Source organism: Phycodurus eques, chromosome 2 (assembly GCF_024500275.1).
Source record: "Phycodurus eques isolate BA_2022a chromosome 2, UOR_Pequ_1.1, whole genome shotgun sequence".
NCBI lineage: Eukaryota > Metazoa > Chordata > Actinopteri > Syngnathiformes > Syngnathidae > Phycodurus > Phycodurus eques.
Genome location: NC_084526.1, coordinates 17,483,862 through 17,555,950, shown reverse-complemented (window position 1 = coordinate 17,555,950; position 72,089 = coordinate 17,483,862). Strand labels below are relative to the sequence as shown.

The window sequence follows — 72,089 nt, the reverse complement described above, 5'->3', positions numbered from 1 at the left end:
CCCCGAATGATCAATATTGTAACACCATTGAAGGTTCTGGTTCGTTTTAAAAGCGACTGCACCGCTTGGTGGCTTTAGGGATGAGGTCATTCTCCACTCATCCAGCTTGTGCTAAGAGGCCCACATTCACTGTCACAGCTTATCTGAGATGCCGGCCTTTCATGTACTTTAATATGAAGGCTGCGGGTCTATCAGCTGGCTGTCAACTCCCAGGGGCCAGCGGCGGCACAGCCGTCCAATGTCCTGCCGCTTTGCTGCTGATGGACCTGATTAATTCCCCGGAATGCCCGTTTGTCTTTTTGCAGAGCCAATGACTTCATTCAGCAGGGTGAGGTCACCAAAGGCACTGGCAATAAAGGCGCCTGCACTTCACAGTAACGACAGCTCACTTAGTGTGCAGCTCAGAAAGAAAGCCTTCAAAAAGAAATGAGTCATAAAAATGAAGAGGAAAACATCTAAGTATCTTTGGCTAGGGTGCAGCAGTCCTTGAGTGGAACCTTCTTCCTCTGCTTCCTGCCTCCCATTTTGCGAGATAATAATGAGCAGGTCAATGAATTATTAGCACACAGTAACGACAGTGAGAACCCTGTCCCTTTCTGGCTGAAATGTCGTTAAATGTATATTTTTTTTTAAAAGAACAGAGGTTTCACACAGCTGAAAGGGATTCTTGAATAAAAAATAAAATGGCAGCTTTGAATCCCAAGCTTAAAAACTTTTAACCGTTGTTAATAATGTGTCAATGTGATGAACGACAGAAGTCATCCTACACTGTCCTTGAGTCGTAACTGATTGGGTCTCATATAACAATAGTTAATGTGAGGCAAAACCCTTGTTGAATAAGTCAAATAAAATTGATGTCGTTGACTTCTTTTTTAACTCAGTGATGGTCTTGGGAATTCGGGCTTCCCGACAAATAGAATGGAGAAACGTCCCAAACTTACGAGCGCGCGTAACTCACTCTCGCGCTTATGGGATTGTAAAAAAATTGCAATTTCTTGAAATGCGCTATAAATTTGCTGGATTGCTCTTGACGTCGCCGCCACCAGTAATAGTTGCCTCCGCTTTTGCAAGTCCAGTCAATTCAAATTGTGTGGTGTCACAAATCACAGCAGGCCCCTGCTCAGCCCACGAGGAGTAATATGGCACTTCGGCGGCCTTTCGCCGCTGCGAGTTAACCCGGCCGACACGGGAAAAATAGATGGCCTGCCTACCCATCCGTCCACCCCACGAGATGGAAAATGGCTAGAGAGGACGGGTTGGAATGAAACGCCGGCCCGAGCCATGATGCATGGTGCTGCGAACCCATAAACCAGACCATCGGCTGACCTCTGAGGCACAGAGGGGGTAGAACAGGCTGGGCCTTTACGACCATCACCAGATTTAACAGCCAATAATGACTGGAATAACCGCTTAAACCTTTATGGACCCTCACGTCCCCTCTGGAGCGGTGACTGCGGAGCAAGATGGGAATAAAAGGCAAGCTAGCGCCTGAGTGATATATTCAGCCGGTGCGCTGACAGCGGCCATGTTTCAAGCAAAGAGAAAATGACAGATGCGGGAGGGGATCGCAGCCTGATATGTGCACACGTTTAAGTGGAGCCAACTGGCTTGTCCGCTCCAATTCCTGATGAATGCTCAGCAGGGAGACGTGGACTTGGCATGACGACAGGAAAGATGGCGTAGAGTAAACAAAATAACACTGAAAGTACACTATTAAGTTTGAAGGAGGTGCTGCATTCCATCTAAAAGTGAATCCATTTATTCGGTTTGAAGTAGATCAGATGCAACGCAGTCTAATGAGAATTTAGAGGGAAAACAGAAAAACATGCATGTCACTGCACCAGTGCACCCTCCATGCATAAGTTCAAACTCCCACCATAAAGCAATGAAAGCAAAAATTGTTTTCCTGTGTAAATGATGTTTTTTGCCATAATTACACATAAGGAAATAATCATCCAGAATAGAATAAATAAATTAGTACTGCTAATAAAATAAAATTAATGATCAATATCTTAAAATATACCACTTATATTGTATACATTTTGCTGGTCTCGGGTAGAATCCTATTATCGTCAAAAGTATCACATTTCAGGAAATCAAATAAACGCAATGTTTGTTGAACCATTAACCATTTTCAACCCTTTAGATTGTTCAATAATTTGTAAAAAAAAAAAAAAAACAGCACGTACATGTGGGGACTGACCAATAGTACCGATTTGTAAAAAAATATGATATTGTCCAAATCTGGACATATAATGTTACGGCCCAACGGCAGCAATATTGCTCAATTGCAAACGCTAAACGGTTTTGCCTCCAATACTATACACAACATAATATAAAGGCTATTTGAAAGTGAAGTATATGAAATGTCTTTACTGTTCAGTTAAAATGGAATTAAAAAGAAAATACAGTCTGTTTAATAGACCTTTCTCCTTCATCCTGACGTCAAGTGATTTCAAGCGCGCTCACCTCCTTTTGGACTCACATCATAAGGGTAATTCATTAACTGTTGGCAGCAAACTTCATTCTAATTTCCAATAAACTCTCCAAAGCTAATACGTGCTCATGAAAAGGAGACGCGCTTCACAGGCTGGCATGTGTTCAAGCGACATATGCTCGCATAATCTCTTTAAAAAGCGGCGTCCAAGTCCAAATTTAATTATGTAAGAGCACAAACGGAATCAGAGTGCCGACACAGCAGAGCTCTGATACGGAACGCTGTGCCGCTTCTGACGACCATTCTGCTCATTTGTTTATTGCTGCAGCCCTTAGTCCACCAAAGGGTCCTCAAGCGTCGCATCGCTCCAGGATTGGATTGTCCTTTTAATACGGTCTACTCGAGATATATTACTATTGTTATACGATCCTGGTTCTTTTTAGTGGTCTCTAAAGCTATTACATCTGCTGCATTATGTTTTAACACACCAACTACAAAGTCTTTTAAGTAGATTTTCTTTTTAGTTGATTGGGATTTACAATCAGAAGAGGACAGGAGTGGTTTTGGAATGGTTTGCCCGTGTTCGGATAAGGAATATTGATAGTTATGGATGTGGTAAGGTCGTAGAAGAAGAGGTGGAAAGCGCGTTCTTCGGCAGAAAGAGAAGAGGAAGCACAGAGCCTAGAACTGAATGTGGGGACTTTGAATGTTGGGACTATGACAGGAAAATCTCAGGAGTCGGTTGACATGATGATTAGGAGAAAGGTTGATATATTGTGTCCAGGAGACCAGGTGGAAAGGCAGCAAGGCTTGAAGTTTAGGGACAGGGTTTAAATTATTTTACCATGGTGTAGATGGGAAGAGAAATGGAGTCGGGGTAATTTTACAAGAGTTGGCTAAGAATGTCTTGGAGGTGAAAAGAGTATCAGATCGAGTGATGAGGCTGAAACTTGAAATTGAGGGTGTTATATATAATGTAATTAGTGGCTATGCCCCACAGGTAGGATGTGACGTAGAGGTGAAAGAGAAATTGTGGAAGGAGCTAGACAAAGTAGTTCTGAGCATCCCAGACAGAGAGAGAGTCGTGGTTGGTGCAGATTGTAATGGACATGTTGGTGAAGGAAATAGGGGTGATGAAGAAGTGATGGGTAAGTACGGCATCCAGGAAAGGAACTTGAAGGGACAGATGGTGGTAGACTTTGCAAAAAGGATGCAAATGGCTGGAGTGAACACTTTTTTCCAGAAGAGGCAGGAACATAGGGTGACCTGCAAGAGCGGAGGTAGAAGGACGCAGGTGGATTACATCTTGTGCAGACGATGTAATCTGAACTAGGTTACCGACTGTAACGTTGTGGTAGGGGAGAGTGTGGCTAGACAGTATAGGATGGTGGTGTGTAAAAGGGCTCTGGTGGTGGGGAGGAAGATTAGGAAGACAAAGGCAGAGCAAAGAACCATGTGGTAGAAGCTGAGACAGGACGAGTGTTGTGCAGCTTTTCGTGAAGAGGTGAGACGGGCTCTCGGTGGACAGGAGGAGCTTCCAGAAGACTGGACCACTGCAGCCAAGGTGATCAGAGAGGCAGGCAGGAGAGTACTTGGTGTATCTTCTGGCAGGAAAGGAGAGACGGAGACTTGGTGGTGGAACCTCACAGTACAGGAAATCATACAAGGAAAATGGTTCGCTAAGAAGTGGGACACTGAGAGGACCGAGGAGAGGTGAAAGGAATTGAGATGCGACACAGGGCAAAGGTGTCATGGTCTGTGTTTTGGTTTGGGTTGTGTTTAGTTTTGTTCCATGTTTTCCTGTGTTCCATGTTTGTCGTATGCTCATTAGGTTGTTGTGTCCACCTGTTCTCGTCTACTTTGTGTCGACCAATCAGCTCTCTCCAGCCACTCGTGTCTTGTCCAGGTGTTCCTCGTTGTCTCGTCAATCTGTTTGTATTTAGTTCCCTGGTTTCTTTCAGTTCTTGTCAGTTCATTGTCTTTGTCACATGTGTTGCCATGTCATAGTCGCCAGTTGTCTTTATCATTGTGATTAAATATTATTTTTTGATTACCGCACTCCTGCCTTTCCTCCCTGCTTCCCTGCAATTGGGTCCACCATGTTCTTGCTTTGTGTTCCTCGCCTTCGCCCTAACCACGTACGTGACAAAAGGTAGAGGTGGCAAAGGCCAAACAAGAGGTATATGATGACATGTATGCCAGGTTGGACACTAAAGAAGGAGAAAAGGAGCTATACAGGTTGGCCAGACAGAGGGATAGAGATGGGAAGGTTGTGCAGCAGGTTAGGGTGATTAAGGATAGAGATGGAAATATGTTGACTGGTGCCAGCAGTGTGCTAGCGAGATAGAAAGAATACTTCAAGGAGTTGATGAATGAGGAAAGTGAGAGAGAAGGGAGAGTAGAAGAGGCAAGTGTGGTGGACCAGGAAGTGGCAATGATTAGTAAGGGGGAAATTAGAAAGGCATTAAAGAGGATGAAAAATGGAAAGGCAGTTGGTTCTGATGACATTCCTGTGGAGGTATGGAAGCATCTAGGAGAGGTGGCTGTGGAGGTTTTGACCAGCTTGTTCAATAGAATTCTTGCGCGTGAGAAGATGCCTGAGGAATGGAGGAAAAGTGTGCTGGGCCCATTTTTAAGAGCAAGGGTGATGTGCAGAGCTGTGGGAACTACAGAGGAATAAAGTTGATGAGCCACACAATGAAATTCTGGGAAAGAGTAGTGGAGGCTAGACTCAAGACAGAAGTGAGTATTTGCGAGCAACAGTATGGTTTCATGCCTAGAAAGAGTACCACAGATGCATTATTTGCCTTGAGGATGTTGATGGAAAAGTACAGAGGTCAGAAGGAGCTACATTGTGTCGTTGTAGATCTAGAGAAAGCCTATGAAAGAGTACCCAGAGAGGAACTGTGGTACTACATGTGGAAGTCTGGAGTGGTAGAGAAGTATGTTAGAATAATACAGGACATGTACGAGGGCAGCAGAACAGCTGTAGGTGTGACAGACGAATTTAAGGTGGAGGTGGGACTGCATCAGGGATCAGACCTGAGCCCTTTCCTGTTTGCAGTGGTGATGGATGTGCTGACAGATGAGGTTAGACTGGAATCTCCGTGGACCATGATGTTTGCAGATGACATTGTGATCCGCAGTGAAAGCAGGGAGCAGGTGGAGGAACAGTTAGAAAGATGGAGGCATGCACTGGAAAGCAGAGGAATGAAGATTAGCCAAAGTAAGAGAATATATGTGCATGAATGAGAGGGGTGGTGGGGGAAGAGTGAGGCTACAGGGAGAAGAGATAGCAAGGGTGGAGGACTTTAAATACTTGGGGTCAACCGTCCAGAGCAGTGGTGAGTGTGGTCTGGAAATGAAAAATGGGTCCAAGCAGGTTGGAACGGGTGGAGGAAGGTGTCAGGTGTGTTATGTGAAAGAAGAGTCTCTGCTAGGATGAAAAGCAAAGTTTATAAAACAGTGGTGAGGCCAGCCATGATGTACAGATTAGAGACAGTGGCACTGAAGAGACAACAGGAATTAGAGCTGGAGGTGGCGAAAATGAAGATGTTTCGGTTCACTCTCAGAGTGACCAGGTTGGATAAAATTAGAAATGAGCTCATCGGAGGGACAGCCAAGGTTCGATGTTTTGGAGACAATGTTCGAGAGAGCAGACTTCCATGGTTTGGACACGTCCAGAGGAGAATAGTGAGTATATTGGTAGAAGGATGATGAGGATGGAACTGCCAGGCAAGAGAGCTAGAGGAAGACCAAAGAGAAGGTTGATGGATGTCGTGAGGGAAGACATGAGGGCAGTTGGTGTTCAAGAGGAGAATGCAGGAGATAGGCTTACATGGAAAAGGATGGAGCGCTGTGGCGACCCCAAAAGGGACAAGCCGAAAGGAAACGAAGAAGATGGATGTGGTAAGGTGCATCCGAGAGTTAAGGTTAAGGTGGTGGAAGTTGGTGTTATGATGCTGATGTTTCTGGTCTCTGTAAGGTTAGGGGTTGAGGTTAGTGCTAGTGTTAGGGTACAGGGTGCTTAGTCTTTCGCTGTAGGTTTAATGGAGAGGGATAGGGGTAGTGTGCTGAGACTTCTGCTCTCTAAATGGTTAGGTTTGGGGTGTTGAGACCTCTGATGTCTGGAGTGGAGGGTCATGGTTAGGGTTAGTGTTTTGTGGGTTACTGTTAAGACTGCTGTGGCTTCTGATATTGGATGGTCTCAGTTAGGGTAAGGATAGGATTTGGGTTAGGGTGCTGAGGCTTCTGCTCTCTGGGGCGCTAGTGCTAGGGTTAGGGTTAGGGGTGACGGTGCTGAGGCTTGGAGTCTGTATAGGATTAGGACTGTAGTTAGGGGTTATAGATAGGGTGCATAAAGTAAGGTTTAGGGTGCTGAGGCTTCCAATCTTTGTAGGGTTAGTCCGCTGAGGATTCCGATTTCTGGAGCAAGTCGATAAAATGTTAGCAAGGCACAAACACCCCCCCAAAACACTGCTGAGGAGGTGTAAAAATATATATACCATCATAAAAAATCCACAAAGGGTCTCCAGCAAGGACTTTATCCAAGATAGCAGGTCACCTTTTCTCCCTGTAACCGTATCAATAAATCCCGCGACAAAACTGCATATCTTAAGCACCTTACTGGCGACTTTCCGAGTGCACAGTCTTCACTTGGCACGATAACATTGCGCCCTGCACAATGGTCTAATCTTCATGGCACAGGTAGCACCGGGATTGTCTTGGATGTGCACTCTGGTTTGTCCCGGCCTTTAAAGCCCCACTCTTTATTCCCTTTGTGTCTTTTTAACCAATAAATTAAAGAGGATTTCAACGAGGGAGGGGGAAAAATACTCAGAGATAAACAAATCAGGCTAAATAAGTTGGAAAGAGTTTCGGAAACTCATTCTTTAATCAGGGGGAGCTGCTTAAGTTAACCGTGTTTGATTTAGACATTTTCTTACACAAAGAATGCGGAGAAGTGAACCTCTAAGCTCCTGCGGGACAGGCTTCATATTTTTTTCTTTTTTATAGCAGATGCGGTAGCTTTGTTGGCTAGTTGACTTTAGTATTTGTATTTATAGGAGCCAATAAGATTGTGAGTAAATAAAATGAAATCGTCAGTTAGCATTGTTTGTAGATTATTTATTCAGGTCACTCTCTCGCTTTTGAAATCTTAATTTTTTAATCCATGCAGATGTTTGTTTTTTAGGAGAAAAAAAAACTTTCTCAAGTGCATCCCTGGATGAACATTGAAAGCATTCCTAAGTAGCTGAGTTGCTCTTCGACAAAATACCTCAAAGCGTCGGAGATAATGCATGTGGATTGAAATGCAATCTGCCTCTCGCCGAGATAAGTGAACCCTCCGACAAGACCTGACTTCCTCATTTTATCTGCCGAACACACTTGATACCAGGAAGTCACTGTGCCGACGGGAACAGTTTCGGAAATTGTAAAACCCGTCTGATTCATTGCAACATTGCAAAACGTCCTCCGCCCTTTGTAAACAATGTTCCTGTGCTAGCGTGTGATCAGTCAGCTGCTGTGTTCTAATGTATGCTAAGCTATTGTCATCATTTATTTTGGGGGGGAAGATTATTACGAACAATAACCTTAATATTAAAAGTCAAAACTCCACTTGAGTAATGTATGCAGGAGCTCTAAGCCCATTTCTACTGCTGATGGATTTAGTGAAGCACTCCCCCACTGTATGCCCTCACCTACAGCATGAAAATATGTACTGTACTTGTTACATCCTGAGGATACGTCTTCATTTTAATTACTGATTTCTGATTGTAATATTGTTAAACCCTTGAAGTCTAATCTCTGTTGCGTAAAAAGAGAATGTGTGAAGTTGGTTGGAAGCTTAGGTGGTATAATGTTTGCATTTAAATACATTTCCTTGATTTATGAAAAAATACATGTGAATTTGAAGAAAGCATACTGTAGTTACATACTAATATAATTGTAAGGTATTCGTAACCTGGAAATATCTTATGCAAGTGATTTTGTTGTTGTTGCGTATTGTCAGGCTGTATTTGATAAAAAATGTGGCAAAAGACTGCAAGCTGTTGTTGTAGAGATGTTCATAAACAGTGATGCCGTTAACGTGTTACTTTACTTTGTAATAAAAAAATGCGGTCCAGTGACATCATAAGTAAAATAAAGTGTTACCTTTTATATAAGAGAATTCAGATTACAGTTACTTTGATATCTGCCAATAGTTAATTTTTTGTTTATGAGATCCAGAGCTTAATATGCTTTGGATTTTAAAATATGCTATTTCAGTTTAGACAACTACAGATATTTATCATTAACAAACTATAGTGCTTGGGAACATGAGACAAGTCAATAACCAAGACACTTGATTCAGTCACGGTGGATGTCATAAGTGTACACCAATTTTCAGCCTTTGTTTTAGTAATGACTAATAAAACAAAAGGAAAAACAGTATATTCTTAACAACCCAGTAATGGGTACGGTTAAGATCATGCTTTTTTTGTCCTGTGGATAAGTGATATTCCTGCCCCTTGACAGCTGCTGAAAGTAAATAAAAAGTAACTTTCTTTGTAACTTACTTACCTTTGAAATCGAGTAATCAGTACATTAACTAAATTACTTTTAACCTCAAATAATGAGTAAAGTAACTAAATTACTTCTTCAAGGTAACTGTGGCAACACTGTTCATTAATGAATCCAATATGAAGACTAGAATGATTGTTTCCTCAAATGAACATAATAATAAATAAGTAATAGTAATAATAAATAATGTTTTTTGCGGTGTGTCATTTAGATCTTCTTGGAATATTTTTGAAGAATACCTCATGTGGGTAATATTAAATGCAGTATATTTTTTGACAGTGCCCATCTTTCAAGGTTTAGCGACAAACTTGAAAATTCATAAATTGAAGGTGGGCGTTTTCACCTTAATGAAGGCCAAGATCATAAGAAATCCTCTCTCACGCACGCACATGTGCATGCACATGTTACACACAGACACGCACCCAAACGCACACACACACACACACACACTGGAAATAAAGTATTTTTCATCCTCAAATGCACAGTATAATGGATATCATTCCTTATTTAACGCTTTGTTTGAAGAAAATAAGTATTTTCTCTGGTTTAAAAACGATCATTATGTACCTGAGAATGGACGGAATTCTCTTTCCAGTATTATATCACAATATAGTTAATCTTCTGTAATTATAAAGCTTTGCTGACATTTACATATTAATCTGTTTGGCCGGGCACCATCACAGTGTTTTAAATAAAGAGTAGAGGTTAATAAGTGGAAGAAAAGAAAGCAGGAAGGAAGGAGAGCAGATAAGCACGGTGAGCGCCGTCACTTCAGGTTCGGCCTTATCGGCGATGGTGTGCGCTGGCAAGGACCTTTTCTTATGTAATCTGTGATTTAATTCAACCCGCGTATCAGATGATTGTCTGCAAGAAGAAAAAAGCCATTTTGAGGGGAGCGACGGGCGTGAAAAGGATCGCCTCCCCGCCAGCTCACCCTTCCATGTCGAACCAGCAGCATGGCGCCGAAGGTCAGTGTAATTATTGGAGGCGACGGTGAGCGGTGGCGAGCAAGACAATGATATGGCCTTAACCCTCATTTCGAGGTGCCATTTTCCCGCCTAACCCCCCCCACTCCCACTTGCTAAAGTGTTATTTTTTCATGTTATGAAATGTGATAGCTCTCTGGTGAAACAGGAGTCTCCAGTTAGGGAGGTAATGCGGCGACAGCGCGCCCGGGGGGCCTCGCCACACCACGTGTCGGCTCGCATCGCCTATCGACAGTTCAATCAGGGTAAAAAAAAAAAAAAAAACAGCACTCTAACTGCGCGCTGGAGCCTGGAGATTGCCCACTTAGCCAAGATGATGATAATGTCGCTGTAAATTTCACCCAAACGTGTCATTTTGAAGCACGGAAGCCTGCGTCGTTCATTTGTTTGTGTGTGTGTGTGTGTGTGTGTGAGTGTGTGCCTGTGTGAAAGAGTTTGAGTGTGAAAGAGTGTGTGTAAGAGAAAGGTGTGAAGTATAGTGAGAGTGAATGAGAATGTGTGCGTGTGTGCCCTGTGTGTGTGTGTGTGTGTGAGAGAGAGAGCGAGAGAGAGACAGTGGGAGTGAGTTGTGTGTGACCGTGAGTCGAGTGTCATGTGTGAGAGGGGCGGCAGTGCTCAGTGGAAAAATTTACAGTCAATAATTGATGACGAGCAGTGATTAAGTGGCCATGAAGATCATGTTACTAATGCTTGTCCGCCAATTAAAACCTAACTTTTACTTGGTGGGTGTGGTATTAATAAGTCAGGAGGGGGAAAAAATCGTAAATGGATAATGCCTCATTAATTTCCTATCATATTGTCATTCATGTAAAACGACACGTCGGTTGCTGAATAATTCAGTTTTCCGTGTCCGAAGTTGTATGTGAATCTCGGTCACAGGACGGAATTTATTTTTCCTTCATCAAGGGTTTCTCAAACCAGTTCTGGTCCACGGGGCAGTGGTGGGACGTACTGATGATGAAAGGCTTCTAAGAAAGCGAGGGGACGAACGAGAGGGGACGAAGTCAATCTGGCAATCTTCCAGCTTCAGAGGTAGTATGTGAAGACCCTTTCTTACTGCCTGAAAAAGAAAGGCTTTTTCCCATACGATTTTTTGGCTATTTGGGGATTTTCTGGAGACCAATATTTGTTCAGGGGCCAGAAATCGGTTTTAGGGGGACTAGGACAATAAACCTTCTCTATAAACACATCCATCCATCCATTTTCTGAGCCGCTTATCCTCACGAGGGTCGCGGGCATGCTGGAGCCTATCCCAGCTGTCATCGGGCAGGAGGCGGGGTACACCCTGAACTGGTTGCCAGCCAATCGCAGGGCACATACAAACAGACAACCATTCCCACTCACATGCACACCTATGGGCAATTTAGAGTCTCCGATTTATGCATGTTTTTGGGATGTGGGAGGAAACCGGAGTGCCCGGAGATAACCCACGCAGGCACGGGGAGAATATGCAAACTCCACACAGGCGGGGACGGGGATTGAACCCGGGTCCTCAGAACTGTGAGGCTGACGCTGTAACCAGTCGTCCACCGTGCCGCCACTCTATAAACACATGCTACCAAATATATTTGGGGGGCTGAAGCCCCCCTAAAATAGGCCTAGCAATGCCACTGAATTCATATAGCCATCACCAATGTTTCAGTACTTACTGCACAACTTATTGCTCTCTAACCAGGAGCTGAACGGCAAAATACACAACAAGTGTTTGACCCATGAATTGACCACTACATTTCCAAGGACGAACACTCTATGCCTTTCTGTGGCTCTTCCAGTCTCCTTTCATCTCTGTTGCAACCTGCTGATGCCACTCTGTGACACTCTAAGCTCAGTGGCCACTTCCCTCTGAGAACATCCTGTTTGAACCCTGGCAATGGCGAGATAATGTTGATCGATTGTTAGGTGTTGTCATGGTCTCATGATATCAAAATGTGAACATTTTGACAAAGACGACTGTTTAAACCCCAATCCTAATTCATTCATTCTTTCATTTTCCATACCGCTTATCCTCACCAGGGTCGCTGTTGTGCTGGAGTCTATCTCAGCTATCTTCGGGCGAGAGGTGGGGTACACCCTGAAGCCAATCGTAGGGCACATATAAACAAACAACCATTCACACTCACACCTACACACGGGCAATTTAGTCTTCAATTAGCCTACCATGCATGTTTTGGGGATGTGGGAGGAAACCGGAGTACCCGGTGAAAACCCACGAAAACACGGGGAGAACATGCAAACTCCATCACAAACTGTGATGCAGATGTGCTAAACAGTCATCCACCGTGCCGCCTCCAATCCTAATTGACCCAGTACATGTATTGGTCATGGATCAAGCAGCTGTTGTGGATTTTTCTATTGGGCTCCTTTTTAGAGAACAGAAAGAAAACGTACTGAAACAAACTCTTGTACATGTGCATGAAAAAGTTCAGAGGTCAAATTAAATTTGCCTGTAAAGGATATAGTTCATTTTAGATCAATTCGCCCGAAAGCTGAATATCCCTAAATTTTTGTCAGTAGTGTACATCCTTGGTTGCCTCTTAGCAGCAACCCATAGGGGAGCAGAGCGGTTCCTTCTTTCACTTCTTTCCTTAAATGCTTTATGGATTGCTGAAACCCTGCGTACTGCAGCATATTTGTCCCTAATCACGCCTTGACGCGAGGGGAGAGGGCCACAACGCCACAGGCTAGTGCTTGACATCAGGCCTCGGGTCGGGATAATGATCCTTGCAGGGCAGCGGCACATAACGCTGGGGGTCAGAGGCAGATTAGGAAGGTGAGGTGTTATGCTTGTCACCTCAGGGGGGTCTGCACCCACCCACTCAGACACACAAGACGTGTGGCCACCATTCCAAAGCAGGTGGCAGTTTTAATAAAACTGCTTATTTTGGAGGTGCCCCGCTGGTTATACTGGTTCTTAGGCATGCATGTTGAAAACCACAGAAGACTACTGGACACCCCAAAGGTCAAATTTACCCTTCTTTCCGCATTTTTTTCACCACCTTGCTGTCAGGGTGTGAATCAAAAGAGGAAATTGAGATAGCGACGAAGGCTTAAGATGAAGACACGCATGTGCTGTTGCAAAGTCAAGGCCCATACGTCAACAGCTGTGTCACACTCGTCAAGAATTCAGACATTTAGCACCTAGGAGACACATTTATTATCCAGCTGCTTCTGCTATCGAGCTTGGATGTGTAAGGAGCACCATTTTGAACTGTGAACTGGTAAAAACAGTGTAGTTTTGGCCAATTTGCATGTCTCACAAACTAGACATGAATGGTGGATTACAGGGGTGTTTGTGGTTCTTGCCTTTCCCTTTTCTAAAATTTTCTTGAACATATGCCACAAAGTCCAATTTTCGGTCTTCATGTTTTTTGTTTTTTTGTTGCTTCCTGTTTTGCTGCCATTCCCCTGACAGGACTAAGCATAGATTAAATTGACTGAGTTTTTTTGGAAGAAAGGTCATTTGTTTATCTACTCTGCGACTGGTTGTCCTGCAAAACCTGCCAATTTTCCTGAGAAATCATGCCCCAGTTCATGCAATTGGAGTTTGAACAGTCATAATTTCTCGAGCCTGTATCGCCCCAGCTTTTTGTGAACAAAGTACTTCAATTTGGATATTCTGTCACTGGTTTTCCTGAAAAATGGTGCCAAATATTCCTGAAAATATGCTCCACAATTCAAACAAATTTCAGTAATCATATATTTTAGAACGTTGCTACTTTGGATCCCTCTCATTCACTTAATAGAACTGGATCTCTGGGTCTCTGGCAGTGATAGTACTGAGCAACTTCTTGTGAACATTAATAATTTCCCACTGGTGCCCTGTATTTGGGTTAATCTGTTTGGGATTTTTGTCAAAGAACGAGGTAGCTCTTACAATAGTTTTGGTTTAGCTTGCACTTAATTTCCGCGTAAGTGATTGAGGTATAGCATTAATGCAGCCCTATGGGGGGCACAAGCCAGTACAAACAGTAGGCTGGTCCCAAGCCTGGATAAATGTAGAGGGTTGCGTCAGGAAGGGCATCCGGCTTAAAACTTTGCCAAACAAATATGAGCGTTCATCCAAAGAATTCCATATGGGATCGGTTCTGGCCCGGGTTAACAACGTCCGCCACCAGCACCGTCAACCTGCAGGGCGTCGTTGGAAATTCAGCTACTGTGGGTCGAAGTCAAAGAAGAAGAGGTGGAAAGCGGGTTTGCGGGATAGCATTCAACTATTTTTCACCACCATACGCCACAACCTCGCTCCACGCACCTCACATCGGTGCACAAAACAGAGACACTTCAGGAAAGTTAACTGTTTATTACATTTGCTAGCCCGTGAGCTAATGAGCTAGCAAGATAAAGAGTTAACAGCCTTGCTAGATCGGTGTTGGGGCCATCCAATACGCCATCGCCCGCTCTGTGTGCCCTGTGTGGGTCCACATAACAGAAACAAACGAACAAACAAAGAAAACACAGCAGCACACGCTATTCAGCCTGTAGTTCACACTCCAAACATTTGAGGACATCCTGAATGAATGCATTTGATTGAATTTCTCTGTTTTCAGCGCATTCAGCGTACATGCCCAGAGCGTCTGAGACCTGGGAGTTGGGCTCTATTTTTCATGATTTTGGAGCCTCAATTTATAGACTTGATTTGTTTTATTATTCACTCAAATTTGGTAGGCTTGTTAAAAACACTTTTTTTCTGTTGTGTGTCAAGTTTATAACTTAACATTTCTTAACTTTTATGACTTTTTTAAAAACATTACTTGTACAGTGAAAAACAAGGTTTGTTATGGTGGCAGTTCAGACTCTGCAATGAATTAGTCCAAATATAAATGCTCTCAATGGGAGAACTTTCAGGTGCCAGTGCAGACTGAAAACATGAAAACTGGGAGGGGGTGCATCTTCACTGGAGATAATTAAGCTCATTGATCCAAGCCACCCTGACAAATGAATGAGGCATGCGTTAGAGCCCGGACCTGCTGCACACATGCGGCGGACCTCCTCGTGTCACAGAGCCCTCAAACAAACACAGTTAGACGTCGGGCGAAAGAGATAATTAGTGAGCACAGCTGACTCCTCAAATTCTCTGCCGTCATTCCCCCACCGTTTGCCTGCTAATAGGGGCGTGAGTCCCCACTTATTAGATGTGATTATCCACCCAGAGCTGTATGTAGATTAGTTTTATTACATCCCCTCCGCCAGCTTTCCCCCTGCTGTTTTGACACAAAATGTAATTCAATGATGTAACTTAGATATAAATCTGCATTTACAGGGCCGGAGTCCCACTCCAGCACCGATTGTGACATGTCATCTGATTAAACTATCAGGCTGACAAGCCTCGCAGCCACATAAGAGGGCAGGCAAAAGTATAAAGGGGCCTCTTTCTTACAGAAAATCACTCAGAATAGGCAACGGTGGGTATCTGCTAATAACTCACCGCCTCTCCACACGGGCATCGCGATTACAGAAATGTTAGCAGACTCAAGCAATCAAACTTGAGAAGTGTGTACAGTATGCATGTATAACCACAGTGTCTATATATACATACACAGACACACCTATCTCAACAATTCCCTTATCTGGCTGAATATGATGACTGGCTTTGGGAATGACCTCCAGGCAAAAGGACGAGGCCTTGTTCAGTGGCTGCCTTCCCCTCCCCTCCGTCGAGCCCCCACCTCCCACAAAATGAACCTGAGAGAGTGGTGACCTTGCTGCAGGTCTGTGAGTGAAATGAGCTACATCTTGTCACCTGCCAAACAAGCCCATTTGAAACCGGGCTTGTTGGCTTTGACAGGGCCCATGATGGCCTGGCTGATAAGCAAGAAAAAGGTGAGTTGGGGAGGCGGTCCTGGGTGTGGGGAGGGCGTTGGTGGTGGGTGGGTGTTGGGGTTCTGTGCTTTTGTTCAGAAAATTTAATTGGAAAGAAAAGGCAGATTTTATGGAATATGGCCACATTTTTGTTAAGTGTATTGTTACAGGACACTTATCATGTGAGCATCAGAGGCGTGGTGGATAAAGGTGGTGGATCCATACGCTGCCATAGCTTTTTGTGGGCTCGATGCAAAAATCACACAAAACTGGCTAAATTCCCTGACCAAACCAAGGTCAAAAGATTGTGCTCTAAAACATCCATCCAGCTATTTTCTATTCCGCTGGCAATCACAGGACACATACAGTACGTAAAGTAAAACAACAATTCACAACTATGGGCAGTCAAGCGTCTTCAATGGACCTAACATACATGTTTTTGAAATACGGGAGGAAGCCAGAATAGCGACAACCCATCCAAACCTCACAAAGGTAAGCCGCAGCCGAGAATCAAAACTCGAACCTCAGAGCAGTGAGGCAGACGTGCTGACCACTCATTCACCGTATTGCCTGGTCTACAAGAAATCCTTATATTCACATGGTTTGTAAGTGAAAGTGTATAATTACGCAAACTCAAATGAAGGTGCTCAGCCAAGGGGGGACAGCAAACTCTAACAATTAAAAAAAAACAATTACGAGCAGCTCCACGGTTTAGAATTCAGTTCACGTCGGACTCAACAACCATTACTGTCAGTAGAAGATCAATAGAAAGCCATCACAACTGGTGTTAATTTAATAAAAAGATAGGGTTCTTATATTGGTGGCACGGTGAAGACTGGTTAGAGCGTCTGCCTCACAGTTCTTAGGACTTGGGTTCAATCCCCAGCCCCGCCTGTGTGGAGTTTGCATGTTCTCCCCGTGTCTGTGTGGGTTTTCTCCGGGCACTCCGGTTTCCTCCCACATCCCAAAAACATGCATGGTTGGTTGATTGACAACTCTAAATTGCCCGTAGGTGTGAATGTGAGTGCGAATGGTTGTTTGTTTGTATGTGCCCTGCGATTGGCTGGCAACCAGTTCAGGGTGTACACCGCCTCCTGCCCGATGATAGCTGGGATAGGCTCCAGCACGCCCGCGACCCTAGTGAGGAGAAGCGGCTCAGAAAATGGATGGATGGATGGAGGGTTCTTATATTAATATACTGTCGTTATCCTAAAAAGTGGGAAGACAATTGGTCGAAAAAAAAAGGTGACAAACAACACTGAGATGATGACTGAATGTCATCGAAAATTCTGGGGGGGTGACACTTGTATTGAGAGGACCAAAAAGTGTAATTGTTTGTTATGCGGATGCTACCTTTCCACAAAGTCCCGTGAAAACCAGTGCGCAGTATTAGTGCAATCCTGTGAACTAACACACATACCAGTGAGTGACAAACAATACTGTCACGTGCTTTCATGCTTGGCGGAGGTACCAAAGCCACTAAGTCTGAATATGTTAATAATGTTCTGGAAGCAAATTAACTTTTAGGAGGTTCTCTTTCCAAAGAGCCATCTCTGGGACAGGATTTAAAATTCATTATGTGCACAGATATACAAATCCACACAGAACACACAGATAAAGTCTGGAAATTTTTCATTTTGTGTGTCTGTGTCTACATGTGCTTGTGTGTGCGAACTCTCCAAACAAAAGCTGGCATCTCCAATGGTTTTGCACAAATGTTTGTCTAACGTAAACCACCCTATAGGAGCATCTAATTAGGGGGCGTCAGGCTGCATGTGGCTGAGGAATCGCAGCCAACTGTCAGCCAATTCAGATCGCTCCCAATCAGTCTGGTAGGGGAGGGTGGTCCAGTCGGTGAAAGATCCAGTGGATGGTGGAGAGGGGGGGGCAATTAAGAGCCTGAATGCTCAGCCACCCGTGGGCCAGCCATGCATGGTGATCCTTGAACCCCTCCCTGTTACGTGCGAGTGTCCTATGGCACTTTTGGGGTAATTAGGCTCCCGAATGCAACAGTGGAGCGCCCTAGTCGCTTAACTGACACATGCAGAAGAGCATGCTGGGAAAGGTGTCATTACCAAGAGATGTTTGGTATCTACTATAGTAGCAGGCGTGTCTCAATTAATCGCTGGGTGCGACGTCTACTGACTAAATAAATGCCTCCCCTTAAATCAGCGTCAACCCCTGTTCATCATATTTAAACTTATTAAAACACACTTTTCAAACACGTTGTAAATGTATTTGAACAGAAAAAGGCATAGAATCTAAGAAATGAAAGCGAAATGGAGGAAAATATTGTACAAATTGCAGTGTCTGTGTGTTAGATATGCACCTTTAAGAGGCCCTATGGCGTGATATGTGACTTCAGCGAATCTGCGTGTGAGTGTCTAGGTGTGAGCTGTGAGCAACAGCAGTTCCTGGTGACAACAGGGTGTGAGAAGTGACTGTCAGGTGTTCCGATTTTGCCCTTTTCCCTTACAAAAAAGAACTGCCCCACCTATGTTTTGGCCCTGATACTACCTCCTAAGCAAAGAAATGGTCGCATTGCATTTTTTTTAACACTCGTTCTGTGTCTTTGCCTTTCAAGCAAAATGGCTTTCACACAAAGGAGCTTATTGCTTTTCCCCCTCCAAAAAAGTAACAGGTGATTCCAATAGGTAGTTTTAACTACAGTATGTTTACTACAGTAACTTTTCCACTAAGCTCTACAGTTCAGTTTGGTTAATAAGAGTGAAGAAATAAAATGATACAAATAATAATAATAATTAAAAAAAAGTGAGCCAGTCTAGTCATTCTTTAAGAAAATAAAATGGGAAAAAAACAGGCCAGTTTCACACCTAAGGACAATTTAGAGTCTTCAGTGAACTTAACATGCACGTTTTTGGAATGTGGGAGGAAGTTGCCAGAGAGTTCCCAGAGATAACCCACACAGTACACAAGAAGGCGAATGTGCTAACCAGTATGCGACCGTGCTGCCCTGGCTATTATTATTTATATAAAACAACCCAAGAGGACTGTTGAAGAGAAAGATGATAAACGAATGCACATAGACATCGTCTCACAATTACCTGCACTTTGTTATTAATAGGAACCTAGAATATAATAACTGTTGCATGAAAGGCAGTCACACATTCCATTGGCATACTAACACAAAAAGGCCTCTTCTCAAATAGCCGCAGTCTTCACATGAACACTTCTCTGCTGTTGAAAAGCTAAACAACCCCCTGGCCGCTATTTGAGGAAATATGATAAGCGGGGCATGATCGGCTGGAATGCCACCGTGGTTGGAAATCCAAAGAAAGGTCACAGTGACCCAGCATGGGTCAGGGTCATCCTCATTAAAAAAAAACTCGCTCTAATTAACCGTTAGAGGGGAGGAGGAGATGTTCTCGACCGCAGAACTCTTGCTTTCAAGACCGAGTCAGGAATTAGGGTACATGAATCACAGCGAATACAACTTGAAAGGGGCAAAGAGAGTGCATGAAAGGTAGCAGTGGAGAATAAGTGAGGTGTTTCTAAACCAGCTCCCCTGATGTTGCTGATTAGTGCATGAAAACTACAAGAGGAATGCACTGTTTCTTTTGTTGTTTTTTTCCTTCCCCCTTGCTTAAAAACCCACGATACACTTTGCATAAACAACAACAACAATAGCAAGGCAGGTTCTTCAGTAGAAGGCACACAATGAGCTCAAGGGCTGCTCATAACATCTCATTATAGATAATGAGCGCTGTGTGTTTACAATGTGTAGCTCCATAGAGCTTGCAGTGTTTACCCGTCCCCTCCTCTCAATGGAGATCACTCAGCACACACACACACACACACACACACGCACACAAAACAAAAGAGGATTTGTTTCGCCAAGGGCTGTGTTGCTTCCCATCTGGATCACAGGGATCCATCGAGTTAGCACAAGCAGCCCCCGTTCGACTGAAATGCCGTCTATCAAATTGGATTACGTAACCAAATGAGGAGATTGGATCCGTGTTTTAAATGTGGACACTGAACCCTCTTGATAAATCAGTAAGTGCAATAAAAACGTAACAATGTAAAGTCATGTTTTCCTTGGGTTCCGTCCCATTCCGATTGAGTCAGTCGTAATGAAGTGCACTAAAAAGCAAACCATACTCTACGGTAGACTGTAAATAATGACCAATGATTAATTTACCTAAACGTGATAGTATTATCAGAAATTGCTGGCAATATAATTTATGTCTATGTTGCTGTCTGACAAAAAAAATGGTATCTCCACTTTATGAATGATAAATAAAAACAGGTGAAAAAGGCTATAGTATGAAGACATACAGTACCTCCTCTTCTCACCTCACCTTCTTCATACACTTTGTTTTGAAAACTCTCAACAAGAACTAATCATGCAAATACAGAGTATTTCTTTCGTTGCCATGACGACCGTGGGCAGAGCTAGGGTGTTGGGACTCAGTGTTGCCAACTTCTCTGACCCATATTGTTACCATTTTTTTACAACAGTGACTAGCATTAAAGCTAGTGACTTTTGGTGGTTTTATTGAAGAATTCTGGATCAACCCCCAGCCAGAATGCAAATGTAAAAATGAATGGCTTTGTGTGAAGCCCCAATGGCAAATATACCCATATACCTCCAACCATTTATGTATATTTTTTCAACAGTGGATATGGGTTACTTCCCGCTACAAGTATGCTTTAGATTTTCTTTTCTTTCTACTAAGTGCCAACATTGTGCTAGGTAATGGTTGGCTGTCTGCTGTCTTGCTGATGGGTTCCGTTGCCAAACAGATGGCTTAAAACGGCAAAACAATCATCCTTTGTTGATGTTGGTGACTCTTTAAGTTAAAATAGTATTTTGACACAGATGTTGAGCTAAATTGTTCATCGTCATGGTAACGAAAGCACTTGTGAATTGACCCTGCAGTAGAGGTGACCAGTGGCCAGGGCTGCACCCTTAAAATTGGCTAAAAGCAAAGGGAAAATGTCTCGTAATTCTGGATCCTTCGAGTATTTTGACTAAAGCAAAAATTTACATTGTCTCATTTGAGATTTTAATCTGATTATCTGACTCTGCTGTCAAAACCAGGAATAAAGCTAATCTATCTCGCCTTCATGTTGCTAAACAGGTAGGAAAACACAACAGGAAAAACAATTTAAAGGCAAAAACATTTTCCAGAACGTTACATCTCTGTCGGTACAACACATACCTGACTGAGTGCATGGCACGCCCATCCACTAATTAAGCAAAAGAACAGATTATCAACACGTAAGATCCGTGAGCGGAAAGCTGCAGGAGAGTTCTGCATGGTGCGTTCCCCTCTTAATCATTTTTAAAGGAAGCGTGACATTTGGGAGGCTGATTGAGTCTTACCACCCGCACGTGCTAATCTCTCATTCAAATACCTACGCAAATTTGTGGTAGTGTGGCACAAGCGAGGCAATGGAACATTCAGGCATTTAATAGCGTTTTATTTACAAAAGCGGTCCCTGTCGGGCACAATCTGTGCCAGCGCTGCCAAAACCATGCCAGACACTTGAATGCATCATATCATACTGGCACGCTAGAAAGGGAACAGATTTAGCATCATAGTGAGATGATAGTTGATAGATAACATGTAGAGAAATAACATAATCTTGCAGCAATCAGTTTCAGATGAAAGCTGCCAGTCAGGATGATTTCCCCAATTGTAGTCCACTTGAGACAAATAAACATATTTTTTCCTCATCAGAAAACAACAGCAAGCCGTGACGGCAATGTGAAATTTAACACCCCAAATGCCTAGGCCCCTTTGTGTTGCAAGCAATCGTCCAAAATGCTGACTCTGATGTAACTGTGCGTCTAATTAAATAATTAATTTAAAAAAACTTATTTAAAAGCCATAACTTTAATTGTGAAACTAAACAGCTGTTTGGCGAATTGCAAAATTAAACATGAGTTTAATGTGCAAAACTCAGCATTCATAGGTTGTGCAATTACTCAAACCATGTCAAACATAAAAAGACAGCCTCACACTCTTATTTTGGGTATTTTATTCTGTCATTCCCCTTAAGGATTAAATGCAAAAGTCCATTAGAGCAGAGAAATGCAGACAACATCAAGCCCTCACTTTCCACAACATGATTAAAACAAACAAACAACAAAACAAGAAGCTACCGGCATCACTTTCAATGAGTGCTTCGCTTTTCAAACTGCTTTGGTGTCCTGCTAAATTAGCATATGAGAAGCTATTTCCAAGTCTGAAAAAAAAAAAAAAAAAAATGTGTGAATTTTTTTTCAGCAGAGTTCAGTCCCGTCCATCGCAGCACTGTAACAAAATAAAAAGGCTGCCTTTTTACTTGTTGCACGCAATTAAGCGCCGGCGAAAGAGACAGTCGGAGCAGTTTAACATTTCATAGGGGCTGTAATTATTCTTTAACTGTTGGGAAAGTGGCATCCCCCAGGAGCCAATTACTTCAAAAGCGCTCATCACACACAAGATATATACAAACAAATCCTTCAAGCACAAAGTAAATGTTTAAACATTAAAAGGGATGAGTGGGGAAGAGGATGGACGGGTGGCATAGCAATCAGTTTTGGTGGGAGCTAATTACTAATAAGAGCAGCAACCCCGTTGTGTTAGATAATTATGACACCAACTCTCACCTCAAACAACGCACAAGGGCCCACTGCATGGCTGCCCTGCTATAGCTACAGTATGTTAGTTGGTAGAAGGTGAAGGGGAGGAGGGGAGGGGGGTGTTGGGTCAATTGGACTGCATAGGAGGGACGTGACAGTTATTGGACATGAATCTTACAATTACAGATTTGACATGATTTGCAAAACATATTGAGGAACCTGGAGTGAAAAAAAATAACATTCTTAATCCTGTTTTTTTGGCACAAGTTGTTCATAAAATTTAAATAAAATATGCTATAATTCTGACAAGGTGAGGTTTAGGGGAATGCATATATTGTCATTAGAAGTGGGCGACCAACATCAACTCCGTCCTCAAAAAGGCCCAGCAGAGGATGTACTACCTGCGGCTTCTGAGAAAGCACGGCCTGCCACAGGAGCTGCTGAGGCAGTTCTACACAACGGTCATCGAATCAGTCCTGTGTTCTTCCATCACAGTCTGGTTTGGTGCTGCTACAAAAAAGGACAAACTCCGACTGCAACGGACAATCAAAACTGCTGAAAGGATTGTCGGTACCCCCCTACCCACCATTGAGGACTTGCACGATGCCAGAACTAAGACAAGAGCGTGCAAAATCCTCTCGGACCCTTCGCAGAGTCACCGGCTCTTTCAGCTCCTTCCCTCAGGTAGGCGCTACCGATCAATGCAAACTAGAACTAGCAGACATTCCAACAGCTTGTTCCCTCTTGCGATCAACTTCTTAAACACCTAACCTACAATTCCATTACAACATGCTGGCAATTTTCTGACTTAAGTTCGTTGTCACATTTCTGTGGGGCCAATTATATATTACTCGTGCACTCACAGTAGTAGTCTCGCCACGTTGCACTATTTGCATATCTGATTGATTGCATATCAATACTGAATACTCATGCCAGAGTAGCATCTGCACCACTTGCACACTGACTGAGGAGTATCTGCAACATTTGCACAATCAACATTGTCCCAGATTATCACGGTACTCGTCACTTTAAACCGCATACACTCTTTGAAGTCTCGGCGCCCTTTGCACAATGGTCATTGCACCGGACTATTGCAATATTAGTCATTCAAACTGCTCTAAGTGCTAGAGGACTCTGCATCTTTTTGCACAATTATTTAAAAAAATAAAAAAATAATAAATGTAGGCGGCACGGTGGCCGACTGGTTAGATCGTCAGCCTCACAGTTCTGACGACCCAGGTTCAATCCCCAGCCCCGCCTGTGTGGAGTTTGCATGTTCTCCCCGTGTCCCCGTGTCACTCCGGTTTCCTCCCACATCCCAAAAAACATGCATTAATTGGAGACTCTAAATTGCCTCTAAATTGCCCGTAGGTTTGAATGTGAGTGCGCATGGTTGTTTGTTTGTTTGTATGTGCCCTGCAATTGGCTGGCAACCAGTTGAGGGTGTACCCCGCCTCCTGCCCGATGACAGCTGGGATAGGCTCCAGCACGCCCGCGACCCAAGTGAGGAGAAGCGGCTCAGAAAATGGATGGATGGATAAATGTCATTACCAGATAACTATTAACCCTTTATTGCTCAGTGACTGTTTTTTGTCAATGTCTTTATGTCTCAAAAGTATTCTCTGTCAAATGACTGTCTGTTGTCGTACAAGAGCGGCTCCAACTACCGGAGACAAATTTCTTGTGTGTTTTTTGGACATACTTGGCAAATAAAGATGATTCTGATTCTGATTCTGAAAAGCATAAATCGTTATTCTAGAGCTGGGCATAATTTTGAGGATCATAAAATACATCCGTAATAAGAACTGTAGACCAATTTTTGCAATGATTTACGAAGGTCTTCTGCAACCGCAAGGACCCCAGTGTTGGAAAAACAACAACATTCATAATCCCACCTTTTTGACACATGGCCTAACCCATGGGTCAAATTACACCATTGTCATAACATAGCAATTAAAATAGCTAATATTTTTGATGAAGTGAGGGTGAGGGGAGTTAGCGTGTACTTTTTTAATAAAATCAATGCTAATGAACAGCATAAATGGAAATTATAGAATTGGCCACAGTAAAAAGTGTGGTTATTCCATCATGAAATCCATCAACGAGAATAATTGTGTAAATTGAAACCCTAAACAATATTTTTTGTGTGTGTGTGCATTTTATGAAGCCATCAATTGATATACAGTAGACCAAGCTATTTAAACCAAAACGTAAAGTAAAACTGAATATCTGCTTCGTATTGCTCGGTATTGTCTATTGGTCTCTTTTTTATTTTAATAAAAAGGAAAACTTTATATATATAGTTATATAAAACTTATACACATATATAGTACTGTACATTGTACAGTCAGATATTGAGAACGATAAAAAAAAACTCACCATCAATTAAAAATGTTTCATAGTCAGTTTAAGTTGATTAGTGGAAGCTCTGTTATGTCAGTGCCAAATGGTAAGCAGAGCTGCAGTATTAGCACAGACTGCATCCGGCTCGGAGGTAAATCTTAGCTGACAATTCTTAACATGATAAATAATATAATAAACAATTTAAATAAAACATGACAGAAATCACTGTGTTAAAAATAATTTTTAAAATACAAAACAATCTCATGCATTTTTAATCCATCCATCCATTTTCTAAATGCAGGTGGCTGGTGCAAATGCCAGCTGTCCTTCCGGGTACACCACAGTCAGACTATTTTTACCGTTTTGTTTTTTTTTACAATTGCTGAAACACAAATTTGGAAACAGGGCTCATTTTGTCAATACACTACGCACAATTCGCACAACTACACACACCAGAAGCACAACATCCCAGATGCTTTGCAAAATGAAGCACACTTGTTAAAACTACACACTATTGGGTTCGGGTGGGGACAGTGTGTCCCAATCGGAAGCTAATCATTGACGGGGGTCTCCTGCTCCGCAACAAAAGAAATCTTGTCTATCTGTGCCGCCCGGCAGCGGTGGTTGGGGACCACTGCACAAAAGACTACAATATATCTATAAATACATTGCTGTAAGGCAAACTTATCCTTACTTTAGTCAAGATCCACCATTCCACAAAGTTGTGTCAAAACTATGTTTTTCCTTAAATACATGCTCGGTACCCTGTGTAAATCTATTTAGAAGTAGAATAAAAGCATAAGAGTCAATATGAAGCTAAAGAGTGGATAATTCTCTCGTGGGGCAATCACATTAACCTCCACTTGCACTCTTACATGTGCTCGGCCCGTTGTCTGCTGTTTCTATCGACCTCTTCTTTAATGTGCGGCCGCAGCTAAATATGCGCTAATGCCCAGGCAACACCAGGCGACCAATGATAGCATTGTAAATCTGCAAATGTAATTTATTCACCACTCAGGCGACCACTCGAGCTAAACGATTATGGCGAGCGAGTGAAGACTGCGCTTTATAAGATACATATTGATTGGCTTGAAGGGTTTGAGTCAGTGATGGGATGGGGCCACTTGAGCTAACTAAATTAACGTTTTTTTTTTTATTATTATTGTTTTTATTTGTATAAACACATTTTTTTTAATTCTGCATTATTTTCATGAAAATAATAATTTGGGGATTTAGGGCGTTTGATTGTCTTAATAAAATAAAATCTCAAAATAATAAAATTAAATACAACTAAATATTCTTTGAAATTCCCTTAAATATTAATTAAATACATTGATCAATTAATGTAGATTAAAATAAAATAAAATACAATAAATTAAATAATAAAATACACCATAATTCCCAAAATGTGTGGGTTGTTGCTACGGTTGTCACAAACTAAAATATAATGAACTAAAATAAAATAAAACATGCCAAAATTCCTCCAAACTGGGGGAAAAATGGTCACTGGTATTTGGATTCCATCCATCCATCCATTCATCCATTTTCTGACCGCTTATCCTCACAAGGGTCGCGGGCGTGCTGGAGCCTATCCCAGTTATCTTCGGGCGAGAGGCGGAGTACACCCTGAACTGGTCGCCAGCCAATCGCAGGGCACATATAAACAAACAACCATTCACACTCACATTCACACCTACGGGAAATTCCATAAATACAAAATATAATTAAAATTCTATAATTATATTGCTATAAAAAATTATACCACAATAACATAAAAGAAATATATAAACAAGAACCTGTATTTCCACTTGTTATTAAATATTGTCAAATTAAAAAAAATGAATAGAATATGCCAGAATCCAGAAAAAAAGTGGAAATTGGGGTCTTTGGGTATACTATTGTCATAATAATCATGAGTAAACTAAGATAAAATAAAGCATGTACGTATCCCAAAATTATTGGTTTTGGTATGCATAGTGCACCATTGTCACATTGCCTGGACTTTCTCCTCATTAAAATGCCACCATTACCATTTGTGATTACCCTGCACTTAAAGCTGTGTGTCCCTTTGTGCACCAAGGCTGGGTTTCCATTGCCAAATGCTCACTTAACACTGAATAAGCACATGATAGCCAATAAATTAGCAGTAGCAGCATATAAACAAGACTGTGTGGTTGTTGATCAGAAACAAAGCTGTCTCCAAATCCCATTTGGGCAGAGAGGCAGCCCCGATATGGAAAGTTACCAAAAATAGTGCTAATACTGCTAATAGGATGTTCCACTCTAAATAGGAGGCTCATGTTAATACCCAGATTTCCATTCACGGCTGAAAATTGTAGTTTGAAATTACACTTTAATGCTGGAGATTTTTAATAATCGTATGTAAAAAAAAAAAAAAAGAAATCCTTCAGACCAACACACACACACGCACACACACACACACACACACACACACACACACACACGCACACACCAAAAATATATATACTTCTGAACAGAGCTGCAGCCTTCCTTTGTCAGCCAATTACTATGCAATCTCTTTCTTATGACTGAATAGCTCACTGTTAGCAAATAATGAAAAGGCAATTATGGCAAAGCTGTGTTCATATTACCCTCTTCATTTTATGCGGGCTGTAATTATTGTCAATCCTGGAGGCTTACTCTAGCATGTAAGAGGCAGCAGGGAAGAAAATGGAGAGGGCTGGTGCATGGCAAATTGGAAATGTCACAGCTACCTACTTTTTTATTTTTTTTATATATATCAGCGCGTGCGTGCATGTGTGTGTCCCAGCATGCACTGCAAACGCATGGAGGTGTCCATTAGCTCACACAAATTTACCACCGGGGTATTTTATTTACACATTAATGCCGAAACACATGCACACACACACACACACACACACATGTACACACACACAGGCGTAAAACCGGTGCACAAAACAATGTGTGTTTTGCAGACTCTTCACCTCAAGCTGTTGAGGCAGCAAATAAATAAATAAAAGGCGATATGAAGTGGATACAAGCACACACAGACACATGCACACACACACACACACACATTCCTTTTGTCTCCCCCCCACCTCCTTGAAAACAATGACTCCCCAAAGACCACCGGTTTTCTTCCCCTGCCAGCAAAGTGGTGGATATATTCCTTTTGCCTCGGCCCTCATTAGCTGTCTCCATGCTGTTCAATAATGGGGAGTGGCACATAAATGATTCCCTTTATAGAGTTTGATGTGGCACACTGAGAGGACCACAGCCTCCGTATGGACAGCACCCCCTCACAACTCCCACACGACGGCTGGACTGGTGGGCTGGGGTGAGGTGGCTAGGCTTTAGGAGAGTGTGTGTTGTGTGTGTGCGAGTGTGAGTCTGTGAGTGAGTGAGTGACAAGCATCAAAAACGTTTGAATCGGTGTTGACGTTCATTCTAATGGGTTAGCCATGACCCTTAACACACGCACGTACACGCACATACACACACACACAAACATTTAATCAATGCTCATGGCTAAGTGGCATAAGCAGAGGTCATTAGCGCCGATAACTCACAATAGCACTGAGTTTTGTGATTAGGACCTTGATTTGGTGGAATTCTGAATTCTACCAAAATGAATCTGTAACTATGTCTCTGAAGTTGTATAAAACTTTAGTGGTCAGCGCAAAGGACGTCGTGCAAGACTTCCACTCAGTGAGCGTCCATCTGTATTTTGCATACTTTTTTTTTTCTTGATTTTTAATCTATAAACCTATAAAATTAAGTGAAGCCTATAAGATTCTACAATTTGTAATTCTACCAAAATTTTATGAAAATAAATTTGTCTCTAAAGTGTCAAAAAACACACAAAAAACTTAAGCCAAGTACTGTATTTTTTAAAGGCCCCAATTTGTAATTTAAACATTTCTATAAAAAGTATCTCTAAAGTCACATAAAACATCAAAGGCCCTAACAGAGCTAAAGCTAAACTTCAGCACAGTAAGCACCTAAAGGATTAACTGCAATGTATTGTTTCTTTTTCTTTTTTTCTTTTATGTTGTATATTATATGTGACCACAATTTTCAGTAAAAATATGTCTCCAAAGTTGTTGCACAAATCTTCAAAGGCCATCACGAATGACATCATCATGCGAGACTTCATCTCTGTGAGCATCTAACGCAGGAATAGAAGTAAATTGGTTTCTTTAAAGGACCCATGGCCTCATTTTTTTTTTTTTTTAATAATAATCTTTGATGTCCTTTGGGTTGAAAATGGCTGGGATGCCATTTTCAAGCTACTCCAGTTGGTCTTTTCCGGCTGGAATTTGAGATGGCCGGATTTCTATGTGCAAATAAGCTTTGTTCTGATTGGATCGCTGATATTTCTACTTTAAATATGGAAAACATCTTTGCTCTCATTGGTCCTTGGCGACATCTCAGCGATCCTTATGGCGGTCAAGCATTCATAGTGACATCGTGCGACGCCCTTGAACGGCAACCCTGTTCTCGGTGCCTCGCGCAATACTCTCTTTGCTCATGCGCATTTTGGTGACAATAACTACAAAAGCTTTATTTCATCCACGGTTACACTACAAATTATAAATAGAGTTAAGTATTGTTGCAAGCGACAACACATGTATCGTTTTATATATTGTATTTGCATGGCTTGGCAGCAGCCGCCCAGCTGGTCACTCGCTCAAAACCCGGAAATGCACTTCCAGGACTGTGTGAAAGCCTATTTTACGAAGTCATTCTCCACGAAATGGGCTCAAACACAACACAATTCTGGTTGCGAACTGCTTAGGAAATTCCCCCAAAATAAATTGAAGCTATTTATTCCTCAACTCATCTGAGTTTGACAGGTGATCTAAAGGTTTGCACCTGACGCACTCAGCCATTTTTATTGAGATGAGTGGGCGTGAAGTAACCATGAAGTGGGCAGGTACTTAAATAATGAGTAACTGTCTACGTCACAAACACAGAAGTCTGAGCTGGTTAATTTGCAAGCCTTATGCAGTTTATCGTCTTTTCCATTCAATCAACAAATCGCATAAATGTCAAACTTAAAATCAGGTGACAGACTCATTTTGCCCTATGTTATGCATAAAACTGGAAAAAAAAAAAAATTTGATGGAAGGGAACCTCCAATCCCACCCACCCAGAATTCATATTATCACGAGTCTTATAATAGTTGTTGCAATACGTTTTCCCCCCTAAAATTGGTATGGTTGGTATTGGTAATGTAATATAAAGTAATTTGTTTCGTAAAATAATTAGTTAGCCAAATAAACAATTTTAAATATACTGTACATTTATTTTATTTAATATTTGGTTAATTATTTTGATTTAAATATGTCATGCAATTGAAAAATGAGAATGAGTTCTCATTTTATTATTAAAATTCACTATTTTACATATTTTATATACACATTTGACATTTTTAATTTGATGTTATTAATAAATGGTCCATGTGTTCGTTTTAAAAATCAAATGGGACGCTTTAGTGCAAAAGTTAGGCCACACCTGATTTAAAGAGTAAGACCACTGTGTTTACGTTTTTCTGTTTTTGTGGGTTTTTGTTTTTTAAACTCCAGAGGTTGTACAATTTATAATTTGAGCAACATTTCCTGGACAAACAAAAGTCTCACAAACTAAAGTCTCACAAACTTCAACAGATTACACCGCATGAGACTCCAGCTCATTGAGCATTGAAAGGAAGAAGTCCACTGTATTTTGCTTTCTTACGCCAACCGCCTAATAACATGTACTGTACATATCAATTCCATTTTGAGTGTTTCACAAAAAAATAAAATACAAATAAAATTAATATTGGATGATCTAATCAGTTTAACAGAGGTCTGATGTGAGCGCTTCTACTCATGTTGATTAACAGAAACGGGGTTAATGGTGTGTTCCCCTCCATCATGGCCACTGTTATTGGCACTAGTCGTAATTGAACAGAGGATGCCCTTATCACGACAGCGAAACCCTCCCTCACGTGCGGCCTAACGTTTGCAAGTCGCCGAACAAACACGCTTTCCTGAGTCCATGAGGACCTTCATGTATAAATACCGTCTATTCTTTCCCTCCAGCATTTAATAAATGTTTCGGGATGTTTATTAATGTGCAAATGGGTGTGCACAGTGGCGCAGAGCTGTTTAAGGAGAAGAGATTCACAAATCAGTCGGCATGGAGCTCTAAGCCCGTGGCTCTTGTTCTCTCTCTCTCTCTCTCTCTCTCTCTCTCTCTCTCTCTCTCTCTCTCTCTCACACACACACACACACACACACTCTCACTCTCTCTTTTTCCACCAGTGGAACCGATGGAAGTACTTAATCCTCTTTCTTCTCTCTGCCAATGTGTGCACATGAGAGTCCAATACCTGCTCCAGACAGTGTTTAGCCACTCTGTACAGCAACTCTAAAGCGGGGTATACACATACAGATCATTGGACCGAGTATGATTTTTTTCAGCCTTTCATCAGAAAATGGACAATTATTGGTTTTCTCTAAAGATTATCGTGAGTAATTATCCTGGGGGCATGGGGGTGTTAAGAGTGATTTTTCCTCCCTGATGTGCCGGAAAAAAACAATTGGGGCCAAAAATCGTAAATGGTAAAATGTTCAATTGTTACAATCACAAATTCTTATGTGTGTGGTCTACATCGAGTTGGGCCGAGCCACGGACTCAAATCCTATACCCAAGGATTATCCCTCAAGATAATCTTTCAGACATCTGATACTCTGCCTTTGCTGACTAATATCAAAAGGGGGAAGGAAAAATGCTTACCACTGGCCAGATTATTGCTATGTGTATACCACGCTTATGGTAAAAGTATTCCACGCATTCAAGTGTCTTCCTATGAATGCTAGTGGAATTAAAGTGGCAGCTTTCAGAAGCTGATACAAAAGTCTGGGAATGGAGGACGTACTTCTGAAGAGCAGAAAGACGAGTAGCTCACTTTATCTCATCTTTCAGGTGTGTTTTTTTCCCCTTCTGCCTTCCCGTCAATATTAGTTTGATCTCCACGCGTGGAGTGGAACAGTTGATTGGCTTGATGTGGCATACAAAGGATCTTTTCATTTTATTCCATTTTCCTCTCTTTATTTTTGGGCTGATATTAACAAGCGTTTAAACTGACTGATCTCGATAAATAAAAAGAATGTGTTTCATGCTGTGTCTGTTTAACAGAATTTTGAGGGCAGTCAGGACCTCTGTGTCTATAACCTCTCAATGATTGCTGATCGCGATAAATAGAAGCTGACGTTCCGCTGCTTTCTTGTCTGGTGGTGGTGGGGGTGGTCGGTAGTAAAGTCATGTTTCCCCCAAGTACAGTCCAGTTTGGCACCTTCTGTTACAGAAAGAAAAAAAACTCGCAGTTCGCCAAAATAGATTAAGACGAGTAAACAATAGGTATTTTGGTCCACTGCTCGTGCGCAAACTTCTCCTACTCTGAAAAGTGCCTTTTCTTTGTGCTCCTTCCATAGATGTTCAATTGGGTTTAGATGAGGGATCATTGGAGGGCGCTTCAAAATAGGCTGATGTTTTGGGGTGTTTTAGCTGTGTCTTTTTGTTCTTCATCCATGACCTGTGGTTGAGAACAAGCTTTCTGACACTGGGCAGCATATTTAACTCCAGAATGCCTTGATGGTCTTGAGATTTCATTGTACCCTTGTACCCTAGTTTGCCTACCGAGCAAACAGATTTGCGTATGATGCAGTAAACATGGGACTGCACTTCATCCTAGAACACCTCGACAGCGCGGGGACCTACACGAGGATCCTGTTCGTGGACTTCAGCTCAACAACACAACCATCCCTGGACTCCTCTCCTCCAAGCTTCTCCAGCTCAGCATCTCGTCTCTTCACGAACGACTGCACCTCAACTCACTCAGCTGTCAAACTCCTGAACTTTGCAGACGACACCACAATCATCGGACTCATCAAAGACGGTGACGTGTCTGCGTATCGACAGGAAGTGGAGCTGTGGTGTGGCTGACACAACCTGGAGCTGATCACGCTCAAGACTAGAGATGATCGTGGACTTCAGGAGGCATCCTTCACCACAGCTGTCCCTCACGCTGTCCAACTGCCCTGTGTTGAGACCTTCAAATTCCTGGGAATTACAATCTCTCAGGACCTGAAGTGGTCCTGGTCACCAGCTCTTCCAGCTCCTTCCCTCAGGTAGGCGCTACTGAAAAATACAAACTAAAAGAAGCAGACATTCCAACAGCTTCTTCCTACTTGCCATTAACTTTTTAAACAGTTAAGTTACAATTCCATTGCAACATGCTCCCAGTTTTTTGTCTTGAGTTTGTTGTCACATTTCTGTCGGGCCAATTAAACATATTCGTGCACTCACTTTAGTAGTCGTGCCACGCTGCACTATTTGCATCTGTTGTTGACCAAAACTGGCCACTCATGTGCCTGAGTAGCATCTGCAACATTTGCACAATCGACATTGTCCCAGATTATCACACAACTAGTCACTTTAAACTGCATACATTTCTTGAAGTCTCGGTGCCCTTTGCACAATATTCATTGCACCGGACTATTGTTCTATTAGTCATTTCAAACTGCTCTAATTGCGAGAGGAATCTGCATCTTTTTGGACAATTGTCAAAAAAAAAAAATTTTTTTTTTTAAAGTACCGGCTTTACCACATTACTGGCAACCTTTTATTGCTCAGTGACTGTTTTTTTTTTTTTTTTTTTTTTTGTCTTTATGTATCAAAAGTATTCTCTGTCAATTGACTGTCCTATCTCTAAGGGAGAGCCCAGACACCCTGCGGAGGAAATTCATTTTGGCTGCTTGTATCCGGGATCTTGTTCTTTCGGTCACGGTTCTTTTGCCTTTTGGCTTAGCATCACTGCAGACGCTGCACCGATCCGCCTGTCGAGCTCCCGTTCCATTCTTCCCTCACTCGTGAACAAGACCCCAAGATACTTGAACTGCTCCACTTGGGGCAGGATCTCATCCCCGACCCGGAGAGGGCACGCCACCTTTTTCCGACTGAGGACCGTGGTCTCAGATTTGGAGGTGCTGATTCTCATTCCAGCCGCTTCACACTCGGCTGCGAACTTCTCCAGTGAGAGTTGGAGATCACGGCCTGATGAACCCAACAGAACCATATCATCTGCAAATAGCAGAAATACAATACTGAGGCCACCAAACCGGACCCCCTCTGCGCCTTGGCTGTGCCGTGAAATTCTGTCCATAAAAGTTATTAACAGAACCGGTGACAAAGGGCAGCCTTGGCAGAGTCTGACCCTCACCGGAAACGAGTCCGACTTACTGCCGGATATGCGGACCAAACTCTGACTCCGGTCGTACAGGGACCGAACAGTCCGTCAGTTGAAAACCAGTTCTCATTTACAATGACAACCTGGCCAGGAGTCAGGCTGAGGAAGGCTTTATCTCCGTGAATAAGTTAAGAAAGGCGCTAAAGCTTTAAATTTGGATGGCCTTCATTAAAAGAGCTCCCCAGACTGCAATTCATCTCAGTTCTTTTTGCTTTCCTCTCTTGAGGCCATAAAGTACTGGCAGTCGGGAAGACAGAGGTGGTCACCAGAGAAGGGTTCATGTTTGAGGGAGACTGTCGAGAGGGTCTGTAACACCCCAGGGTCAGGTGACAGACCTCTGGTTGATATATGTACGTCGGCTTGACAAAGTGCTCATGGGGCTAGTTTTTACAATTAATCTCGCTGTCCCAATCTGGCTGCCTTTTACCTTTAGTACCTTTAGTGGCCTTTAATATTTTATCTTTGGGGTATTTTGATCAATCAGAATCAGAATCAGAATCATATTTATTTGCCAATTATGTCCAAAACACACAAGGAATTTGTCTCCAGTAGTTGGAGCCGCTCTAGTACAACAGACAGTCAATTTACAGAACACTTTGGAGACATAAAGACATTGACAAAAAACAATTGTGCAAAAAGATGCAGAGTCCTCTAGCACTTAGAGCAGTTCGAATGACTAATATTGCAATGACCATTGTGCAAGGGGCGCTGAGACTTCAAGGAGTGTATGCGGTTTAAAGTGACGAGTAGTGCGATAATCTGGGACAATGTTGGTTGTGGAAATGTTGCAGATACTCCTCAATCAGTGTGCAAATGGAGCAGATGCTACTCTGGCATGAGTGGCCAGTATATGCAAATAGTGCAGCATGGCGAGACAACTACAGTGAGTGCACGAGTAAAACATAATTGGCCCCACAGAAATGTGACAACGAACTCAGTCAAAAAAAAAAAAAAATACAAATTGCCATCTTGTTGTAATGGAATTATAGGTTAGGTGTTTAAGAAGTTGATCGCAAGAGGGAAGAAGCTGTTGGAATGTCTACTAGTTCTAGTTTTGATTGATCGGTAGCGCCTACCTGAGGGAAGGAGCTGGAAGAGCTGGTGACCGGGTGCGGAGGGTCCGAGAGGATTTTGCACGCCCTTGTTTTAGTTCTGGCAGCGTGCAAGTCCTCAATGGTGGGTAGGGGGGTACCGACAATCCTTTCAGCAGTTTTGATTGTCCGTTGCAGTCGGAGTTTGTCCTTTTTTGTAGCAGACACCAAACCAGATTGTGATGGAAGAACACAGGACTGATTCGATGACCGCTGTATAGAACTGTCTCAGCAGCTCCGGTGGAAGGCCGTGCTTTCTCAGAAGCCGCAGGAAGTACATCCTCTGCTTGGCCTTTTTGAGGACGGAGTTGATGTTAGTCGCCCACTTCAGGTCCTGAGAGATTGTAATTCCCAGGAACTTGAAGGTCTCGACAGTTGACACAAGGCAGCTGGACAGCGTGAGGGGCAGCTGTGGCGAAGGAAGCCTCCTGAAGTCCACGATCATCTCTACAGTCTTGAGCGTGTTCAGCTCCAGGTTGTGTCGGCCGCACCACAGCTCCAGCCGCTCCACTTCCTGTCAATATGCAGACTCGTCACCGTCCTTGATGAGGCCGATGACAGTGGTGGCATCTGCAAACTTCAGGAGTTTGACAGTCAGGTTCGCTGAGGTGCAGTTGTTCGTGTAGAGAGAGAAGAGCAGCGGAGAGAGGACACAACCTTGGGGCGCCCCAGTGCTGATGCTGCGTGTGGATGAGGTGGCCTCTCACAGCCTGACCTGCTGTGTCCTGCCCGTCAGAATGCTGTAAATCTACTGGCAGATGGCAGGTGAGACGCTGAGCTGGAGAAGCTTGGATGAAAGGAGTTCAGGGATGATGGTGTTGAACGCTGAGCTGAAGTCCACGAACAGTATCCTCGCGTAGGTCCCTGCACTGTCGAGGTGTTCTAGGATGAAGTGCAGTCCCATGTTGACTGCATCATCCGCAGACCTGTTCGCTCGGTAGGCAAACTGCAGGGGGTCCAGCAGGGGACCTGTGACACTCTTGAGGTGGTCCAGCACGAGACGTTCAAAGGACCTCATGACCACAGATGTCAAAGCGACAGGCCTGTAGTCATTCAGCCCCGAGATTGCAGGTTTCTTGGGGACTGGAATGATGGTGGAGCGTTTGAAACAGAATGGAACTTCGCACAGTTCCAGAGATCTATTGAATATCTGAGTGAAGACTGGAGCGAGCTGGTCCGCACAGACTTTGAGGCAGGATGGGGACACATGGTCCGGGCCTGCCGCTTTGTTAATCTTTTGTTGTTTGAAGATGCGTCTCACATCCTGTTCATGAATGGTTAACGCAGAAGTCAGAGGTGTGATTGTGGTCGCGGGTGCGGCCGGGTGGGTGTGTGGTGTGAAAGTGTCCTTTTCAAATCTGCAGTAGAAGGTATTCAAGTCGTTGGCTAGTGTGCTATTGTTCTCAGTTTGGGGGGATCGTCGCTTGTAATTAGTCAGCGATTGGAATGCATGCCAGACTGATTTAGAGTGGTTTGCGCTAAACTGTTTTTCCAACATTGCTCCATAGTTTCTTTTTGCAATGTTAATTTCTTTAGTCAGCTGGTTTCTAGCTCGATTATACAGGGCCCTATCCCCGCTCTGATATGCGTCCTCCTTAGCTTGGCGAAACTGCTTAAGTTTAGCAGTGAACCACGGCTTGTTGTTGTTGAATCTGCGAAATGATTTTGTTGGTACACAAACCTCTTCACAGAAACTGATATAGGATGTGACAGTGTCCGTATATTCATCCAGGCTGCCAGCTGAATTTTCATAGACACACCAGTCTGTGCAGTCTAAACAGCTTTGAAGTTCCATCTTGGCTTTATTGGTCCACTTTTTCACTGTTTTCACTGTAGGCTTCGCGAATTTAAGTTCTTGCCTGTACGTCGGTATTAAGTGAATTAAGCAGTGATCAGACGAGCCCAGGGCTGCACGAGGAATAGCACGGTATGCGTTTTTTTACCGTAGTGTAGCAGTGGTCTAAAGTATTATTTTCCCTGGTAGGACAGTCGATGTGCTGCTTGTATTTAGGGAGTTCGTGGTTGAGTTTAGGTTTGTTAAAGTCCCCGAGAATAATGAGGGGTGAGTCCAGGTGTTTTTTTTTCAATTTCGTTGACTTGTTCGGCAAGCGTTAGCAGTGCGGTGTTCGTGTTAGCTTGAGACGGAATGTAGGCTGCAGCCAGGATGAACGATACGAACTCACGTGGCGAGTAGAATGGTTTACAGTTTAAGAATAGCGATTCCAAATGCGGGCTGCAGTGTGTGCTGAGCACCGTGACGTCCGTACACCATTTTTCGTTGATATAGAGGCATATCCCGCCGCCCTTTGTTTTCCCCGATGATTCCATGTCTGTCATGATCGGAACAGAGGATAGGACCCAAAAATGCAAGACTCCAAAACAAATGGACAGTTTCCAAAAAGAGAGGTTTAATAGATGGGCATAGGTCGGTACACGGGCAGGCAATCAAAGAAAGGCAACAGTATCCAAGAACATGAGGCAAAGAGGCAAGGTCGATAATCGGAACAGGGTCAAAGTCTTACTGTGAGTTTGTGACAAGGAATGCTGGAACGTGACGACAAGGTACAACGAACTGGCGACGAGAGGGAATGAGACCCGAGGTTAAATACAATCGGTAATTAGGTATGAACGAGGCACAGGTGGTGGAGATGCTCACAGGAGCAGGTGTGTGAGAAACGAGGAAGAGGAAGACAAAACCTGGAACACACACACAGACACACACATACACACACACACATGACAATGTCGCGGTCCGCTCGATGAATGTAGAAACCGGGAAGCATAACGGCGCCATCGGGTACAGCGTCGCAAAGCCAGGTCTTCGTGAAGCACATGGCCGCGGAACGTCCGAAGTCTTTACTGGTCTTTAACAGAAGATGAAGCTCGTCCATTTTGTTGGGTAGGGAGCATACATTCGCGAGGTGGATCGACGGGACCGCCAATCTGTGTCCTCTCTTGCGGAGTTTCACCTGAATGCCGGCCCGTTTCCCTCTGTGGTGCCGCTTCCGTCTCCATGCGCCGAAAACCGCGGACGCCACTGCGGTGAGTAACTCGGGGAAAAAACTGAGCGGATTTGAGAAAGTTGGTGGCAGAAAGTCCGGAGTAGCCTCCTTGATGGTTAGCAGGTCTTCCCTTGTGTAAGTGAGCCGTGTAAGGTCTCCAAAGACGGACGAAAAACACAAAAACAAAAACAATACTCAAGAGCGCGTTACCGAGGCAACCACACTGGTAGGCGCCATCTTGTTGATGGCGCCTACTAGTGTGGTTGCCTACACTGGTCGGCGCCAATTGTCACAGACATGTTATTAAGGAACCTTGGAACGGGAAGCGGGACATTATGTAACCTTTAATGAAAAATTAACTGTATTTAACAATATTTCTAGTTCCATCTTTTACTATGGAGGGAAAAAAAGTGCAATTGGCTGGCGATCAGTTCAGGGTGTACCCCGCCTCTCGCCCGAAGATAGCTGGGATACTCTCCAGCACGCCCACGACCTTAGTGGTACAGAAAATGGATGGATGGATGGAAATAAAAGTTTGACCTTAGAGTTTCCACTGGGTCGGATGTGTCTTGGCTGGTCCAACAGTATTATAGACCACTAAAACAGGTGGTCAAGGGTTGCCATTAGAAAACTAAATGTTGCTCACCTTCTTCGCCAGTGAACTTTTATTTCAGCGTCAACTATGCATATGTGTCATTGCTTAAGCAGAGGGTGAGATGTAACTGTCGTACAGGGGTCTTTAATGTGTTTTCACACTGTCACAACAAGCTATTTGAATTTATGAGGAGACAAGCTACCGTGCGTGCCCGTGTGAACTCGATCTAACTATGCAGATTCTCTATTTTTGCCCCGTGTTAGATGGATGGCAGCCATCTTGGCTCTGTGGCAGTCGTGGGTTATTTAGGGCCGTCGCTCCCCTTGCTTTGCCCATTAGGGGGCACTCGGTTTTATGAGTATGTGAATTTGTCGGTCTTCTCACATCCACTGCAACGCAAAGGAGGCTCTTTCCGGGAAACCCTTTGTAAACATTCTCTGTAGTAGGGAGGAATGGCTAACATCATTGGAAGTTAATTATGACCACAGAGCTATAGTCATGAGAAATCATCTGTAGATTCTTCCACACCGAGCTGATCCAAGCGGGTCTTCATGGACCACAAAGTTGGAAGCATACAATTTTCCGTACATTCAATATAAGCTGACCGTATAATTTGAACATTATTGTTTATGGTGTTGGCACGGTAGTCAACTGGTTAGCACATCTGCCTCACAGTTCTGAGGACCCAGGTTCAAATCCGGCCTGTGTGGGTTCTGCATGTTCTACCAGTGTCTGTGTGGGTTTTCTCCGGGTACTCCAGTTTCCTCCCACATTATAAAACTATGCATGGTGGGTTAACTGAAGACTCTAAATTGCTCGAAGGTGTGAATGTGAGTGTGAATGGTTGTTTGTTTCTATGTGCCCTGTGACTGGCTGGCAACCAGTTCAGGCTGCCGCCTCTCGCCTAAAGTTAGCTGGGATAGGCTCCAGCACGGTCCGCGACCCTAGTGAGGATAAGCAGTCTGGAAAATTGATGGATGGATTGATTGTTTTACAGTACACCGACGTACAGTATATATTGTATACAGTACCTGCAACAATTGGACGATGTCTGGTGTTTCTAGTTATAAATACACAGATAAGGGTAAATATATTATGTTAGTTTAAATGAAAGGGGTCTTCCAATGCACAATGAATAAAAAAATACATTTAAAAAAAATTCTAATTCTAATAATTGTGTTGGCCTATATTAAGTATATTCCATAATATTATTAATAATAATAATATTGCTATTCTTGTGTGAAAATTTTTAAGAATATATGTTCCAAATAAATATATTTTTTTTAAGTATCATTATCCAGTACAATTATTATAGTACTACAAGTACAAGTATAGTATTCAATTATAGGAAATTATAGGCTACTTGTTTGCAATTTGAGGTTCAATATGGGTCTTCAGACTACTGCAATAAAATCTTTTATTCCGCATCCCGTTTTTTTCGATCATTGGGCTTTATCTTGTCAACTGAAATGCGACCGGATACACTCGTTACCGTGGCGACGACAACAAGAGTGGAGCGAGCCGATGGTATTTTAAGGACAAAATGGGGAAAATCGTGCGTTGGTTGTCACCGGTGCTCAGGACAGGAGAGGACGTTCATTTAAGGCTTGCTTGAGGTATGTTCACGTACTTTTAATACGATACGGCTTGCAAGCAGGCATTAAATGTTATGTAGCCTAACAAGCTAGCGATAGCACGAACGGTTGGATGTAAACATGCCGCCGTTCTGTCGAATCATGCTCTAAAGTTTCGGTGTGGGTGCAGTAATTTAATTAAAAATAAAGTAATTTAATTACAGTAAGTTAGCACACATTATTCCGGTCATGTAATGTTGCTTTGACCTGACTCGAATACACGATCTGACGAGAGCAATGATTTCCAACCTTTATGGAGGCAAGGAACATATTTTACAATTGAAAAATCTCACGGCACATCGACAAACAAAAGTGTCACAAAAAGTGGATAGATTAATTACTGTATTTACTTCCTGCCATCTAATAGAAAACCATTCATTTGTTCTGTCTGTCACTATGCCACACTGGCATAAATAGAGGAAATTATACATTATTTATTGTAAATATTTTTTTTTGAGCAGTTAAGTACACAACTATATACAGTAAATGAACAGGTCATTTAAATAGACACCTTGTGATCGGATCGGTGATCGGTTATCGTTTTTTTAAACTCGCTGATCGGCGATCGGTGATCGGCCCCAAAAATCCTGATCGTATAAAGCCTAATCTTGTTATTTCAATATTATTGTAGTTTATGGTACTTATTCATATACACTAACATAAATGGATGATATCTGGCAGGATGTAATGTGGTCATTTTCAATGATGCTTTTCTGGTTATAAACACAAAGATAAGGGTAAACAATATTGATGTTAGTAAAGTTTTTTTTAATGTTTTGCAATGCACTACAATAGTAATAATAATATTAATAGTAAAAGACTGAACATCCATCAATCCATTGTCTGAGTCGCCTATCCTCACTAGGGTCGCAGGAGTGCTGCAGCCTATCCCAGGTATCTTTGGGCAGGAGGCGGGGTACACCCTGAGCTGTTTGCCAGCCAATCGCAAGGCACACATAAACAAACAACCATTCGCACTCACATCCACACCTACGTGCAATTTAGAGTCTTCAATCAACCTACCACGCTCGTTTTTGGGATGTGGGAGGAAACCGTAGTGCCCGGAGAAAACCCACCCAGGCACGGGGAGAACATGCAAACTCCACACAGGCGGGGCCGGGGATTGAACCCCGTTCCTCAGAACTGTGACTCTCTAACCAGTCGGCCACCGTGTCTCCACCGTGCCTCCACCGTGCCGCCAAGACTGAGCATAATAAAACTAAAATTAAATAAAACAATAATAATAATAATGTACTGTATTCAGTACAAGACAATCAGTATTATTGTCATTAATGTGTAAGTATATTTTTACCAAAAAATATAGTATTTATATAATATTTTTATCAATTATTTTATATTTTTCAGCTTTATGCACTGGGGAAGAGAAAGCCCAAAGCTGCATAAAATTGTTTAAAAATGTCTTGGTGAAAGGAAAAAAAAAAAACATAAATTTTCTACACTGCTTATCCTCACTAGTGTCGCGGGAGTGCTGGAGCCCATCCCAGATGACTCTGGGCGAGAGGTGGTGTACACCCTGAACTGGTCACCAGCCAATCGCAGCGCACATATAAACAAACAACTATTCACACTCGCATTCCCACTTACGGACAATTTAGAGTCTTCAGTTAAACTACCGTGCTTGTTTTTGGGATGTGGGAGGAAACCGGAGTACCCGGAGGAAACCGGAGTACCCGGAGGAAACCGGAGTACCCGGAGGAAACCCACGCAGGCACGTGGAGAACATGCAAACTCCACACAGGCAAGGCCGCATTTAAACCCGAGTCCTCAGAACTGTGAGGCGGATGTGCTAACCAGTCAACCAGCGTGTCGCCCAAAAATAACATTTTAACTCTATTATCAATTGATTGTTGATTTATTCAGAGTGATTTTTCCTCATCAAACATCCATCATCCAACTGTGTCAGCAGCTTAGATAGTCAAGTACAGTATGTTTTTATAGTCCTTGAAGCATGTGGCTCCACCAGCTTTGAGGTTAAAAGACAGGGGGCCTTCTGGTCCTAAAAATAGGACAGGTCTTCAGATGCTGTGCCACAGGCGCACAGGAAATGCTTTGTTTTCTTTCTTTTTTTTTTTTAAAGCTTTTATACGAATATTTAATCAAGCCTGTGGATCTGGTGAACAGGTGGCAGGGCTTAGCTTCCCCCCACGGTGCTAAAGCAAACTTCCCTCTGCTGTATTTTAGCATCACAAAGCAAAATCAACACAAAAAAATGCTCGTCTGTTCTGCTGTGTAATGAAAAGAATGCCCTGGCTTAAAATGAAGATGATGTTGGCTGTGGTGGGAAGTCGGAATACTTTGTTATTGTATTGAAATATATTTTTCTGGTACTTGTACTTAAGTCACTAATGGTATAGTGGTACATTTGCCTGACTACGATGCAGCCAGCATGGGTTCCGTTCCCACTCTGTGATGGTATGAATGTGACTGTGAATGGTTGTCTGTCTCTACATGTGCCCTGCCACCGACTGGCGACCAGTTCAGGATGTAATCCACCTTTCCCCCAAAGTCAGCTGGGACAGGCTCCAGCAATTAAATTAATCAAAAGTAGAATTGACAGATTAATCGATTAGTAAAATAATCGTCAGTTGCAACCTACTGATATTTTTCTGATGACTTTTTAATTTTCCTCCCTACATTGATGTTGTTGATTCTTAGAATATTTGTGGGGAATGCGCTGTGTCTGTCTTCGGGCATTCAGAAATGCAGCGTCTATTCAGGAAAAAAAACAGGTGAGCTTTTTCCCCCCGTTGTTATCATAAGCTAATTTAGCAGCTTTTGTTTGTCTGTTTGTCAGCTCACATTGTTAGCAAAGTTATGATATCGTAAAACGCCTGCCAATGCTAGCTTGCGCGTAAGTAACAACATACGACATGCAATGTCGTGTTTTTTTTTTTATTTTCTCTTTTTTGTATTTAAGTTAAGATAACAACTTTTTCATGTGCAGAGAAGTATTACTTTCTGTTGTGCCCGGCCATCAAAACTGGGATTGTAAATGATTGACAGTAAAAATAATGTTGCACTTTTTTAAATAAAGTACATTTCAGTCTGTAATTTTTCACTTTTATTTACTGTAAGTACAGGAGTTGAATCAGTACTTATATTTTTCCAAGATTAATATTGTTGACACAAATATCTGTACTTCTGTTTAAGAACAGCATGTGTGTACTTTTTCCACCTCTGGATATCAGTGAAAACAGGAACAACACTTACTCGTGTTGTATGTAGGAGCAACAGAGGCAATATTATTGTATTGACACAATCTTGAGAGAAATAAACTGTCACTCCGAGTGCCTTGAGTTGTGCGCTGTGTGTGTGTTTTATGTATTTTAATGTTGGCATGACGCACATGGCTGCTTGATTCGGGTAACTCGACGCCGCCGCCTCGGCAGCTCCACCTGTCTCTTGACATAGACAGACGATCACCGGCTGCCGCACGCATGATCCGTTCATCGTCGTTACGAATACTAACACTAATACTAACATTAGCGCTAACATTAGCTACCGTTCTCATTCCACCGCGTCGGAACCCAGCCAGACTTGAGAGTCGATAGCATTCTCATGATGATGACCCAGCTTAGTGTGATATGAGTGATTGTATTATCTTAATTGCAGCATGCACAGTATCAGAAACAGCTGACAGGTGGATGAATGCCTGGTGGATTAGATTGTGGTTGTTTACGACCTTAACATTTTTTACAAAATTACAAAAGTAAAAAAAAAAGAAAACTAACAAAAATAATAATAATTAAATAATAAGCAAAGAGGTGGCGAAATCAGTCATTGCTGTATTGCTGTGAACCCATTAACTTAATAATATAATATAATGTAATGTAATGCTAATATGTTTTGGGTGTTGAAGTATTTAATGCTACTACTATTCCTACTACTACTACTATTAATAATTAATTTTATTTTATTATTTTATTAGTATTTTTAATTTATATTTTGATTTTAGTTTATTAATAATTTATTTATTTCAATACAAATATTATTTCAGTTATAATAATAATAACAATAATTATATTATAATCCTAATTATTATTATTACTTAATAGTGTAATAATACTACTACCAATACTACTACTACTAATAACAATAATAATTCTAATTATTATTATTATTATTATACATTTAATAATTACTTAGTAATTCTATCACTGCTATTTCACTGTTAACATAATAAGATCTTCATGGAAATGACTAAGCCTCTAATTTAAGTGGGCTATGTAATAAAATGTTATAATTTGTGTTGCTACTTTTAGTACTGATTTATGACTCTTAACTTAATAATAGGTTAATAACAAAATGCTAATATTTTTTTCTTGGACTTAAAGTGGCAGTAAGCAGGACAAAAAAATGGCATGTAAATTCGACACACCACAGAGAAGAGTAATGTTAACAAGCATACCAAATTTTAATGAATAAAAAAAAAAAAGTATATAAAATCAGATTTCAAAACTTGAATAATAAGGGCCACCTCTCAGCTCAGCAGTGTCAAATGGCTGCGCCAAAAGGAATCAAACATATTGAGGGGTGATAGCTTACATGGCGTAAAATCAGGTTAGGAGGCTCGACTTTAAAATTGAATGGTTATTGTGGACTATAATCATAAAAATAAGCACACAGGTCAACTTACCCTTGTTGTTGGTGACATAATGTCACAGCCGAACACGGCACCTGACAACAGCGGGATGGTAGGAGGAAGCCCAGGTAGTTGGACAGTGGCCACTGCGCATTTCAATAGTATCAAGTTACCCACAAAGTCATGTTGTCTCTGGTGAAAGTTTACAAAACTATCCTTTGTAAAATGCACACTGCAGAGTTGGCCGGTGGTGTTGATGTTCAGCTCGCCATCTGTGTGTGTCTTTAAAAAGTCAGTCCATCGCTTTTTATTCCCTCATTTTTTGGGAGCTTAAAAAACATCACCGAGCTGTTTTGTAAAGTGAGGCATCCAGCGAAGGCGTATTTTCAGTGTGTAGCCATCGTTACCTTGCTAACTGCCTTGTTATGGAAGCTAAGCACAGCTAACTCACAACTGAGCAGCATAGCCAAACGAAATTATGTCACTTTGTCCTTATATAGTGGGGGAGGGAACTCGTGCTAGAAAGTATACAACACAGCCACGTGATGTCACGGGACTGTGTTTTAGCCCCACCCACAAAATCAGGAAAATTCAAACGGTGAAAAAGATGCTTAAGCTATATCTCTACAATTCAACACTATATTGTTATGTCTTTACATGTTTTCAGCACTTCAAATATACTTAATGTATTCAGAAACAAAACACAGATATTTGCATCGAGTCTGTTGAAAAAATGCATACAACTAAAACAAATTCTAGGGTTTGCATCCTGAAATATTTAGTAATCTTATTGTTATCCATCCGTGCGTCTATTTTCTGTACCATTCTTTCTCATTAGGGTGCCAGGTGATTCTCTTTTGGGACCCAAAAGTAGGTCATCGACCCATAATGAGTGGGTTGTGGGTAGCTTGTAAATTTTTTTAATATTTGTATTTAAAATTTTCCAGTATAGTACAGAGGCTTACTAAATTCCCACACGGAATATATTCGGTAAGCGACAGGAAGTGTTAATGCCTCCCGTGCTAGCCACTCATTTATTCTGTAAACAAATGCAGACAGATCAAATGTAGGCTAGCCGTTGTCATGGCTAACAATATGCTTTTGGTGGTACGTGAAACAAATTTAAATAAAAAGCCTTTAATAATAGAATATACTGTTAATGTGTTTTCAGAGGCTATTTCGAAACAAAACATTTTCTTGATTGTATTTAATTTCTATAAAAGTGGGTCGCGACTTTGCAACAATAGGAAAACGCTTGTTCCAGAGTGACAACAGTTGAAAACCACTGATTTAGGCGAGATGTTGGGTACACCCTGGACTGGTCGCCATCCCATCGCAGGGCACATATAGACAATAGGCTTTACATGATCAGGATTTTTGGGGCCGATCACCGATCAGCGAGTTTAAAAAAACAATAACCTATCACCGTTCCGATCACAAGATTGAGGAATCTGTCTATTTAAATGACATGTTAATTTACTGTATATAATTGTGTACTTAATTGCTCAAAAAATTATATTTACAATAAATAACGTATCTTTATTCTTCTATTTATGCCAGTGAGGCATAGTGACAGACAGAACAAATACATGGTCTTCTATTAGATGGTAGCAAGTAAATACAGTAATTAATGTATCCACTTATTGTGACATTTTTGTTTGTTGGTGTGTCGTGAGATTTTTCAATTGTAAAATATGTTCTTTGGCTCCATAAAGGTTGGAAATCACTACTCTATTCAGATCGTGTATTCTAATCAGTCAGGTCAAACCAACATTACAATGTGACAGAAGTAATGGGTGCTAACTTACTGTATTTAAATTACTTTATGTTTAATGAAATTACTTCATGCACACCGAAACTTTGGAGCATAATTCGACAGAACCGCGGCATGTTTACGTACAACCGTTCGTGCTACCACTAGCTTGCTAGGCTACATAACGTTTTGTTGCCTGCTTGCGAGCTGTATCGTATTAAAAGTACGTGAACATACCTCAAGCAAGTCTTAAACGAACGTCCTCTCCTGTCCTGAGCACCGGTGACAACCAACGCACGTTTTTCCCCATTTTGTCCTTATAATACAGTCGGCGCAATCCACTCACTGTCAGCATAAAATGCTAAATATCGACCGATATCGATCAGGCCGATAAAATCTGTGTAAAGTCTAATAAACAAAAAAACATTTAAACTTACATTCACACCTATTGACATTTTAGAGTCTTCAGTGTTAATAATTATGTTTTTTAAATCTGGGTCAGAGTACACAGAGAAAACCCATGCAAGCAGGTGGACAACATGCAAACTCCACACAGAAAGGTTGAAACCTGGATTGAAAACCCAAACCTTCGAACTGTGAGGCAGAAGTGCCAACCACTTGTTCACGGTACCACCAATCATATTATTATTAATAATAATAATACAATGTATTACTCCTATATCACTGTTAACATAATACCATCTTAATAATTTATTAGTAGAACCTATAATTTAACCTAGTAATAAATTAATGATAATAATAATTTCAAGTTTCTGTTATTTTTATGTTTAAGTATCACTGCTATATAACGGTAGACCTCATGATAACTACTACTACTACTACGATTCCTACTACTACTAATAATAGTATTCATACGATATATAATGTTAGTATTATTGTATTAATATCCATAGTATGTGTAAACATATTTTAAGTTGGATATTATATTAAAAATGTGAGTTTTATTAGTATGAAGTATTATTAAATTGCCAAGAAAATTGGTTCCATGTAGAAATCCATTGTATTCTTGTTCTTGTTCTTGTTCATTGTGTTCTTAAAGGCAGGTCTTAATTTTTTTCTCCTCCTCCTCTCTTGTAATTACAGCATGTTTTCTTTTCGCAACGTGCATACCTAGAATTAGCAAATGAATGTTATAACCTCGGGTGAACCTCGGTGGTGCTTTGCCATCACATAGCTGCTAATGACCTTTAGCTGTGCTGGCAGCTTTTAAGTGTGATCACTTGAGTGTATGTTTTAAACGTGTTGCCCTCCCCTCCTGCCTGCGCCTCGAGAGATTACAGTAACGATGGCAATTAGCCCCATCTCATTAGCTAGCGAAACTCAAGAAAATCACACAAATTAAGGACCTGCTCTAATCTGACAGTTTTGGAAGTCACGTGTGTGTCTATGTACTGTATTTGAATGTGCATGCATGCGTGTGTGTGTGTGCGCGCGCAGAGCTCCAACCTTAATTAACAGTTTGATAGCACATCTCTACCTATAGACACACATGCGCGCACACACAAACACACACACACACATTTGTATGTTTTACTTTTATCCTGCAAGTATTTTATTTGATTTAAAAGTCTTCCTCCACTGCCTGCGTCTGATTTGTATCCGTGAAAGGCCAGAAAGAGGAAACAGGAAGTGGCCTACAGATCTCTGTGTCTTAACAGTGGATAAGTTTAGTGTGAGATTTGGACCCCTTGTCAACATTATGGTGGTGGGCTTTTATGAAAAATGCCCCCTAAATACGTTACCGTGCACCCCCTGCACCACCCTTTATATTTTTTAAATCTATGAGTAAAAATCACAAAGACTGAGATAAAGATAAGAATAAAAACAAAAATAAGAAAAGTAGGGATGGGCGAGTACCGATAGCAGGTATCGGTATCGGGACGATACCGGCCTTATCCCAAGGTATCGGGTACTTGTGAAGGCTGTCGATGCCAGCCACCAATACTGCAGGCAAATGAATCTGACATCGAGTTAGTCCTCCTCTCCAGTAGTTTTACACATTGGCTTATCATCATGTGGATCAAAAAGAAAGAAAGGTAATTTGTTCACAATTATCTGTCATTGTGTTACTTGAAATTTTATGAATCAAAAGTACTAGTGGTATCTCGGTACTCGGTATCGGTGAGTACTCAAGAGTATATGGTTATGTCACATCCTATCAAAGTACTTGTACACATGAATTACATGAGGTTTCAAACTTTGCCTGTTTTCAGAAAACAGGTACACAATGGTCCATAAAATAAAAGGCCAAGTTGATTCAGCTGGCCTTTAATAGAGACTTCACCCAAAAACGTATAACCACTTCGAAGGACACTGTGATTCACCAATCCACAAGAAATTGGACATGACTGCCATACAGTGATTGGCTGGCATCCAATCTGGGGTGTACCCCGTCTCTTGGCCCACATCAGCTGGGACAGGCTCGACAGCACACCCGCGACTCTCATGAGGATAAGCCGTATAGGAAATAGATGTCTGTCAGAACAGGACACAAATGTCTCAAGGAGCCATGCCTGAAATTAAGTAGGAAGTCGGCCATTTTGGGTTGAAGCAGCTATTTGAGGCAACCATTACATTAAGAAAACTCCTTCTTGGGAATCCGTCTAATTGAGCCACGATTGAAAGCAGGTATCATAGACACTAAATTAGCTCAATCTGAAGGTGGTGGGAGGGCCCATTTGTTCCTTTCAACTTTAAGTGATACTTAGAAGTAGTAGTATATGTTACGAGTTTAATTACATGAATATTACTTGCTTTTTTAAGTATTTTTAGGTTAGGTATTTTATCTACAATGGCAATCATTTTGTATTTTTTGAATTAAATTAAATTGAAATGGCAATCATTTAGCTGCACATGGTTATAGCGTCTGCCTCACAGTTCTGAGGGCCGGGGTTCAAATCCCGGCCCAGCCTGTGTGGAGTTTGCATGTTCTCCCCGTGCCTGCATGGGGTTTCTCCGGGCACTGCCGGTTTCCTCCCACATCGCAGAAATAAGCATGGTAGGTTGATTGACAACTCTAAATTGCCCGTAGGTGTGAATGTGAGTACGCATGGCTGTTTGTTTCTATGTGCCCTGCAATTGGCTGGCAACCAGTTCCGGGTGTACCCCGGCTCCTGCTCGATAACAGCTGGGATAGGCTCCAGTGCTCCCGCGACCCTTGTGAGGAGAAGCGGCTCAGAAAATGGATGGATGGATGGATTTTCCAATCATAAACATATTAGTAAATGAATACCTTTCTAGCGGTGTCAATCAAAACTGAGCGTTATTATCTTAATGAAGGCAATGGTGCTGTTCTTTTATTGGATGTCATTAGATTGTACTGTACTGTATCAGCCCTCCACACACTCAGTTTTGAACTCTCTTCTTCTGCTTGGTCTCATTAGGTCAGGATTAACAAGGGATTATTGTAGCTGCGGGCCAGTCGCTCTTTAACACTAATATCTACACGAGGAATACAGTAATTTCATTTTGAACGCCTCCACTGACTCAAACCGGGCGGGGGCATCTGAGCCTTCTGCAGCTAATCATGGCAAAGAACTCAGGGATGGCTTTAACAGCAAAGACACTTGGGCATGTTTATTTATCGTCCCCATAAGTATTAAACTGGTTGGCCAATAGTGTAATTGGTTATTTTGCCTTGGTTGCAAAGTGTATAATCAGGACTTGCTCGAGTCCCTTGAGGTGGAAATCACTGGTGATGAAAAATTCCACCATGAAAGACTCGTTTTATGTTTTTATTTTTAAATTAGACGTTTTACCGCCTTTTTCATCATTCAAAACAGTTCCCAGGTGTCTTATTAGTGGCATGCTTTTGACAAAGTACCGCAAGAATCAAGAATTATAGGACACTTTACGCCTTCTTTTATTAGTCTTGGTGAACTCAGCCTGTTTTTAGGTCAGGGAACGAATTAAAGTCGTAAATCAAAGTATCACTCAACATTGCTTACATAAGCAAAATAAAAGCCGGTTCGTCAATTTTTGAGCGTCACAAGAGCCTGCATTCTTTATCAAAAATGATTTATAGAGGGAATAAACTACCCAAAATGCTAAAAAGGTGTCTAACCTACAGTGTGTTGCATGTTGTGCTTTGATTGGCCAATCTGTGTTTTGGGGGTGTGGCTTTGAAGCTCGACTCAGACACATGGCAACATTATAGTGTTGTGTAGGTGGTGGTGTCGCAGCTTGTTGTTGTTGTTGAAGTGAGCAACCTTTGATGAATCACTGTCGCACTTTGTCACCACAAATCTAAACACATTGAAATATGGAAAGTGGTGTCGGGGACTAAATTGCCGTCTGTGTCCCTTTTTTTTCTTCTCGTTTTGTTTACGCATCTCGCAGAGGCCGCGTGGCGTTGGCGGAGGCGCGATCTGGAGTACGCATCACAAGCGGAGCAGCGGGGAAGAGTACCGCCTGCCAAAGTGACACAAAAGTGACTGGTAATGACTACATTATTCCTCTCTCGCCAGCCCTTCTTCCTTCGCGGCAGGCAGGGGCGCCGTCGTTAAAAATAAATAAATAAATAAAATAAAATAAAAATAATTTTTTTAAAAAAGCTGCGGGCGCACAGGCATCGCTTGGAGAACTTGAGGAGTTCAGAAAGTTAAAAGAGGTGCTTTTCTTCCTCCTCACCCTGACTGTTGTGATGTTTCCCCGGCTTGTCGGAGCACAATGGTGTTGCATTCAGTTGAAGTCGTGTGACTGTGACAGGCGTCCCGAAGATGTTGGAGCGCAAACAGGCCGCGTTCTGAAATGCACTTTTCCTTCCCTCCCATACACACTTTCAAGAATCGTGTTCAACACAAATGACTCCGGCTTCTGCGGGTGGTGTTGGCGGTGGGGGGTGGAGGGGGGCAAATACAGATGCTACCCTATTTAAAAACGTTATGTTCCAGAAGATTGTTCATATCTTGAATTGTTTAAGTTGTTATTTGCCATTTTTCTATTGTCGCTTTCCTTGTTGGTGGGAAATAACGAAGAATAAAAACTTCGTAGTGTACAGATTTTCAAGGTATCTGTATTTTTCATGAATATTTATTTTCCTGATGATTTTTTTGCTTTTACTCCCTACATTTGGATATTTGTACTTTCTTCTCCTTATTTTATCTAAACAGGCTTGATGATTTTTTTAACAACACAATATAAACAAAAAATAGATGGAGGTAAAATAGAGCACGGTAAAATCAACCGCAGTTGAGATCTTGATTTATTTACAAGGTGCAAAAAAAATAATGAAAATAAAATAAAACAAGGACAGCAGCAACATGGAGGAATATGAACCAGGGAGCATCATCTACAATTAACTAAGAATGAACCAAAAATGATTTGTGCCAAATACATTGTCTTGTACCAGCCTAAAAACCACAAGCTAGTTTGTGGCATTCAAACTTTTTCTCCGTTTTCTGAAAAAAACACATACTGTAGAGGTAAGGTGTATTTTCTAGTTCTAGTTATCACCACCTTTAGTTAATGTTTATGGCACTTGAGTTTTGTGTTTGCGTTGGCAAAATGGTTGTGAATATTGGGGGTACTTGTGTTTTTCTATGTGTTCACATGCATGAAACGTGTTGTTTATACAAGTAATGTATCTTTGTTTATCTATTTATGGCAGTGACATATAGTGACAGGCAGAAAATATTAATAATCTTACACTACAGGGCAGATGGTCAAATTAACCAGTGTATCCACCGGTTACCAATCATACAACAGAATAATAGCTTTGGGCTTAGATTTCACACTGAGCAAATCTATCCGTGACTAAATCAAAAATAGATCGTAATTATTTCAGTATAAATATACTTTTTGTAACATTTTTAGGGTGATGTACCGTGAGATTTTTAGAATGTAAAATATGGGCTTTTTAATAAAGGTTGGGAAACACTATGCTAAACTTATCGACAAGTGGAATTTGGCAAATTGGTGAAGAAGTGCTCCATTCAAAAGAGAAAATACAATCGAGGGCTGGGAAAACAAATCAAATAAATCGGTGATGTCGACTTCAAAAATAGGTCAACGCTAAATGTCTGCATCGAAGCTCTGTTGGGACCAAATGTAAAAAAAAAAAAAAAAAAAAAAGAAAAAAGCATAAAATAAATATAGAAGTTCTGCCCGGAACCATGTTTGTGCCGCTGGAAGCCATGTTTCACACGGACATTTATTACAGACGATCGCAGTGTTTGGCCACTAATAAACTTTGCCAAAGCCAACAGAGGAGCGTCTGTACGTGATTCTTAAGACGCTATTAGATGTGTAATGTACATAGTCATTTTTTTCATCTAAAATGGTAATCACTAGCGTGCTAAAACTAAGTAATGTTAACTTTTTAGCAAAGGCTGATTTTGTTGTTTTTACCATACACTCAGTACCAACATATGCAGTTTAGGGATAGAAGTCCAGGCCTTATAAATGAGACAAAAATGCATGTTAGTCGTAAAAATAAATAAATAATAATAAAATAAAATTAATAATTAGGGGTAGCGATTACTCTAGTATTTGATGAAATATCGATAGGATAACCGATTCTCAAAAGATTTGATCACACCAGCCCTAATATAAACGCTGCATCTTTATGATGGCTCACGTGAGCTTTGCAGTTCACTTTTTTAGACTCCGGGCAAAACAAGTCATGGTAACGACATCTGTTCATTGGTATGAGGCAGACTTGTCCCCTTAAAACTGACCATTTTCAGTGAGGCTTAAGGTGTAACGTGTGATATAATTTTTGATTCTTGGGATATTTCATCACTGATGGTGTAGTGGTACACTCGCCTGACTTTGGTGCAGGCAGCGTGGGTTCAGTTCTCACTCAGTGACGGTGCGAATGGTTGTCCGTGTCTATATGTGCCCTGCGACCGACTGGTGACCAGTTCAGGGTGTAGTCCGCCTTTCGCCCGAAGTCAGCTGGGATAGGCTCCAGCGTCCCGTGACCCTAACCAGGATAAGCGGTGTTGAAAATGGATGGATGGATGGATGGATGGATGGGATATTTCAATAGCAGACATAGGTTAACCGAATACCAAACATGTTATTAAGATACCTGGGAAATGAAATTTTGAAAAAAAGATCACTTTTCTCCCCTTTGATGTAAAATATCAACACAATGCTTCAATTACTTGTTTAGTTAGTTGTTAATTATATAGTTACTTCTTGTTGTCTCATTCTCATTTACAAGCTGAGAGGAATGAGTAAACAAGCTGAGAAGAATGTGAAAACGATACTTTAATATAAAGACTGTTTGTTTTTCTGTCTCAAATAATACCAACAATAAATGGTTTATACAGTACGTCATTTTCCAGAGCTGGTCTTCCGTCGGTGATGTGACACACACTATTTACCTTTATCAATATTAATGTCAGGCTAAGATGGAAGCCACGCCAGCACAATCTGCAAATATAATGCCCCCTGCCTTATCAATTCATAGCACAAGCCCTGGCCTGCTAAACTGTCAGAAAAATCTCAAGTCACACTTAAGTGCACCCAATAGTGACTATTAAGATGGCTCGACATAACAGGACGCCTGCCAATAATTGTACATAAAGATACGGAGGAGCTGTGGTCCAGCCATGAATATTGCATGAATTCCGACACAAAGAGCATGCTAAAAGGATCAAAGAGGAGAACTGTTGTGTGTTTGTGTGTGTGTGTATGTTCATGTGTGTGTGTGTGGGGCGGGGGGAAGGGGGGTTGGAGAGGAGGGGAGCGGCGTCCGTGTTGAACTCGCCAAGCAATATATGCAAGGCAGCCCCACTGTATCGGTCACATGCAAAAAAGAGTAGGGTCACGCTGAAATTGTCCATCAGTCAGACAAGCAGAACTGATTCGGATGCTAAATAATGGTTTTGATATTCAAAAATTCCATATATATGCGAGAGGCTTCAGTGCACAGTGCATGAGGGTCTATCGTGAGCCGGCCACGCTCCCTCGAGCGAGTTGGCGCGCCCAGGCTCGCGGGCATATACCCTGCAAGTGTATGTACAACACAGTCTTATGTTCATCTTAATCACATTTACTGTTGCAATAGACTTCTATTAGTACAAATATGTAAATACATTATGTACACAGTGGATAGTTCTGCAGAAGCAGTGTGTTTAAAAAAGTGAGTAAATGAGGAAAAGATTTATCAAATGTGTTATTCCATTGCTATGCAACTTTCCTTTTGAAGATTTGAATGAGCTAATATTTAGTTGTATAGCCATTGTTTCAGATAAATGGTTCACATCGGCGTTGCATTTTTCTTGACAAACTACATTTACTGTATATTTTGCATTCCTGTGAGTCATTTAACAGATGTTTAGTTGCAAGACTGCTGTTTCACACCTGTTTTGTATTTTTCCTGATCAACTCAAACATTTCTGTGAGAACTCTTGAAGACATCTGAACTTTTATTTAGTTGCATCGTCACTTTTTAGAGAACTGCTTCACATCGGTGTTGCATTTTTATGGTCAATATCAAACATTTACTGTATAAAGTGAAAAATGTGGGAGAATTTTCGTTTCTTGGAATCACTGAAGTAATATTTAGGTGTTTAAGTATTATTTCTGAGAACTACTTCACATCTGTGTTGCATGGAGTCAAACGCACGACACTGGTAGGACTTACGGTAAGTGTCATTAACACTGCAGGGAACCATGACAATTTCAGTTATCATTATTGATCATGATGTTATCAAAGACAATTTTTACTTGCCACATCGCAGATATTAGTGCATACAGGTCTACAGTAATGCAAACAACATCCGAATCTAACATGTGTTTATAGTACTGAGCCCCAGTGTGACCATATTGGTGTTAAGCTGCTGATGTCAGATGTCGGGTTTTGTATTCCACTGGGTATCTTGATACTCTATTCTGAAATGTTTTTTATATGAATACTTGAGAAAAAAAATCATATTTTTTTTTGTTTAAGATGGCATTAGATTGTTCCACTGTACCTAATGCCTTACATAAAGTAATTGGTTGCATTTGAAAACACCCTCCAAAATCAGGGCCGGTATAACTAACTGCTTTAGTTTAAAATGAATGACGGCATCAACTAACAGTAAAAAGCCTGTTTCTTGCCATGAAAGCTAGGTTTAATGTCCTTATCTTATGTACCATTTATGTTCCTGAACGTTTTTCATGGGGGAATTTATACAAAAAAAAGAAAAAAGGCATAGTGCCAAGCTTCTATTGTGATCTTGTGTTCATTCATGATTGTCATATGCCACTTGCCGTTCAAAATGTTTTTTTTCCCTTCTTTCTACGCTAAATGTCAAACATCTCTTATTGAAGAAGCACAATCCATCTGATGATTTTTTTCCCCTTCTCCTTTTTCCTCTAGACCACTCAGATGGAAATGGTGCATGTGACAAAACAGTGCTATTAACATAATAAAGGAATTCCACTTACAAAAAAAAAAACCTGAACATCTGCTAGGTTGGGCGAGAGCAATGGTTAGCATTTCTTTGAATGCAATTGACGGATCTGATGGCGCTTCGACAGTCATTCAAGTCATCGTGTCTCAGGAGAGGCCAATAATAGGAACAACACGGGATTCATCTCGACACCAGCCGGGGAAAATATGCACGGATCCATAGATGTGAAAAGACATTGTCATAAAGTCATTTGTTTGAGAGATTCCTCTTTATTTCCCTTCCTTCATACATGGAAGTTAGGACTATTGTGCAAAGGTAGAAAGTATGCAATGTAATCTTGTAAATCAGTACAAACAATACAGCAGACTCTCTACATTTAAATGCCTCTAAATGTCATCCAAATTCGGACTGGACTCAAATATTCTGGAGGAAAAAAAAAAAAAAAAAAGCCCTCTAACGTCGCACCAAGCTTCAGAGTTCGAAACGACGTCATGCATGACATCAAGCGAGACCTCAGATCAGCAAGCAACAAAGGATTAAGTGTGGTTGTTTTGCTTTATTTTTTTTGCTTTGGCTTTTTCCCTTTTTTCGACCCTTATTTTCAAGCGTAAAACCTCAGACCAGCGAGCATTAAATAAAAATAATTATTTGTTTTATCTTTAGCTTTATGTGTGCTTTTACACTTATTGCCCTGCATGAGAGCTCTTGAATGATAAACTGTGTATTCTTTCCTTTTTTATTTGACTTTTTTTTTCTGAAACTTATTCCAAAAGTGAGAATTCACTTCAGAAAGCATCAAAATGTTGAACTGTATGCGCTTTTCTTTTTCTTTTGTGTCTTTTTTTCTGAAATGTGTTATGAATTTCAAAAATGGCTTAAGCGAGAACTATTGCCTTTTTAAGACATGTATTCCAAACACAAGATTTCAGTTCAGGGAGCATCGTAATAACTATATTGCTTTTTTTTTTTTTTTTTTTAATTCTTTTTTTTTTTTTTTTACCTTTTTGCACCGACACTTATTCCCAAGCAAGCTCTCAGTTCAGCGAGCATCAAAGGATTAAACCGTCTTTTTCTTTCACAATTACTGAGAAAGTGAAACCTCAAGTGTCAATTAAGTATGCTTGTGTTTCTTTGGTGTTTTGTATCTTTTTTTCGGTCACTTACAGTATGCCGAAGCAAGATCTCAATCAGCAATCATCAAAGATTAACTGTGTTTTTAGATGCTCATTCTCGAGCATGAGGTCTCAGTTTACTGAGTACTGAACAATTAACTGTCAGTATATTGCTTTTTTTTAGCTTTTTTCCAACAAATATCCTGAAGCAAGATCTCAATTGCTTTTTATTTGGCTTTTTGTAATCATTTTTTTCCCAACACGTTCCGAAAATGAGACATCAGTTCAGCGAGCATGAAAGAGATGACTGTATGCCTTTAGCTTTTTCTTGCTCTTTTTTTGCAACACCTATTCCAAATGTCACCTCGGTTCAATCTTCATCAACGGCTGAACTGTGTGCATTTCCCTTTTATATGACACTTATTGTGAACATGAAATCGCAGTTCGACGAGCACTTTGGGATCAACTTTATAGATATATTAGTTTTGCCTCTTCTTTGGCTTTTTGCATTGTGTTTTGGGCAACACCTATTCTCGATTTAAGACTGTTCTGTTGTTATGTTTTAATAGCAAATATCTACCTTGATTGATACGTTTCTGACAGTAAAGAAGAATGTTAAAATGTTATTTGGAAATTGCATGTACAATTGAAAGTGGGCAAATGTTCCAAATCCAAACAAACTGAAGGTTAACTATTTTCCTGTTGAGACATAAATAGCTTTGCTGTCCGAAGAACCAGGATTTGTCGAGCAGAAGAGTCAGATGATAAAAATCCTGTTTAATCCCTTTTTGACAAAAAGACAAAAACCATCAGAACCCTGTTCAAATATATGGGACTCATTCTGAGATTAGTTATTATCCGTCATGCAAGTTAATATCTCAAGTTGCGAAAAAGAAAATTCAACAGCCTTGTGTGTGATGGGGAACGTGGGACCAAAGCACAGATGTCGAGGGCCAAGGGTCCTCAGCTTGACGACGACCACATCACTTGCCTGTGAATGTATAATTCCACTCTGACCACTGTCATCTGTCTCTTTGAAACACCCTCCTCCCTCTATTCATGTTTAATTCTGGTCCCACTACACTTCTCTCTGATGCCTCAGACTGGCCTGATGGCTTATGACATGGGAGGCGAATCAAAGTGAATAACAGACTCGCGGTAAAACTGCGGCAAAGATCTGTGCGTCCCGCGTTCATGTGATGGGCAGACTTCTCGTGATCTGACCTCCAAGACAATGGTTTAATAATAAATATGTCTGAATTAGAGACACCGCTTTACATATTTAATGTAAATGTATTTCTGCATGCTATTAAAAATGAATGACCGCGAAAGGGATGACTCCCTCCTGGAGACGAGGCACGGAGACTTTGTGCCAGACCGGGCTTGGAGGAATAGAGTCGGGAGGGGGGATGAGATTTCCACAAGAGTCCAACATGTCCAAATAAACCTCTAAGACTGGTGATTAAGGTTCAGCCTGAAGGTTTAAATCCACTGTTTGACACTCGTGAGAACTACGTTACTGATGGGCAACTAAAACGCCATTGCACCGAGTTGACCCGGATGGGTCTGTGGCGAACATAGAGGCTATCACATTAACCTCATGGGGGTCTCTCTTAATAGGGTCCAGGGCTTAAACCGATATATCAATTCCCCCTCGTGCAGACGACTTCAAAGGCCACGGAGCTGGGGTTGCCCCCAAATCCATCAATCTCTGGCTGCTGTGTTCCTTCTTCCTGAGACAAGCCAGGATAAAGATTGGCTTGACTGACTGACTGATTTTACATTGTAAGGCCTCGTGTCTGAAAATAGATCTTCCATTGTTTTTAGTGTTTACGGTATATACTGTACACAGTGGGCACGGCATCTTAGCGGTTAGCACATCTGCCTCACACTGGAGCGGTACCGAGTTCAAATCTCGCTTTAGGCCCTCCTTTGTAGAGTTTGCTTGGTATCCCTATGCTTGCACAGGTTTTCTCTGACTTCTTCCCACATTCCAAAAATATGCATGTTAGGGTTGCTGAAGACTAAATTATCCATAGGTTTGATTGTGAGTGTAAATGTTTGTTTACATTTACGTGCCCCGCGATTGGCTGGCAACCAGTCAATGGTGAACCCTGCCTCTCAACCAAAGTCAGCTGGAATGGGCTTCAGCTCACCTGAGAACTTCATGGTAATAGTATGAGCCCATTATAAGAAACTAACGCTGTTAGCTAACGCTAAACTGGTAATGCAACATAATTTAATACAGCTTTGCTTACCTTTTGACAAAATGCGTGAGGGATTTGGGTGTGTCTGCATAGCACTGCCTCTGTGTTGTAGACAATGTAGTCCGGCGGCCTGACTAGGGCCACTTGAAAGTGCCTCTGGATCTTCGCCCAGCCTAGCTGAACAAGTTTTAGATGGAGGTGGTCGTTATGTAAATTATCACCACTGTTACTGAATGCAGAAAAGAAATGCAGCTCACACACAAACATCACTGTCAGAAATAGGCAGGCAACAAAAGATTTACGTTGCTGTTTATTTCATACTTGATGGCTACACAAACATTCCCAACACTTTGTGATAAGTCATTAAAAATCAATATTCCATAATATGTCACCTTTAAATTGTAGCGGGAAAAGTCCTTAAAAATGTTTGTGAAAGGCAATTTTTAGGACATATTTGTAAAAAAAGTAGCAGATCCCATTTTAATGTAGCAGTGATTGCACACCAGCAGTTGATGAGGTTGCGTTCAAGGCACAACATTGCAAATTGGTTTCAACATGTTAGGTCAATCAAACAAAAACACGGCTCAGTTTTACAATCACAGAATGATTGCGAGTGTAATCATGGCTGACAAACACGTCTTTATCCGTGTTCCCCAATGTCGCTGTAATTACCTTTGTCACACTAAAAGTGTAATTTAGCATCACCCGTCCCGACTTTTACCTCAACTGACAGCCGCCGTGATAAGTGATTCGCTGAGAGCACCTTTCGTTTCACCTCCAGTGTTTGTATAGAGTTTATTCTTCCTTCGCTCTCTCCGACAACAGAGACACAAGCAGCTGCCTTTCTTTTTCCGTTAAACTCTCAGTTCTGAGAAATCATATCAAAAAACCTCTCGCAGAGTGCAAGCCCTCCAGGGTTCTGATGTCACATTTGCTGTAACACCTCGCTGATGACTGACATGCGCTTCACATGAGCATGGAAAAAAACACACACACACACACACACACACACATTCAAGACTTGTTTGTCTTATTGTTTTTAACGCTAACTTGTTTTGTCAAAACAATTCCCGCAGAAATTAAACGACACATTACTCGACTCAAACCTGAAACCCAGATCTGCCACAACAAACCTAATTCACTTTGAACTGCCGCTGTGTCGCGGTGTCCTCCGGGTGTGACGTCACGCCGCTCGGGCTTTCGGGAAGTTTTAGGACAGGAGTCAGTCATCCAGTCGGGGAGGCGAAACCGAAAAAACAAGCTCTGTCTTGGCTACGCTTTCAAGCAATTTATATAAATAGTGCAGAACAGAGAACAATCCAAAAATGGCATATCAGAGATGTTAACAATGTCTCGTATTTAGCTTTACCTTTTACGCAGAACCCAGCAAAGCGGGAAATTGCACAATGACACTCCATACTGCAATAATAGAAGGATTTCTTACCATCTGGTATGACAGGTGTTTTGGATTTCCACTATTTCCTTGTACACAGCCGCCTCCCAACCTCTGTTACACCTCAGACACAAATTCCGAAACAGGCAAATTTCTGGCAGTAAAAATGTCTTACATAAAGCACATCAGAGCTGTACAAAAGTAGATCTGGCATTTGTGCCTTTTATAGAACATTTTTGCTGCCACTGTGTGATGTATAAAGTACTCTACTTGTTAGACAGCAACAATTGCTTTCAACATAACATGAAAAGTGAGTCTCGGGTATTCCAGGGGGTCACCTTTGACCAGCGCCGTTCGGTGTCAATGCTGCTTTCGCAGAATAGTGACCTGGGAATAAGGCAGAATAAATTCCAAGCTTCAATATGCAGCTTGAAAAAAATAATGATGTTATTCAGAAGAAGGCAAAAACTGAGGCACCGTAGCAGACATCAGTGGTCTGTGTGGCTGCTAAACACTTCAATATTTTTTTTTATTATAACCCACCTTTTCTGTAAAAATAAAGATTCGTGTCAAATCTCAACACTGCCCCCACGGTTTTTCAGGGGTACTGCAAAGTTTGGTCCCCATCTTTAAGGAAAGACAGAAATATGGCATCCGAATGAACATAAATGAGCCTTTGCCAGCGTTTACGAAGAAAAGACGGCAAATATGTTTTCAGGGGTTCGAGGGGGGGGGGGGGTAAGAGTGAAAGTGTGCGGGGCGGCGCGCCAAAAAGAGCCCGGTGTCGGCGTGGGCTCGGGTTTTGCGGCGGCGGCGGAAACAGGCGAGATCTGTGAATACAGATCAGGGGGAGATGTGAGGGAATTTTACAGCAGGTATTGTCTGTCACTCACCCCGTCTGTCTGTGTGATCACTCTGGCTCCTTGGCGGCTGTTTCATCTTATACATACACACACACACACACACACACACAAGAAGGTAGACCTGGCACTGGGGTGTGCCCTTGCCAAAATAAAAAAAAGTGACAGGTGCTCCAGTAGGGAATCTAAAACTCAAAAGGCCGTCGCTGCTATTATACATTCACTGCTTATGTCTGCTTTGGTACAACTCCCCACCATCTGGATTCCACTTCCAATGCAATTTACGGCATGAAATAACATTTTGGCACGACAAGCAGAGCTCCACAGTTTTATTGTGCGTCGTTTTTTTTCTGTATGATTTTTAGGGGAAACAGTTTTGCCAGCCAGGTGTCTGCATAGCTCAGAATCGGAGGCCCTTGAATGCACACCGCCAGGTTACGCCTGTACAGAACATCATTGTATTTTTACAGCGAAACAGAAGTTGTCAATCTGATTTTTCAGTTCAGTACATTCAGTACTGTACACGGGTGTACCGAGTTTCCACACAAACCATAATAGGTAAGGGACAAGAAGTGTAATTACCTTGCACCGTAGTCACAAATCTACTCTGTAAGCAAATGCAGTGCAGCTCTGACTGACTTGCGAACATTACAGCGAGCAATATGCTTTTGGAAGTAAGTCATCAAACTTGTTAACTCATTTGAAGTGGTATCAGGTGAATATCAGTGCATCATGCTAAAAGCAGCATTTAAACAGCTTCTTCCGGGCTATTCCGATGAAGGCAAAGCAATAACAAATATTATCGATGTTTTTATAGCATAATCATTTAGACTGTTTAAACTGTCACTGTTGACTTGACCGCATAGCTCACTTTCTAAGAAGAACTATTCATGTTGCGTTTTCCTAAAAATAAATGATTTCAGTTGTGTTTGTCTTTATTTGTCCCTTTTAAGTTCCAAAGAAATATTTCCGTATTATATTTTTTAGAGCCCTGAAAGGCAAATATTTGAAAATGGGTCTGAAATTGGAAATTTTTGAAAAACACTATAGTATTTTGCATTAACACTGAAAAGACGCATGCCTAACGTATGTTTAATTTGAAAAAAAAAAAAACCAACAACAACAAATAAAATGGAGGCGAAGGGTCTTGTAAATTACTTTTGGATAAACTGTGTAATGTTTCTTGGCAAAATAGCCGCCAACTATTGGCCTGGCATGTATGCACTGTATTCACATTTTGGGATTTTTTTGAAAATGACAACACAACCTTGTATTATGCTATCAACTTTGCCAAGATAAGCAGAGCTGCCGTGTTGTTGGTTGTAGAGATTTGAATGAGCAAAGAGTATAACCAGTGTTATCTTTTGATAACCATCTCGATACAGGGGATCCTCAGTTTACGACTGTCCCGACACACGAGGTTTTTGATTATTAGTTTGTGCAGCGGTGTTAGAATACAGTACGCCGTCACGTAGCACGAGAAGAAATTCTCAGTTAACTCTGAACTTGAAGTTTTTCACGTTATTTTTAGTTTGAATTGGTTAGTTTTATATTTAAGGAAAATTTGGGTTAGCTGTAGGAACAGAACTGAAGACCCCCTGTATAATGTTACATGGAAGCAGTTATGTGCAAAGCCACCACAGCCAGAAGAAAATTTATGAACTTTACCCATAGGTATCAGGTATAAATGTAAGAAACGCTAAGTGTCAAAGTTCATTCAGTAACATCCTATCATGTCCGTGACTCAGTAGTCGTCATGGTAAAACAAAGCCACTTTGGTATTGGCACACCCCGCAGTAGAGAGGGGCAATGCGAGAGCCATAAGCAATGGCTCATTTGCTTGAGACATGACAGCCCCCTCAAAACCAGCTGCTATGAACTGGATTGTTTCAAGAAGCTGTGTGCACTTGTTCTGTAAGTATTGATCCTTGCGGTATTTCCATTTTATCTACACACCTGGGGTAGGTATTTCTGTTTTCAATGTGAGGAACCAAACAAAAGCCAATGTTCTGAGCATTTGCTTCAACGTGCGAGTTCAATCCCAACGTCGGAAAGAAGGGGAAAGACTCCGTAAAGGCGATCCCCGAGAGCACCCTCCATCAGCTAAGTGGAGCGGGCAGCTGTCGTGCGGTGTCATTGATTCTGTAAATAGACACTTCCCGCTTGTGTCTGACAAACACCCAGTCGGGCCACGTTGAGGCCAGATGAGTTTCGCCAATATCTGGGGAATGTGAATGACTCAACAGTGTAGAACAAGTTTCTTAATTTGTTTTGCTCAGGAATGTAAAGACATCATTTGGAAGGAATGGAGGTTATTGTTCTCGCTGACAAAATGTTTGGCGGAAAAGCACAGCCAGTGGTTGGCCACAAAAACTTCCGGGAGGCAGCGAAGGCTGACGCATCCAGCCAAGGTGCCTTTTTTGACAGAGAAATGACGCTAGTGACTGTCACCGAGACCAAAAAGTGTGATTTAGTGCTGAAAAATGTTTCATTGCATGGTTTATTTTTTATTTTTTTCTATCGCTGTCTATTTTCCCCCTCAGTAGCCACCTTGAACGGCTTCAAATTGCTGCAAATTCAGCTCAGGCTTTTGGTGGAATGAAATAATCTGGAGTTTGAGCTACTTTGGGAGAACCCCAATTAACATATTGGCCTCAAGAGGAAAATTTTGCCTCAAGTTGAATGGGTGCTAATTTAACGCTTGGATTTTTTTTTTTATTATATATTGCCACCTCCCATTCCAATTCTCTGAGCTTTAAATAATCCTCTGAAACATGAATTCGAAACACTCCACATGAATTTGAAACACAACATTGTTTTATCCATGCCAGGCAAGGGTGTGTCAAAAAAACAGCTAACACAGTGCTACCATGTTGTTATGTTAATTGCATTATTCATTTCTAATTTTAGGAGCGAGAGACTTTTGAGTTTGGCACATTGTGGTCATTCAGCAAAAGCAGCTTTTGACACATAGATAACATTACATTCAAAATTATCAGTATTCTGCCATACCTTCCAGATAACAATCTGGGAAGTATTTCCTGGTTTGGTTGACACCAAAGAAAACATCCCAGCACAGGCATTTTGTTGTTGTTGTTGACTAAAGCTTGTTGGCTGAAAAGATTAATGTGGTAGCATTGTTCTGGAAAAGAAATCTACCACTAATAACTCATAACAATATTTTAAAAACAAAAATTACAAATTTATAACATCAACATTTTGATCACAAGTGATAAACATGGTAGCTAACCAGTGGTGGCGAACAACTAGTGCAAAAGGTTAACACAACAGTGTACATCTTTATGTAGTGCACATTTATGTAAAACCGTCTAAACAGATGGATTATTATTTTTATTTTTTTTACTTTTAGGGCATAATCTTCACCAATATATTGGTTGAACTCAAAACTGGTCGTTCAAACTTCAAGGTACCACGTTGGGTGTTAAATTTCTTATCTTCAGGAAAATTTATTTTCCGGTAAAGAAATGTTTTCTACCATGCTGACAGTTTCGGCTGTCGGTTCAAACACGGCAGCTCTGCTTACCCTTTGATTTTAACATGATAGTGTTTCTGTGTAATCCGGCAGTCGCTTGTGGCAGTCGCTGAGTGGTTATTAAAAAGTTCAAGATAACAAATGACAGACGTCTTGTTATTGCTTGACTATTAGTAATTTATTTGGGCTGCAAACGCGGTATATATGGACAATTTTATTGCATTTTTCATTTTCAAAGGTAATATTAGAATATGATTTGGAATGTGAAGTGTTTTAGGATCATACATTTTGTGTTTGTTTAGTTGATGGTATATTTATGGTTGAAACATTTTTAGGGGGCTGTCAATTACATTTTTTGCTAATTGCAGTGGGGGTTAGCTGTACTCATATAATTAAAAAGTCAATGTCCATAATAAGGCGATGTACGACTGGTTAGCACATCTGCCTCATAGTTCTGAGGACCTGGGTTCAAATCCAACCCCGCCTGTGTGGAGTTTGCATGTTCTCCCCGTGCCTGGTTGGGTTTTCTCCGGGTACTCCGGTTTCCTCCCACATCCCCAAAAAAGTGCGAATGGCTGTTTGTTTCTATGTGCCCTGCATTTCAGGGTGTACCCGGCCTCTCCCGCGAAGATAGCTGGGATAGGCTCCAGCACGCCCGCGACCCGAGTGAGGATAAGCGGTACAGAAAATGGATGGATGAATTTCCATAATAAGTCACATTTAATAGGTGATTCCCGCAATATTGACCTAAATGGACTGTTTATCATCTCCCTCTTGTGTGACTAATCCAAGGTGTCCATTTCATTGGAAAGTTGAAACGAGAGCTTTTAATTACTTCCAACGCGCTTCGGAGTGGAGTTTAAGTTTAATAAAAGACCTTCCCCTTTAACTTTGCGCCTAAATCCCTGAGCGTGCACAAAAGATCAGGGTCTTACAAAGTTGGGATAACCCTTATTATGTCTCATTAGTGGGTAACCTGATGCACAGTGACAAAGCCAACAGCTGACGTCTCCTAGCGGTCCGCTTGACCAGCGCGGCTTTAAAAAAAAAATGGCATTTTCAAAAGTATGCCGTTACACATCATTAACACTGTAGCGGAGTTGCTATATAGGGCAAACGTGTAATTAAAGTTGGAGTAAACAAAAGCCCTTGAGTCCTCTTGAAGCACATTCCTCTCCAGTTTTTCTCTCTCTTTGCCTTTGACACGTATGAGAGGAAATTCCCTTTTGGCTGCCGCGGCAGTGGCAGGCGTGGACGAAGGCCTTCAGCCTAATTAGAAAACTAAATCGTCAGGAGTAACGCTGCAGCCCTCGGGAGTACAACTGCCATATCTCTTACACGTGTGATGTGGAAGGACCCCCGGATGCCGCTGGGGGGGTGTCTCGCTGTTCCCCTCTTTTACACAACTGTCCACACACACACACACTCCAGACATGCTCGTTTTTTAGCGTTAAAAAGGGGAATTTGTGTCCCAAGCGTTGCAACGCAGCTAATGCTAAATATTTAATTCCCGCGGGTGCTAATTACGAAGCTCTGGCAACACAGATTCACGTTTTTTTTTCTCCAACCCGCCCATAACAACTGTAAAAGCAATTTAAGCATTTTTTCAATTAATTAAACACATAGTCTTCCAGTAACCTCTTGTCATTTTGCCCTCAAGGACCAGAACTAATTTGTGTAGAGTAGAAACACGTGCGTGTGTGTTTTCATCTTTGCAAAATGCTCCGACAAAGGAATTAAAAAGGCAAGACGCGTCATTTTCATGAGACGGATCGTACACTCTGCCCTGTGGTATTACTGCATGTGTACTCTGCACATATCAGATGACTGCAAGCGGCTGCCATTATATTATCAAAGCCGCCTCGGTCGTGGAGCTAATCCCTGATGTATTTTTAGTCACAAGTGACTGATGAAGTAAAATTACTATATCAGTGATAAAAAAAAAAATGTGGGGGCTCTCTGTGAAAAGCCTTTACAAGATCCCTCTTTAACGCTGTAGCGGCAATCTAAATGAACTTGTACGACAGCGCCGAAAAGCGCCACAATACGTCTGAGATGACTCGGAGGTGAAGTGGAGATAAGAATATATTATGCGTTCATAATACGGCGAAATTATAATTTTGGCTATAAAATGTCCATTTCCATTGTGCCAGCGGGCCAGTCGGAATATGAAAACAGACGCTCCATTCAGTTAGACATAACTCAATCAGCGGCAGGAATAACGAGGCAAATCTAATCGCGTTTTTTTTTTGTCATTATAAGTGTGGGCATGTTTCCAAGGGCAAAATGGTTTGAGAGTTACTGTTGGTGCAATGTTCTTTCTTTGTGTTTTGAGGCACACCCATCTTTCTCAGGCTCCTCCTGTCATTGCACCAGTAAAACCATTTGTTTATACATAATATGATTGTGCATATAATAAGTCGTATTTTAGTATTTTTCATATATTTGTTACTAGTGTTAATTTAACAAATGAATTAAAATAAAAAATTACAGTTTACATTTTATAATTACATATAGTTTAATCAAATTTGTTTCTTTAAAAAAATAGAAAAATATAAATTCCATTAGGACCAAGTGGGGAGTAAGGGTGTCTTAAATGGGTTTGTAATATATATATATATATATATATATATATATATATATATATATAAAGAAAGCATTATTTTCTGTCATAAATTTTGTTTCAGATTTCATAATTTTTTTTTATTAAAATAAATAAAAGTTTTGGACTGCAGGCTGGCAATTGAAAATTGCTAATTAAAAATTACAAAGATAAATAAGGAATAGATATGGGGAAAAAAAGACATTTAGAGGTTACATTTAAAAATTAATTAAATTAAAAAATATATATTTTTCTCCATTAGGATTGAAGGGGGCGAAAGGGCTAAATAAATCTGATTGTATGTAATTTAAAAGAAATATGTCAAACATTTTGTTTTACCATGCAGACATTTTTTAAAAAAAGTTTTTGTGTTTTTGACTTTTGCAATCTGGTTTGGCATTTCCTATCATCCGGTTTTTGCATGCAGCCTTGCACTGGGATTGAGAGACTAAGGGCTCTAAAATATGATTGTATACAATGAAAAAATATATAAATATATTTTTGGAGCCCAATTTTCTTTTTCAGAATTAATATAAATTAAAATGACATTGTATGTATTTTTTAAATTTTGTTTATTATTTTTTCAGAAAAAAATAATGACACAACCCAGTATTCTGGGAACCCCTGCAATAAAGAACCCCCTGCAATAAAGAATGCCCTGCAATAAAGCATTGGTATTAGAAATGTGGGCACTTTTTGAATGGCAAAATGGATTTGGATGGCTACGAGTCAAACTTCCTGTCAGTGCATGTTCTTCCTTTGTGTTTTTGGCCCACATGTGACTTATTAAGGAAGGGGTACTGGCACACCCATCCTTCTTGGGGCTCACCCTCCTGTCATTGCAGCAGATCACAAGCAGGCTGTGAAATCCAACTAATAGTCATTATGGGATGCCGGCATTCCCCGCAGCCTACCTGCTTGCCAAGGCGGAGTCGCTTGACGCCGCCGCATATTTGCATGGTGTCATCTTACAAGCAGACAGACGACGGGATCAGCCACATGGCTAATACGAATAAATAGGAGGAAAGGAGGACGGGGGAAATTGCGTGTCCTGCACTTGGCGACACATGAAAGGAATTATTATACAACAACAGCACGACCCGGTGACACTAAAAACAGCCAGGAGAATGTGATTTTTCCCCTGATGTAAAATTAATGAGCACACGGCTTGTAGATGCCCCCCCCCTGTCGTATGTGCACGAGCTCTAAGAACTCATGCAGTCAATAAGTCTATTTCTGATCTCCGGATGGCTAAGGTTTCAAAGCTCCTTCAAAATGGGCTCCCACAAAGCTGGAAGCATTGTACTCACTCCTCCTCTTCCCCTCTTTCTTTTTTTTTTCTTTAAGGTTTCACGTTCAGGCAACATTATTAAAAGTAGAAACATTGTCATTTACATGCCAGGCCAGTAGGTGGCACTGTCTATTTGCAAAGGGGTCTAGTATTTGCTTCGCAGTTTGCTTTCATAGACCCAGGGTTCCACAAGTAGCTGCGCCCCACCATGGTAATCATGGTAAACAAAATCGTACTGAGCATTGGCCCCGCAGTAGAGGAGGGGCGGCTGGGCAGGGGTTCTTTTGCATGAGACAGGACCGCCCCCTCATAACAGGTTGTTTTTGGAGAGATTCAGGAAGAGAAGTTTGCTCCTGATGATTTTTTTTTTAAAAGCATTTCACAGACATGTAATTACGACACCTGGAAGCTTTTTTAAATTGTGAACAAACAATTGATAATATGCCTCAATTAAAATCTTAGCATCATGGTACAGTGGTACCTTAAAGTTTGAACAAAGGATTTTTTTATTCGTTCAAAATTTGGGTGAAAGATATGTTCCAGAAGTTTGAACAGGTTATCTGCGAATGCTATTTGCACTGAGTAAAGGTGTAGAGTGCTGTGTTAGCTTCTAACACTAGTCGCTCGCCACCGCTGAGCACCCATATGTTTGTCACATGTTATCAGCCAGTTTAACACACCTGTGCCCCATTCTTTACAGACTACCAGAGATAGCATTTTAGACAGAAACAATAACATATCATTTTCCAGAGCTTTTCAGCTTGAGAGTGTTTTTAAGGGGGGGAAAAGGTTGGGCTTTGAGGCTTTTGAAAATGCTTCCAAATATTTTCCTAGGGGTGTAAGAGTACATGTGTTCGTGTTTAGATTTTTCCGCATGAGACTGGGACGTAGTTCTCACTCTGAACATATCCGCTATATGCGGAACGTCATGTGTCCAAACCAGGATAATATGTTGGCGGACTTACTGTGGATGCTGCGATAACTAGCATAACTACGAGTTGAAGACATGATGGTTTAAACCTCAACTTTTCTTTTCTTTATAGCTGTTGTCTTCAGACAAAAGTTAAATACATGTACATCATTTATTTATACCAGTAGTGTACAGTGAGGGCCTTCAGAGCCTTCTCTGTTGATGTAAACGATATCAAAAGCACTGAGCGACAATTACAACTTAATTAAATTATTAGTTAATATATTTTTTTAAATATTTATCAAATAATAATAATAATAAAACATATATGATAATATATAATAATTTATTTCCATGAGTCTTTTGTCTTCATTTAATAGCGTGTGTTTTGGCTGCCCAGCTTCCAGTCGTGTAGTGTATGTAGAATTTTTATTTCTCTTTTTATTTTATTATTATTATTATTTTTATTTTTTTTTTTTAAATCTGCCCACGCGTTCAGAATATCAAGTTCAGGCATCAAACACAAACATACACACACACACACACATACCCACGCGCACACATACACACACACACACACACACCGTTGAAATGTTTGTTTCTTTTTTGAACCAATCACATTACAGATTCACCACTCTGCACCTTCGGGAAGGCTGAGTGACGACGACAAGGCAGACAGCATTTTTTCGTCCGCTGATTGGTTCAACCAAATAGTCTCTTTACCCCTCTGATTGGTTGATCTTAATATGCACACGATATTGATTTACTGGGGAGGAAGATGGCTAAATTGATTTTCCAGGTGCACTTTTCGAGAAAAACTCGGCATTGTGAGGCTAAGTCACCCAACATAGTTGCTGTCTTGCTTGTTCCAAAAGGATTTTTTGGGCACTTTCAGAGCAGCATGTATGAGCACGACAGGTACCTTCCACAGACAGCTAAGAGAAAAGGAAGGAGGACTCTGCGTCTGTATCAGCATCTACAAAGAGTACAATGTGTTTAAGGTTTTTATATTTTTGTCATGTTATTGTATAAATATTGATTCTGAACTGCTATTATTGTAGTGTATACACTACAACCTCGATAGAGGTTTGGAGGTGATATATTGGAAGATAATGTTAACTGTTTCTTGCTTTAGTAATAATGTTATTCCTCCTCAAATACTCAAAATGTCTCTGTCTCTTCTTTAATGCTACTCATAGTTATATAGCGTTTTTGTACATTACATTAGGTCACTGAAGGCCCACGTACGAAACTCACCTCCTGCCACTGATTTATACAAATGGGATATATGTAAACATCAACAAAGTCTAAACATTGGATAAACATTGTCTTTGGTAGCTGGTGATGATATTCTGTGTAAAATGGAAGAGTGTAGACATTAAATATATCTACAATTGCTTTGTAATGGTCTCCTGCCATAGGGCTCCGCCAGTCACATGAACCTGAAGAAACTGCTTCGACCTGTTTTCGAATGCGGACATTGGTTGCATATAACCCTTATTAGGTAGTTTTGTCCATTATTTTGTTTGTTTGAGAATCAAACTTCAACTCTTGCAATCGTCCAGTTCCTAAAATAAACAATTATTTTGTTCAATACAAAATTTCATTTATTTGATAATCTTTCATTTATTGTAGAAATTACTGCTGGTAATTTAAAGTGTTATTTTTATCTAAAGTCTGTTCCTATTTACACACAAAAAAAGCAGTGGTTTGTTTCGCATTTTGTTCCCTTACTGTCCCCAATGTAAACCGAACCGTGATTTTTGGCTTACCGCTACCCTCCGAGTGAGTCCGTCAAAGTGTTCAACACAATTTCAGTTAAAACGGTCTTATGTCAACAGCTTTTAAATGTTGAGAAACGCAGCTTGCCCACTCCCATGGTGAAGAGTCCAAAAAAAAAAAAAAAACAGAAGTGAAAAAGGTGGTGGAAGGGGAGCTTGGGGGTGACGTCCTCCCCTTCCACATGTAGCGTGGCGAGGAAAGACAAGGAAGCGCGGGGGTCAGGACTCCCGGTGCTAAGCTGTGAAAAGGCAAAAACGTTTGGCGGAGTAATTACACGCCACACTGCTCTGGGAGTGATTAGTGATAGTTGTCTGTGTGGAGTGTTTGGAGCTTGCAGCCTTTATGGGGCCATGCTTGCCTTGCTTTTCTAACATCTCCATTGCATTTGC

General features: G+C 41.3%; 1 long non-coding RNA gene across 1 annotated transcript; it reads left to right on the top strand.

Annotated features, from left to right (window-relative positions):
• The first annotated feature begins 40,200 nt into the window (after positions 1 to 40,200).
• On the top strand, positions 40,201 to 56,123 carry LOC133416760 (uncharacterized). Its single transcript, XR_009770274.1, has 3 exons — positions 40,201 to 40,305; positions 51,039 to 51,136; positions 56,017 to 56,123. It is a non-coding gene; the product is annotated as an uncharacterized LOC133416760 (long non-coding RNA).
• Positions 56,124 to 72,089: the final 15,966 nt, after the last annotated feature.